The following is a 55,987-nucleotide window of genomic DNA, read 5'->3' on the forward strand; positions in this document are numbered from 1 at the left end:
ATGGTAAAATTCCCCAGTATTCCCACCTAAGCTTCCTAACCTCAAATATATCTCAAATTATTTATTTCTATAACCCGATAACTCAAATAACCATCTAATACCTGAAATACCCCTTGACCTGCTCCAAGTCAAGTATTAGGTCCCGTTGTGACTTTCCCGCTAACTAGCTCCCTAGGATCGCCTCAAGTCGCATGCTGCAAATTTATCCACATAATAATGCGGTCCTCACAATTATAGCATATAATCACATTTACATTCATATAACCATACAAGCATGCTTATCATAGAATCATGCATTAAACTAATAAATTCACACATAAACCAATTATGTCATCCCGGCACACTAATCAAGGCACTTAAGTCATATTAGTAATTTTGGGTCGTTACATCCATTTTGGATTTAGAAGTGCTGCCCTTCCCACGAACACAATGGCACTCCTCGGTGCCGCAGCTGTGAGAGGATGGAGGTTAGTAATTCTTATGCTCTCCAAGAAAATCTAACCTATATATATATATATATATTGCAAATATTTGATACAATGGTGTATCTCATTTTGTGCAGCCACGAGACACGCGCTATGTCATGCTTAATGATGGTCGAAAGCTTTTCCTAGAGTGTCTTGACTCTGCAATCAGGGAGACCAGTGGATGCCAATCCCTTTATCTTGATATACAAGAATTTTATGAAGGTTTAAATGTGAAAGTAGAGCAGCAAATGTCCTTATTACTTGTTGAAAGACAAGCACTAAATGAAGCCAGAGAGGGAGAAAGAAATGTAATGACACATTGTCAGACTATGACATATCTTACAAATTTATACTTTTCACGTTTTAGATTAAGGTTTTATACTTTTCATGTTGTAGGTGGGCATGTCAGACTCTGAATAAGTTTTTTTAGCCTATCTTTGCCCATGTTTATGATGTATGTCTTTAAGCTCAAATGAGGTATAAATAGGTTTCCAAGTATCAGAAAGTGCATGCGATTGTTCCAATGCCCTCACTAAGGAGTTATTGTGTCTAGCTAATAGTTTCTTTATGTTGCAGAAGTGTGTAATTGCTTCTTGTGTCCATAACAATATTAATGACAATGCAATATTATTATAAATTTAATCAATGCACGATTATTAAGTTTTAGTTTATCAATATTATTAAATTTTACTTAATTAAATCTATTGATAAATTAAAATTTAATATCATACAACCTATATATATAATTAAAATAATATTCAGATTCAGCTCAACCAATCACATATTCAGTTTTTGTTATATTTTCAAATTTAATACAAATCACAAATTTAGTTTTTTAAAACTTAAAAACAATTTACAGACATTGAACCAATCACATTTTTAGAAACATGTTTTTAATCACTATATTCAGATTTTTATTTCAGAATACTACTTTTAAAAAATATAGTTTTTAATCGCGAACAAATCAGACCCTTAAACTCTTTTTAAGAGAAATTTATACTCAAAGACAATCTACACTGAATGTTATTGTTTATCTCACTTTGAGGCCATAGCCATTAAGAGAAACAACTATTAGTCCTTGGGCTCATCACAATACAATTATAACACAGAAATATAACTTAACACCCTTGTAACAAACCACACCAACTACCCAAACATGAAGTAGGCATTTAGCATAAAACCATATAGTATACTCATTTAAAGTTATATATACTTTTTTTTACATTGGGGTGAAAGATTTGAACTTGGGACCTTCTTTTTGTGAATATATGTTTAGTACCATTAGGTTATACTAATGACCAAATAAAGTTATATATTCTTCATAAATATATTTTTTTAAATATTAGATCTCATAAAATATAAAATATAGGGAATATACTATTTTGGTCCCTTTATGTAAATTACCATTTGTGCCTCCCAATTTTCATAAATACCAAAATGGTACACTCTGTTTTGTTGTTCATACCAAAACATTACCCTAGACTTATTTTTTTGTCAAAGTTAATTTTTCAAAGACAATTTTACCCTTACTTATAAAATTTTTATAATTGAAGTTATTTATAAGTACTATAATAAATAAAATAAAATGTAAATTATAATAAAAATTAAATCAATTTATATACTTAAATAAATAACAATACTTTAAGTTTATTTAAGTTATAATCAAATATTAAATAATAATAAAATGCAATACTTGATTTTATTCTCATTTTTTATTTTTTAAGTTTATATATTTTTAAAAATAAAGTTTAAATATTATTATTTAATTGAAAGAATTAAAATTAATTTTAATTATAAACAAAATATATAGCTAAGGATAAAAGGTTTTTTTTATTTTTTATTTTTTAAATTAACTAAAAATAGGCTCATGATACCTTTTTGATATGAACAACAAAATAAATGGTACTATTTTAGTATTTATAAAAACTAAAAGACATATGTAGTATTTTGTATAAGAGTAACCATTGAAACACATTCAAATTGCACATACTATTTATTTGCAATGATGTGTAATTAATTTCAATTAAACAATTAAAAGTGATGTAATCTCTACTTAAAATTATCTATAGTTAAAATTTAACACACATCATTATGTGTAAAAAGTATGTGCAATTCAAATTGCACATACATTCAAATTACACATATTATTTATACACAATGATGTGTAATTAATTTCAATTACACAATTAAAAGTGATGTAATCTCTACTTAAAATTATCTATAGTTAAAATTTAACACATCATTATGGGTAAAAAGTATGTGCAATTTAAGTGTGTATCTAGCATTACTATTTGTATAAACCCAAAAACCAAAATAATATATTCTCTAAAATACATGTACCTCCATATTCCTCCAAAAACATATAGTATACTCGTGACTAATTTTAATTAAAATTATGAAATGAAAATATGTTAGTAAATATATTTTTCAAATATTAGATCTATTCTCCATATTCCTTTGTAAACAATTGTTTTAAAAAGATTGAAAACAAATAAGATTTCACATCACTTATGGATTAAATTGTCAAAACTAAAAAAATTAGGGATGAAATCGTTACACAATAATAGTCAAAGGATCAAATATGCAAATTTTCATCTTAAAACCCTCACATAATTACGAAGGGTGCAGATGTAAAAGCTAAGATCCAAAGGCTCACAATAGCCAACATAGAGTTGCTATATAGCATCATTTTCCTCCGTCTTCCTCCACTCCCTGCCGTTCTAGGTTTTATTTTTTATTTTGGTGTTCTCCAAAAGCTTCTTTCAACGCCAAAATGGTAACACTTTTTCTTCTTCTTAAGAACTTGGTATTGTTGGTTTGGTTTATGTTATCTTGATTTCATGGCTGATGTTTTAGGTTCTTCAAAACGATATTGATCTGCTAAACCCTCCGGCGGAGCTTGAGAAGAAGAAGCACAAGCTAAAGCGCCTTGTTCAGTCCCCCAATTCCTTTTTCATGGTAATTATTAATAGCAATACATGCGTAACTACATTATTATCTGGGTCATTTAAATTTTGCTAATTTGTTTTTTGTTTCTTGTTTTCCCTAAAGGATGTGAAATGTCAAGGCTGCTTCAATATGTAAGTCCTTCAACAATTTATGGTATTTCTGTATAGTTCAATATGTTTCCTTTAGTGGGTCAGTGCTGGATTTTTTTTTTGTGATTTCTGTGTTGAAATTTGCAGAACTACTGTTTTCAGCCACTCACAAACTGTGGTGGTGTGTGGGAATTGCCAGACTGTGTTGTGCCAGCCTACAGGTGGGCGTGCTAGACTCACTGAGGGATGCTCCTTTAGGAGAAAGGGAGATTAGGTATTGTTAGCTCATGTTCTTTGCTTGACTAGGTTGAGAGAAATTTTAGTTAGTCATGACTTTTTGAAGGGATTCAAATGAAGAATGGTTTTGATTTCCCCCAAGTTATGTTGATTTTGGTTCAACTTTTTAAACTATGAAGATTTGCTACTTTTTTGGAACTTTTTTCTTCACTTGGTGGATTAATGATGCTATTAAGATATAAGATATTTATAGTGCATGTTTAATGTTGAATTGAAGCTTATTTGAGCAATGTGCTTGAATTTGAAACTGTAACATTTCAATACCAATGAAGAAAATATTCTCTATCTCGTTCTAGTTTAATTTAACTCGTTCATATTCAAATCACTAATCCATGTTCGATTAGGATAGATCCTTGTTATAATTTTGAATGACTGGCAGATTAAATACAATTTAGATCAAAGTAGTTGGTATTTCCTTTGGGAGAAAGAGTGATTAAGAATTTCATTTTGACTGGTGGGGGAGATTTTAGTTGATCATTACATGTAAAAAGGGATTGAATGAAGTGTGGTTTTTTCCCTGTGATATGTTGCTCTTGGCTGAGTTCCTTGAGCTATGTATTTGCTGCCAATGTTGGAATTTTTGTTTCTTCATAGTGGATTATAGGGTTCTGTTTTAACCTTAGAATGTTTATTGTTTTGCTCCTCATTTGGGCACTGTGGCTTGAGTTATGATGAAGAAAAGTGAAAGTATGTCTTGGCCCAGTTTGAAATATGAAAGTAGATGTTTTGATCCTCTAGGCTTTTTGAAATTCAAGCATCGTCTTTGTTCTTTTGGTGAGTGCGCTATATGGCGTATCACTGAAAGCATACAAGAACTGCTTGCATATAATGTGAAAGGTACATACTTTATTTCTTCGTGATCATTGTGAGAACACCGCAAAACATATATCCAATCAAACCAAACGCATTATCAGTCCTGACCCAACACGTGGTTATTTTGGTTTAACCTTTAAAAAAAAATTACGACGTAAATACGACATGATTTCTTTTCAGTTTTATACATTTATATATCACAATTTTTTGTCAAAGGATTAAATACCAAAACATTATGATTTGGGTAATTCTATCACTATCATACATATTATTACCTGAGATTTTATTAGTTAATTTCATATTAATTTTTTAAAAAATAATTTTAACATTATTTAAAATTAGAAAAAATAAATAAAAATATGTTTTAAATTATAAAAATTAAAATTTATCAAAAATTATAAAAAATAATTTAATTAAATTCAAAAATAAGTTTAATTAGTTTTAAAAGACCATAATAACACATTTAAAATGAAAATTAAACCATATTATATATTTTACAATAATTTAATAAAGTTAAAAAAAATTATTTGGTTTTCCTTCCACAACTATTATTCTTCATCATTTTCTCAAATTCTCAATTTTCAAACGCATCTCAAATCATATCCAAATACAAATAATTGAAAGACACATCTAAATAATTCCAAAATCCATATCCTAAATCAATTTAACAACATTAATCTCATTTTAAAAATCAAACCTAGATATGCAAAGATCAAACTCAAAAGTCACAAATCAAATCTCAGATCAATCATAAATTCCTACAGGAATACATGAATACATGGCTCAAGCGACGATATGTGAAGGAGAAACCCCAACCTCCGGATGGGATGAAGAAGACGACCACCAAAAAACCCCAACCTCACCTAAAACGCATCAGAGCCCAGGTCGACTCCTCTGATGCGTATGTAGATACATACTCCTTCACATTTCACTTGTAAGCGACGATATGGGAGCTGAGAGTATGTAGATACAAGGCTAGTCAATATAGTAAGATTCAACCTCAAAAACGCATCCCCAATATGGCGTTTACTTTGCCTGGGCGGGATATTGTTTGAGATTGATCCTTGCTATAAAGATGTTGCGATATGTATCTTTATACTACCTAATGTTGGACCCGGTTTTATCCTACTGCTTCCCCTATACGAGAAAGAGCCCAAAGGGGTATTTAGAAAGCCATATAATATGTAGAGAAAGAGAAGATTTTATTATTCGGAAATTGATGCCCTTACAAGTGAAATGTGAAGGAGTATTTATAATCCCCTTCCACCAAAACGACAAACAGAAAATTAAAATACACCCTTCCCTAGACTGAGGGAATCTCTGCTGATCAGGCTTTAAAAACGACATAAAGAAAATTAAACGTACACCCTTCCCTAGACTGAGGGAATCTCTGCTATTCCAGACTTTTTTTTTTTTATCATTAATACAAAGAGTTGTCTTTTCAGGCTGCAAGGAATCTCTGATGTCTTCAGGGAGTCTGCAAATTTCAGTGTAGTCTTTCTGAAAAAACGTTATTACCTAGGCGAATCTAGTCAGCATAGCTGGGTGCATCACATGGGTGGGCGAATCTTCTCAGAGGTCACATGGGTCTATTTATGACTTGGATCATGACTCATGCATGTGTCATCACTGCCATCTCCATTAGACATACTTGGTTGTCCACGTGTTGGTCTTTTCTTGATTGATAATCCCCTCATTATTTCTTCATCAAGTTCTCTTAATGAAGTCGTTATTGGAGATGAGCACAGGGTATCTGGTTGTTGTGAGTCTTGGAAGATTGAATCATTATAATCAACTTCATATTCAGCGTAATGTTGATTGTAATAATCCATATCATTTTCCATCTTTAGTGAGTAATCTGCTGGATACTCTTCCCAAGGTGCGTCGTCTTCTGGTCGTGGCCACATTTCATCAGGAATGATGTCATTTGTGCTAAACAGAAGTTTTTCCAGCTGTCGGTGTTCAGGGTTTCCGATGACAACCATTGGATATTCGCTGGATTTGTATATTTGAACATTTGGTGTAGATCATGGTTGACATTTAGCTTTAGTAACAGAATGGTGTAGCACTTTGTTGCATTTGCCACGTTTTCATCAGTTGGATAAGATAAACCAACTGGCCTTTTGTTGCAGACTTTTTCCCATTGTTGGGTGAGCAGATCATTCCAATCAGATAAAGGTTTGAACCATTGCAATAGATCCATAGGATGTTGGTATGCCGGACGGAGGTCAGGCCTTTGCATGTAGCTACGAACTGATGTTCGGAGTCCTATGGTGTGAACCTCAATAGCAATAGTGTAGGAGCTCATTAAGTACCAGAACATGTGGGTAATCTTTTTTGGCATAAAAATGGTATTCTCCATGTGAAAGAGTTTGGCAAATGGGTACTTTGGATGGAAGCCTAACTCTTTTTCCATTGATTTTCCATGACCTCTAATAAGGGCAGACTGGATATCTAAAGCATTTTGGATGGCCTTTATTTTTGGGGTTTTGTGGTTGATAACCTTTTGGGCATCTTTTGGAAATGTAGAGATGATTGCTGCAGGGTTTGCCATGAAAACTAGAGGGATGGGTTGATTAGTTTTTGGGGAGATTATATTTATAGTACTCTGGTTTGGCCTTGAAAGGAAATCTGGGATGGTGTTTGATTTTCCTTTGATGTGCTTGACTTGAAAGGTGTAATGAGAAAACCACGTGGCTAATCGGAGTAATTGGGCATTGACAGCTTTGTTTTGCTTGAATGTGAGCATTCCTTCAAAGGATGAGAAATCTGTTTCGACCAAGAAATTATGACCGATGAGGTGGAATTCAAACTTCATTATTCCCATTTTGACCGCCAAGATTTCTTTTAGAGTAGAGTGGTAGTGGAGTTGGGAATCTTTGAATGCTCCGCTCTTGTACCCGCACACCTTTCTTTTGTTGTTGGTGTCTTCCTCTAATAGGACCACCCCCCAATTCTTGTCGCTTGCGTCAGTCTGCAGGATTCTTTTTTCGTCTGATGGAATCTGAAGTGGTGGTAAATCTTTCATTAACTCTTTGAGAGTTTTTACCGCTTCTGTCTGTTCTTTTCCCCAAGGTGGAGAATCTTTTTGAAGCATCTTGGTTAATGGGCTTGTGAAACCTGACAGGTGGGGCACGAAGTCTCTTAGGTAGTTCACGATCCCTAGAAACGGTTGGACTTGGGTCTTTGTGAGGCCTTCATTTGGAAATTTGTGGAGTTCCTAGGCTATGTGAGGTTGGGCTTCGTATGTGCCATTGTGCAATTTCATCCCTAGGAACTCGATTTTGGGTTGGCCCAACACCATCTTCTTTTCTGATAACATTATTCCATACTTTTCAGTGATACCAGCAAATTGGGTTAGAAGATTGGTATGGGATTTTATATCAGGGGAAAAAAGGAGGATATCGTCTATGTAGATGAGGGCCTGGTTTAAGATGGGCTTGTATATCTTGCTCATGGCTTTTTGGAAGGGGGATGGGGCTGTTTTGAGCCCGAATGGCATTACAGTCCATTGGAAATGATGGTTTGGGATACAGAATGCAGTTTTCGGCCTGTCCTCTTTTTTGACTCCTAGTTGCCAAAAACCCGCTTTTAGGTCAAATTTGGAAAATACCTTTGCTTGTGATAGGCTGGAGAACAAGGAATTTCTGTTTGGCAGAGGAAACTTGTCATCTGTTAGGAAGTGGTTGAGCGGTTGGTAGTTTATTACTAGTCGTTGCTTGCCTCGGGCTTGTTCTGATCTGTTGTTGACGTAGAATGCATGGCAGGCCCATGGAGATTCAGTTTCTTCGATTAATCCTTGTGCTTTTAGCTCTTCACATTCCTTGTTTGCCAGGCTTTGATGATCGGGGCCTATTCCCAGATGACTTGCTTTAGTTGGGTTTGCATCTTCATTCATCTTAAATGGGAGAGAAATGAAGAATTCCTCATTTTTCCATAGTGGGTGGTCGCATTTATTTGAGAACTCCATAAGGGAATTAGCACATGATTTTTGGATAATGCGCTCTTTGATCGATGTCAGACAATCTTCAGTCATGTGGAAGTAATTCGGAACCTGCTCCCATAGAGTGAAGTATTGCTTGTACGCCAACCCCTGTGGAAGTATTCTCAGACCTTTTTTCTTCGTGTAGAGGTCGAAACCTATAATTAAATCTTTTCCCGGAAGTTTAGAGCCGATGACCCTGTGGACGATTGAGCAGCCTGGAAAAAATTGCAGCTTGATGGGCTTGCTGATTAGTTCCGTGCAGAAAATTTGGTTATTTGCCGCGTGGAAGTACTGCTTCTTTTTCTTCCAAAATTCTGGTGGTAGAATATCAGGATTCATGATGGTGTAGGAGGCTCCAGTATCAAAGAAGGCAGCCACCTTGATTGGCTTGGAGTATTTTGTTGGGATGATTTGCATTTTTTCCATAGGGATGGATTGAACAGAATTTATGGCATTCATTTTGAAGATGTCTCCTGCACTATTGTCGTCTGAGTGGGAGAATGGTCGTAATGCACAGACAGTATACGGGGAGATTTCATCTTCTATAGAGAACACGGATTCTACATCATCGTCTGAGAGGGATACTCCTGTTACATCCTGGATGTGTGATATCATCTTCGCCGTTTTGCCTTTTGGACATTGCTTGGCAAAGTGCCATTTCTGTCCGCACAAGAAACATCTATTAGAAGACTTGCCTGGTCTGTTTTTCCGTCGGAGAAATTTCCATGGAGTCCTTGGTTTGAATGACTTGCTTTTGTATCTCTTCCCACCATAGCTTGGTCTTTCGCAGGAACAAGATGACTTAGTTGAGCATTTGATTGTTAGATCTCTTGGACTGCATACCTTATCGAGCTGTTTTGTTTGCTTCATGTATTCCTGTAGGAATTTATTCTGGGAGCACATTTTTTCTAGTGCTCTCATTATTGTCTGGAATAGCTCACCAAGAGTTGTGTTCTGTAATGTTCTGCCATTTGCTGAGAGGAGTCTGAACGTCTCTTCGCCAAGCGGTTTTGGGATGGACGCCAGGAAGGCTTGCTTTAGGTTCGGATCATCTACTCCCCCAATTAGGTAGAATCTTTTGGACATTCTTTGATAGTGTAGCTCCAAGTCATTCTTATCCATTGAGCAGCACTTCATTTTGAAGAATTCTGCTCGGAGTCTCTCGATTACCTAGGCATCTTGCCCACAAAATTCGACATAGAGGTGGTTTAGAGCTGTTTCAATTGATTCTGCTTGGAGGAATTGAAGTTGCCTGTATTCTCCTAAACATTGCCACCAGACTTGCAGTATTCCAGTGAACCTTGATACAAGTTGCAGAAGGATGTCTCTTATTTCTGCCCTGGGCTTTTGGGCTTCGAGCAAGGTCCAGGCTTTGAATTCTTGAAAGCGAGACCTCCATTGACTTGGTGGTAAATCATCTAACGTGAAGGTATGAGGTTTTCCGCTTGTCGCAAAGTTGTGCCTGGTGGTGTTTTGTTCTTCTGAGGATGACACCTCCTCTTCTATGATTGGCTCTGTTGGAGGAAACCCTGTTTCTCTTTCGACCCCCGAAGCTTGGGTGTGGTGTGTCATGAATTGATGTGGGGCTTCGTCGCTACTGTCATCATCGTCGGTCTCCCATAATTCAGATTTGTCAGAGGATGAGGATTGCGTATCGTCGCTTGAGCCATCTAGTTCTTCGTTAAGATTAATTTGCAGGAGACTGTCTAAGCAATGTTGATGGATTAGCTCAGTAAGGCGATTTGTCTTTTGGACCATGAGCTGGTGTTTTGTCTGACCGTCATCTACTTGCTTTACTTTTTGTTGTTTCTTTAGTTGGTCTTCCTCTTCAAGGATTCTTTTGAGGCGAAGTATTTGATCACCTCTTTTTGTAGGCATTGCTAGTGGTTGGGAATGTTGTGGCATTGTTGAAAACATCCATGGTGTAGGACTTATGCCTGGGGATAGAGAGACTTCTTTTTGGTGACTTTGCATAGCGACATATTGGCTTTTTAGACTTTTAAGTTCTGCTTCTTTAGCCCGAAAGATGTCATGTGGAGCATGCTGGGATTTTGCCATTGTCAGTAGTCTTCGTGTACCTCCGAGATTCTGTAGACTAGTCTGCTTATAGTTGTGTCTACCCTTGAGATTTCGTCACTGAGTTTGGTCACCTTATGGCTTACGTGAGAGAGTTTTTCATCGATCTGTGCTAGAGTTTTGTCTTGAGCTAGCATGTTCTCCGTTTGCCAATTCAAGACGGCCTCTGCAGGTGAGATCTTTTTAGGTATCCATCAGGTTCTCAAACTTTTGGATTTGTGATCTTTGGTTGGTGAGTTGTCGTACCATCGTCATCAGTAAATGTAGTAGGTAGTGGAAAATCGCGTTTGTGGGTATTTATCATGAGGTGGTGAGCGATTTCATGGTTGGGTCTTTTCTGCCTGTAACATGGTAGGATCTTCTCTTGCTTTGAGACGTTCTTGCCCCAAGGTACCATTTATGGTGAGAAGCTCTGCCCCTTGCCTGAAGCCAAGATCGTTAGAAACTTCGTCGACTATGCCTGCAACCATACCCTAGATTCGCCTCTAAGCTACCAAACCCTAGATTCACCTCTAAGCTTGCCTCCACGATAAAGGTTGTGCCCACCTATTTTAACATAGGGAAGAAGAAGTAGAATAGATGAAGAAGGGAGAAGAAAGAGAGAAGAAGAGAGGAAGGAGAAAGAGAGAAATATCGGGGAGAGAGGGAAAAAATCAATAAAGTCAGTTTTAATTTTTTTTAACTGATTTCTTTTTTTAAATTAGTTTTTTATTATTTGAAAATCAATTAATATTTTTTTAATAAAATATACCCCTTTGATTTTAAGTTTTTATTAGGAATTGTTTTAGTTTTATTTTGTTTTATAAGTTTTTGACAAAAATTATTGTGCTTTTTATTCATAGCCCTACACGTGTCTTTTTTTTCCCAGGCAACAGAGTAGTAATGACGGAATTGTCCAAATCATAATGTTTAGTATTTAATCTGCCGAAAAACAAGATGTGGTACATAAGTTGTTGACTGCGTTTTTAGCCAACGACGTGAGAACGTCAAATACGACAAGCCTTCAAGAGATTTTATACGACACAGACAGTATAATAAAGAAAATAAAGAACACACAAGATTTTTATAGTGGTTCAGCCCCGATTGTTGGTAATAGCCTAATCCACTTAGAGTTGTGATTTATAGATCCGTACTCAAGATCAGATGGACTGAGCCAACTGAGTTTCTTCAGTACAGATTCCAAAAATACAAGAATTCTCTCTTATTTCAGCACTTTCTCTCTCTAGAATACTCAGACCCAATTTTCTCTCTCTAGAAAGAAGAAGTGGAATAAGCCCATCTTTCATCCCATAAGCCCCCTATTTATAGGCTTAGGGTCATACATACGGTATCCCTTAGAACCGGGATATTTTATTATATTTATTACATTTAAATTACAAAGAAACATTCAAAATTCAAAATGTAACAAACCCCTCATTTGTGGGAAGAATGAGAGATTCCCGCATATCTTGTTGAAATTGTTTCTGGGAATCTTGACTTAGTCTCCTCTAGCTAGTTGATTCACCTCCTACTGACCACTCATGCAAGTGTTGGTTGGACGTGCATGGTGGTAGGACATGCATGGTGGTAGGACATGTTTTTGTGGGTCGAACGTGCATGGTGGTAGGACATGCACTTCTCTCCTCTAATATGGCACTCTCCTCTAGCATGCCATGTTTCTCCTTGAACCAATCTCCTTGGCATCTCACCCCGGATAGGTCCGAGGCAACCTCCTTGAAGCTTCTCACCTTGGATAGGTCCGAGGCAACCTCCTTGAAGCTTCTCACCTCGAATAGGTCCGAGGCGCTCTCCTCTAGCATCTCTCAACTATGTCCGATCGGTAATTGTGTATGCTCTCCTTGTCAAAATCTAAGTCTCAATTCTTGGCTTGCATGGAACTCCTCCAACATGGCACTCCCCTCTAACATGTCATGTTTCTCCTCGGATGCATCTCCTTAGCTCTCCTAGGATACATTCTCCCTAGCTCTCCTAGGATGCATTCTCCTTAGCCTCCTAGGATACACTCTCCTTAGCCTTCCTAGGATGCATTCGAGCCAACACTTAGGAAGCCTTGGGAGGCTTACCTCGGACACACCCTTGGGGTCTCCTAGGACCACATACTCCTTGGGGTCTCCTAGGACCACTTTCTCCTTGGGGTCTCCTAAGACCACTTTCTTGAGTTCTCCTCGGACCTCATCCTTGGGTTCTCCTAGGATCACTCTCTTTAGCCTCCTAAGATGCATTTTGTCATCTTTATTGCCATGGCATTGATCTCCAATTTTTGGGTATAACATAAGTGTATAAAACTAAAAACATGTGGTATTTATGCCGCAAATACCCCTTTAAAAAATTAACTCAAGCACAATTGACAATCTTAGGGCATCTCCAACCCATAACACCATATATGGTGTTGCACCAATACCAAAACTAAGGAATATTAGCACCATATTTTTTTTCCATTCTAACCACAACACCAAAATCTACACCAAAAAGTATATTCTTTATTATTATATTATTTTTAATAAAATAGAATATTCTTTTTATTATTATTTTATTTTATCATTTATTTATTTAATTAATCCATTAAGTAAAATGTTATTATTAATTATAAGAAACTTATATCATAAATATTAAAACTTGACACATTACATTTTCCTATTTAAATATTACACTACTAAAATAAAATACATTCAATTAACTCTAAAACATAACACACCCTTGAAATATTAATTAAATTAAACTAATTTTCCAAGTTAGTATATTCGTCCCACAAGTATTCAATTAATACATTTCGAAGTTCGAGCCATAAATTCTTGAAACCAAGCTTCATCATTACCCACTATCTCAACTTCTGGATTTGACACTTCGAGTCGTTCTTCAATTGGCGCATTAACGTAAAGTCATTATATCATGTAATATCCTCTTATTCCATAGACGCGATGGTGTGCCACAATGGAAAATCTTGATTGTAATACCCCAAACACGCGTTCTACATCTTTTCTACATGCCTTTTATTTTCAAGCAAATAATTGTTTCTTTGGATCAAGTGGCTCACGAATGGTTTGAACAATAGTAGACCATTTTGGATATATACAGTCGCCTAAATAATAACTCATATTATACTCTTTTCATTTAATGACATAATTAGCGGGTGGAGCAATACCCGCAACAAGATTAGCAAAAAGATGGGACACCTCCAACACGTTAATATCATTGCTAGATCTAGGTAGACCAAAATATGCATGTCATATTCAAATATCATAGTCAGCTACAGCTGCAAGAATAATAGTCGGAGATTTACTGGGACCAGCATATTGTCCTCCCCAAGTCGTAGGGCAATTTTTTCCATTTCTAATGCATACAATCTAAACTACCCAACATTCCTGGAAAACCTCGACGTTCACCAATGTGTAGTAGCCTTGCAACGTCATCAGCATTAGGTGATCGAAGATAGTGTGTTCCAAAGACCTCGATAACAGCACGGCAAAATCGTTTCAAACTTTCCAAAGTAGTAGATTCTCTTATTTTGATGTTCTAGTCGGTAGCATCTGCCGGTACACCATATGCCAACATTCGAAATACAGTTGTTACTTTTTGTAGACCAGAAAACCTGAGCTTACTGAGTCCATCTCTTCGTTGGATAAAGAAATTGCCATGCCTTTGTACAACATCATAAATATGAAGGGATAAAGCACGACCCATTCGGAATCTTCGGCAAAACATCGAGGCAGAAAATCGAGGGTTCTCTGCAAAATAGTCGTTGAAGAGATTGCGATCAGCATTTTCTCAGTCACGGTTGACTATTATATGACCAAGAATTGAGCCCATGTGTGACCCTTCTTTATGTTGGTGTTGAGCGATGCAAAAATTGTTGTTATCAGTAATTTGACATACCACTTGCTTTTCTAGATCATCATAATCATCATCATCATCTGAAGAAGACGACGATGCCAAATAAGATGAACTACCATAATGGGAATTCATCTTTAATCCGCATTGATTTGTATTTGTTGTTGGTCTACATGAAGCCCACGTTTTATAGTGTACATATCCATTGTCTTCATATTTCAAATTATTGAAGATAAAAAAAGATACTCGTAGAATTGTATTGTCACATTGTATATTGTCTTCAGATTTCAAACTATTGAATATAAGAAAAGATACCCGTAGTATTGTATTGTCACAACGTATTTTGTCATTAGATTTCAAATTATTTTGTCTTAAGAAAAAATACCCGTAACATTGTATCGTCACATCGTATTTTATCTTTAGATTTAAAATAGTCTTAAGAAAAGATACTCATAGCATTGTATTGTCACATTGTATTTGGTCTTCAGATTTCAAATTATTGAATATAAGAAAAGATACACGTAGCATTGCATTGTCACATCGTGTTTTGTATTTTACTCTTTTCCCAAATTATTGAAAATAAGAAATCTAACTTTTACATCCCTATATAACGATATATTTTTCACATAAGATGATCACACCTCTTCAATATAGTTCTAAACCAACTTCTTTCTCTCTCAAAATGACTTCAATTCGAACTTCTTCGTACTCAATTGAAGATGTGCACTTGTCATGTGTATCTTGACATTTCTCAAAATCCAATCATAGGAATTAACCAATCCAAAAATCAGTTATGAGCAAGAGTTGAATCAGCGTATCACTCTAAACAGTTTAATAATCAACCTCGACCGAGAAGATTTTTGTAAACTCGAATGACGACCATTCTTACAGCAGTTTTAAAATTAAGATTAAGGGGATGTGTTGACCAAATTGAAAATAAAAATACATGTGGTGCTTCGCAATAAGATATTGTGAGTATATATTGTTATAGTTTATATGACATGGTTTAACCTTCATATTTACGAAGAATCAAACACAACTACTAAATGCTTTCCATCAGATTATCAAAGGGTGTAGTTGGGGAGATGATTTGTTTTTTTTACAACACATTTAAAGTAGCCTAGAAATGGACGAGAGATGTAAATAATGCTTGAGAATGGGTCGCTGTGATATTAAGCATTTTGTAAATCAAATTTAGAAGACCCATCTATTGAAAATGGCAGTGATGTTCAAAATAGTAGTATTACCAAGGGAACAAGAAGAAAACAGGTAAATATGACCAAAAAAAAATTAACAAATATATTCGTATGTGTGTGAAGGTTCTCTTACAAAAAAAAAAACAACAATTTATCTAAATCTTCTTTTGTGTCACAACTTAGTTTCTATAAAGCACTAATAAAGTAATACCGGATCCTTGAAACTGGTCAGCGACCAATAATTTCACATTATTCAGAAATTTTACAAGTGCTATATATCTTAAATCTTACAATAGGTTACTGCAATGCCGTTGATGATATGGTTCCCCATCTCTCTTTTCTTTCTTCTCTTCTAATATTAGGTTTAGGCATCCAGTTGACTACGCAGGCTGCTTTTTCAGTACCCTCAGACTTATTTATATTCACCTTTGTGTGGACAGTAGTTCTATTCATATGGGGGTACCTAGGGAAGAGGGGAAAAGGATCAATATAATCATGGTGATGTAATTTTCTCGTTTTATGTTATCTATAATCTCATATTGAGGGTGCTAGTAGCACTCTTTGTCTCACTTTATTCTACACTCATTGTTTGAGATGTAATATCTTTATAACAAAAGAACAACTAAGGTTAGGATGTTAACTTTCTAGTCACAACTATCAACTACCAGTTTAATCTATGCAACGTGATGACTTAAAAATAATATGCAAACAATAAAAAAAAACCCATAAATATGTCACTTTCTCTTATGGAGAAAGTTTGACCCAAAGGTTTAGCATAACAAACAATAGGTTGATCGAGAAGAAGTTTATTTTCTTTAATACTGCAGATGTCTCTCACACGAAGATTTTCATTTTCTTTTTATTTATTTTTCATTAAATGAATGCATACACACACTGAAAGTACATAAAACCTTTTTTTTTTAATTGTCAATATCACTACGAAAGTATCGTACCTCTGCCTTGAGCTAGCATCTGTATTCAACTTAATTAGCTCCAATCTGCCTCCCATTTTCCTTGGATGATGATGTAATACCTTGTTCAATACTCTGGAATGGAGAACACTAATTAGTAAGAAACAATAGTAAAAAGATATTTCAGCTAGTTTAGAGGGAGACTGGTGAAGAATATGCGAATATGGTGATCACTGATCATAAATGAGCAGGTAATTCTCCAGTCACAATGGTTATTAAGTTTTCTGAAAATCTGGTTAATGGAGATATAGCACAACCCTAGATGGAAGAACTACATCACATTTTAAACAATTGATAATGATAAGCATACCTGCAAAAGATGACCATGCAACCAATCCAAAGTTTGTGGAAATGTAGTTGCTGATACATTGACCACTGACAAACCCTGCTTGGGGGGACAAGAAGACAAAAAAGACCTTTATTTCAGACAAAACACCACGGCAGAAGTAATTTTATGTTTTTTTTTTAAAAAAAAAAAGAAAAAGACAAATACCCAGAGGGTATGACATGAAAATCCATGCTTCTCAAAATGAAAGAAAATATTTGGAAATTGCTATGATACTGTAAATACACAAGCTTCCCGACTCTGAAAACAGTTTTCCTTCTGTTATCTCTGCATAGACTGTCAACATTACCTATAGTAGTCACTATCATTTTGTTGAGCATCTTTTAACGTGATTTTATTGCTTCCTCGAACTGTCCATATCTCATGTATGGTAAACAAAGTATTTATATCTAGGAACTTCCACAGCGATAAATAAAAATTCAAGATCTAGCAGACTACAATTTATACAAAAAGAAAAATTTTCTTGTCAAGTTTACAAATTTATTAGCAGTAGCAACTGAGGTGAACCACTCAATTATAAGTGAAATGCAGGATGATGTCAGTGCTGCTTTATAAGCCACTAGACCAGAGAAATGAAGGGAAAAAATGAGGCCATAATGCACATACCTGTGATTTAAATGAGCACAGATAGTCCTGAATGGTTTTCAAATTGGCTACTAATTTATCTTTATCCTGGACAATAAAAAGGTGGAATAACTGAGACATTAGAATCAAAATTTCAAACTTGTTATACACTATATCATCAAATAAAGTAAAGCAAACACATCAAATTATATTCATGAGCAAGATACACAATTACTCCAGTTCATTTCTATTGTCAAACAAATTTTCAAGTAATAACACAAGGAGTTTCCTGTTTACTTTGATATTATAAAATGATAAAAACAATTTAATATATCCTGTAACTTTAAAATTCATCACGGATTACCAATGATAGATATACCTGGACTAGACTTGTATCCCTAAATGTACGAGTTGAGACCCACTCCTCAAGTAATGCCTGTCACAAGAACAACTTAGTTACAACTATATGAGAAGATGTAAGAATAAGGAGGGCAAAAAAGACAATAATGGCGGATTGGCTAAACAAAAATCAGTAAAAACAAAGCAAGCAGCATACAGTTTCATCAATGAAACAATAATACGAAGAAAATGATAAAGAAGTGTGTCCATCAAGATACAAAAGACATGATCTTACAGGTTCTATCTTCAAAACATTAAATCAAGTTCATCTGTAGCTGACTGGATCCTTCCACAGTAACCTAAGATCCATCTGTGGTTGACTGAATTCCTCTATAGTGACCTAAGATTCATCTGTGGCTGACTGGGTTTACCTATTAGTGACCTAAGATTCATCTGTGATTGACTGGGTTTCTCTGTAGTTTTTTCACAGTATATGAGAAGTTTTAACACACTCTAGCTCTGCATTGGCTGATGCAGAGAATCAAGTGATAAACAAGATTCTAAATCCATTTACGAGTTTGAAAAACAAAATTCAAAATTTATGCAGATTGGCATTAAATACTCTCCTTCCTACCCTCAGAAAATAAATAAATAAATTTGCACTATGAAAACTCATGCATGAGCATGACACTTGAAGAAAGAATCTGAAGCAACCAGAGGTAAGAACTCACATGATTACCTAATTGGGTGTTACGAAGATATAAATTGCACAGGTAACATAAGTACATGCAAAAAGAAACAAGCTGTTAAAAAAACTATTGAAGTGATAGAGGAACCACCGTATGGTCAAATTCAGCCATCTTCAGAACTAAAGGTACAATTATAGCTTCAGCACCAGACTTCTCTTTCTTTACAGGGGAATTTTTATTCGTTACTGGATCTTTAGAAGTGCCATCTGCACAATGACAATGATAGTTACAGAAGTGGCATCCTCCGGGTTACGCTCTTTACTAATAAATATAATGGTACACACAAAATAAAGATGCACACACATAGGTATAAGTATATAAATCTATACAAACACATGCATGCATGTATTATTTATGTTTGGAAAGAAAAGAAGTGCCTGAATTGAAACTGTACTTTTGAGCAGAATTAAGAGCAGTGTTAACCTTTATTCTCTTGAGCATTTCCTGCTATATCAATAGCTTCCAGATGATCAGAGACTTTATTCACCTCATTGGCTGAAAATTCTTTTTGTGAATGAATATGCTGCTCACACTTACTAACTTCATTATGACTTCTAGAAACACTTGAAATGTTATTGTCCACTTGTGTTTTAGTATCATTTGATGCAACAGATACTGAACTTGTCTGCTTATCTTTTTCTTGCATGTTAGATGTTAATTTGCTTTCATCATCCATAAGATATATGCTTGGATCCAAATGTATACCCTGCCATCATATCATTAGAAAGAAAATGGAATCATGATAGTTTTAAGTGAGACGCACAAGAACATCAGAAATGCTAATTGTTATGGCATTCTTGCAAATGTGAAGAGAAGTAACTAAAATTATGACTACGAGAACTGACTCAACACAAATGCAATACAGAACGTGGTGGAAAGAACTCACAATTAAGTCATATAAATGTACATTTTTTGTAAGTAGCCAACCCCTCTCTATATATTATTATTATAAATAATAACAGTAATAATGGCTCTTCTAACTTCGGTTCATCAAGGACTCTTAATTTCTAGTCTTCCCCACCAAATCGTTAAAGAGATTATATAAAATCTTTGAAGAATTCTTTGTCAACCCAGCAAAAAGTTTATCTTCCCACAAAATAGAAAGTATAACCATACCTCTATTATTATCGGTTTTCCATCTTTCATTGCTTTCTTCAGATCACCAGCCAAACCTGTGAGGCATGCAACACAGAAGACATGTTACTGACCAGTAAAATTGAAAACCTCACATGCTTAAATTTTCTCTGACTAAGAAACGGTAACATTGAATCATTGACTTAACAGCCCAAAAGAAAAAGACGCTACCTTTACGAACAATTCTGCATTCACGGCAAAATTCAGTAATTAACTCCTCAGAGGAGCTGAAGTCCCGCGCCCATACTGGAGTTGATGCCAACGGGGCACTGATAATGTAACCAGAAAAATTAGAAATATGATATACCATAAGCCCATAAGACAAACAAACTCTCACTACAAGGCCAAAAACACTGATAGAATCATAAATTGTTCCTAGATAGTTTTTATATTCAGTGTAATAAGTATAGACTAAGCATACAAAATTAAAAAAAATTTAAGACATACTCTGTTGATGTGCGCAGCAATTCATATACCATATCTGTCTGAAAATGAAAAATAGGAAACAAATGTCAAAGACATCACGCTCAAGTGTAAAAGTATTAGAGCGTCTATAAGTATGCATAAGAACCTGCAAGACGTTTGGCAAATTTAGCCTCTGTGCAAGTTGGGTAGCAATAGTGGACTTCCCAACACAGGCAGTTCCACAAACAAGAATGACTAGTGGCACTCTCTGATGGTGAAACCTGTGACATAAAATACAGAAATACCAGATCATGAAGAAATTACCCACTTAATTTACTTTTAGTAACCCTACCCCCTAATATCCAGTTTGAAATAAGTGATGTCCATCTTGGGATTGCTGGTCTATAGACATACATAAGATTACTTCAGAATGACCATCTATATAAGCTTTCAAATGAACATCATCTACAAAGAAAACCAAAGATAATTTGTTATCCTAGATTAGAATGGAACACTGACCTGGTCATCATCTTGTAACGATTTATGTACTCTTCTCCATAACCCCTACGCTCCATAAGCTATGAATAACTCCCAGTTAAAATCTTGTCAAATTTAACATATTGGAAAAGCAAAAGAAAGCAGGACTATATTTCTTAAACAGTACATAAGACACACCTTAAACAGATTAGCTTCCAAATCAGACTGAGAGCTGAAAAAGAAACAGAAACATTTTTTTAAGTCCAAAACAAAATGATCATTGGACATATGAGAAAGAAGCAGCCGCGTAGGACATACACATCTAGAAGGCTGTTGTCTATAAGCAGCTTCTTAAGCTCGAGTGCGATTTTTATTGCCACATGATTTGGGATCTGAAATCACCACAAGTCATCGCATCAAACGACATATACCATTAAGTGGCCATCTATTCTAATTGAGATTAGGAGAATAAAACAATAAGGAGGTGAAACAGCACAAGCCCATATACCATTATGCACCCATAATTACAAAGCTGATGAAACTCACTAGAACCATAATACTTGCTATTAAAGATATTCTCCGATTCAATCAAAGTAATTGGTAAATGCAAACTTTAATCCCTCTTCTCTCTTTTATACAGACAAAACAAGCATGAAAACGTAGATTAAAGTTGTAAAGAAATGGAATTTGAAAATGTAAAATAAGGCGGTTACGAAATTTGAAACCTTAGTAACAGTCAACATTCTACTGAGCAAAAACCTGGAAAGCACGTAGTAGTGATCCGCATTATCACCCAACCACACCTTCACCTGTTAGATTTAACAAAAATTTGTGTAATTTTTCTGGGTAACCAAACAAAGGCATTGACATAGAAAAAGGGAAAGGGGAAGAAAGCAAGGACCTTGACGAAGTCGTATTTGGAAGAAGCATTACGAGAAGAGAATCTAACGGAGGGAAAGGAGGTATTGTCTTTCTTGTGGCCGTGGTTATCGTTATCGTTGTCGTTGTCGTCTTCATCGTCGTCATGGCAAAACACTGCCACGCCCTTGTCTTTCTTCATATCTCTCTCTCGCTCTCTGGTTCCTCTCTCTCTCTCTTCAAACTTCGATTTTGTGTATGGGCCAAGCAGAGAAGCATGAGGCGTGAACCATGAGACCGAAAGTATTTGATTCTCTCTGCTCTGCCTCTGCTTTCATTTCCATCTCATTCTACTCTCGCTTCTCTGGCCTAAATGGTGACGTGGCGCTTGCTTCTCTGGTCAATTTTTTATTTGATTTAATTTAATTTTCATGAATTAAACAATTTTATTCGAGAAATATGAGGTTATGTACCTCGTCCTCGTAAACATTATTGGTCGGACAAAATGGTTTTTCCCAAACTATATTAAATTTTGTTTCTCCAATTTTTTTTGGCCGAAATTCCACTTTAACTATTTCAAATGTGTCATTTTGTTGTATTTCCTTCATTATTTAAAAAAATAAATAAAAAATTATTGATGTGATCACTTCCTACAAAAAATAATTGCAATACAAATGTCTATTTAACTAATTAAAATTAAAAATTAAATTTATTGGCACTAAACATATTCATGGAATGCCTAATGTCACACACTTAAATTATACATACTTTTTACCCACTATAATATATATTTAATTTTAATTGTGTGGTTGAAACTAATTATATAGTGTGTAAAATAATGTGTGCAATATTTTAATCACTTATTGTGAAAACAACTTTTCTTTTTAATTAGTTTATACTAGGTTATTTAAAATTTATTGTCTAAAAAGTATACAAAAATTATCCAAATTATATTATCATAATAAATTTATTGAGTTTATATAATATATAAGACAATTCTCAGGCTTCATTTTAAGCTCTACCAGTGGGGCTATTCTGTATTCTCGACCCATGAATGGTTTTTGGCACGATTTTTTTTATGACCGTGTATATTGTAGTTGTTTAGAGCATCTTGTAAATTTTCAGAAAATTCCGAATAGTTTACAGTACCGAAAACTAGGTTCAAACATGTTGTTTTCCACGTGCATAAAAAAAAATTAGTCACGCGGGCAACAACACATTTGAATTTAGTTTTCGATACTGTAAACTATTCATAATTTTCTGAAAATTTGCAGGATGCTCTAAATAGCTACAATATACACGGTCATAAAAAAAATCGCGCTGAAAATTGTTCACGGGTCGAGAACACTGAGTGGTTCACCGAAAGGGCTTAAAGTGAAACTCCTATAGGAGAATTGTCCATTATATATATATATATAGAAGATTTCTCAATGGTTACTACCCATAGATAGGTACTAACTGGGAGCACTCTTAATGGTTACTACCCATGAATGGTTACTTTAACATTAACCATTGGATTAATATCAATGTTCCATATTTATAGTTGTTAATTAATATTTCTAAAAATAAATTTTGATTTTTTCAAATTTTTGGAAGGGTTACCTGATGAAAAATGTGTATTTATTATGAAAATATAATATTATAAACTTTTTTATTTTTCAAATATATGTCAATTTCTAAATATAACTAGTGTTTCTCATTGGTTGAAAACACCATTATTTATGACAAAAAAAATAACTAAATTCGAAAATAATATAGAAAAATAAATATTTACTTGATGGTGACTTGCTATACCAAGTCACTATGTTGCCACATCATCATAATTGTTAGTACCCATCTGTGGGTAATAACCATTGAAAAGTCTTCCATATATATATATATATATATATCTTCTATATAATAAATGTGTACATAACAGAAATTTGTAGTTTTAACGATTTTTTATTTTTTTAATGTTAACTTTAATGGAATATTCTTATATTTAACAGAATATTCTTATATTTAACGGTAGTTTGTAAACACTCAAACTTAAATAAAATAAAATAAATAATTAAAAAAATTAAACTAAGATATTTTTGAGATATTTTACAATGATAACTATTTAAAAATAATAAATAATTAAACAAATTAAAATATGATATTTTTAAGATATTTTACAATGATAAATTTTTAAAAATAATAAAATCATATCTTTTATAACTTAAATAAAATTTTATTAAACTTAAACTCACTTATTATAATAATATCATATTAAATATATAATATAATATGTTCTGAATTAGCAACAAATTATTTTTAAAAAAAACTAGTAAGAAACTTAAATTTAAAATTCACTTATAATATTTAATATTACATTAAACATATAATATATAATCTTATGTTATTACTCTCAAATTTAAAAATTATAACAAATATAAATTTAAACAAAAATAAATAAATTATTTAATTAAAATAAAATATTTATTTTAAAATTTATATGACATTAATATAAATTTAATAAAATAATTAATAAATTCTATAAATAAAATAATAAAATTGTACAATATAAATATAAATATATATATATATATATTAAGAAATGAGATTCAAACTGGGAACTTTTTTTTGCGAGGAGAGGTGCAATACCCTAGCTCAGGTCTATGACCCCATTTATTGAGTACAACCTTTAATTGTCTTCTAAATTTTCGATACTTTTGAGTCAGAAGACTAAAAGAAATTAATTTTCTTAGAAAAAACTTTTTGAGAAATATAAAAATCTTGAATAATCAATTATTGTTATCCAAATCTTTATATAGCTCAAGAATTAATAAAATTGAATTCACCATATATCTCGTTTGAACTAGAATTTAAATTGACGATGCTATGTTTTATATAGTTAAATTTTTATATGTATTATGTATTATAAGTAATAATCTCAATTTAGGTAAGATATAAAGAGGAATAATTTCTACGCAAATTATAATTTTCTTAAGTCCCGCTTTTACATAATAATAATAATATACATTATGTTTTTTAAGTTAAAATAAAATATTTATCTAAAATTATTTTAGACGATAATTTATTATGTAGAGTTGTATTAAATCTTTGAGTTTGTAAGAAGCTAATATAAAGTCAACATAAATATAAGCAATAACTTGCTAACACAAATATTTTTCTGTTGAAATCAAAATAATTTTAGCTGCGTATATATTATAATTTCTTTACGGTAATAAAATTAGGTTTTAATGTACTTACAAAACTGACTGATATTGCTCTGCGACTGCAAGTGAAAAAAAATAGCACTCTTTCAACAAATATAATAACCTGAAAATATTAATTAATGTTATCCAAATTTTATATAGCTCGATAATTGATGGAGAATTGAATTCACCATATACACCTTGAACTAAAATCTATTTAAATTGACAACGCTAAACATTGAAGTGCACCATATGGTTTGGGTTTGGGGGAGTAGAGTTAGAAGAGATTTAGATTAAGGAATTTAGGTTAAGATTACTCTCAAATAAAGCTAAAAAATTATGACCTACTTGGAAACACAAATCTTCAAGCCATTAAAAATAAATTTACCAAACATAAGTTAAATTTGATATTCTCATTCCCACCAAACCAAACCCGATACCAAACTCCCCCTATCTACAAAACTAACATAATATTTTGCTCTGCAACTGCAAGTCTACTAAGTTTACGGTCACATTTGTACATTGTAGACACTAATGTTACTCATAAGAAAAATTAACAAGAGTTAAGTAGAACGAATGTCATACAATTAGATTACATGAAGAAGATAATGAAGAATGATCGTCCTCTGTCAAAATCATCCTAAATGGACAACAACAACATAATCATAAACTCTTGCTTTAAGTCTTCATGACAAGACCCCTTAAGCACCGTCCACTTGAATTATTCTTGTATGCGCAGCAGATCAAGATCAAAGGTGTAACAGGCTTTGATCGAAATGTAGCAACTTATGGTCCAATATCCTCTTGAGAAATTTACCACCTCTCTTCCCTATGTTAGTTCCAACAACACTTGATGCAAGAAGAGATTTGGTGTCAGGTCTCCATTTCAACTCTTTAAGGATGGAGAATAAGCTAGACAATGCAGGAGAGATTTCCCCATCCTTGAGGCTTTTGCACCCTACTACTTTGAGACTCTCAATCTCCTTCCATGAAAGGATCACTGACTCCAAACAATTTGTTGTTAGCAATGAGCACCCTTCTAAGGACAGAAAAGTCACCCTCCTGTAATAACAAAAGCACCTCATATTAAATATAGAAATATCTCAGTATGACTATATCAGTTTCATACACCAAATGATCATCCAAGTAACTTGTTTAGACTCTAACAAGTTTAGAAACCTTTACCTGCAAAGACTTGCCAAACTGAACACATCATTCTCCAATCCCCAACAGTCCTGGAAAACAATCTCCCTAACAGCCCCGCATAAGGTAAACAAAGCTTTCACTGTCTTCTTGTCCCTTAGCTGACACTTGTGCAAGTGTAAACGCTCCAGAGCTGGACATATGCCCAAATACTCATCTGGTTCAGGACTAGAATCAATCTTTTTACAAGACACAAACTTCAGAGTCTTCAAATTCTCACAATACGAAAGAGCAGCCAACCACCCAGCTTCCATCCTATGATCACAAATACTCAATTCCTCCAGCATTTGACAACATTGCCCAATTGCTTTGATCCCATCAAAGCTTCCCTCGCAGCCATTGAGCTCAAGCTTAACTAGTCTCTTACACCCTTGAGCCAAAATTGTCAACCCAAGATCAGAGACCGTTGAACTATAAAACCCGTTAACATTGCCTACCAACTTCAGTACCTGCAAATTCTCACATGCTGCTATACCACGCAAGACGTTGTCGTTGCACTTGTGCAATTCCAGATCTTGCAAAGTAGCGCATTCTTCGGCTAAACTCAACAGACCCAGTTCAGTAGCACCAACCAGTGCTACTTTGCGAAGATTTGGGCAACCATTGGCTAGTTCTTGAAGCCCTCTATCAATAACCTCCGGTGGAAGCAAGTGGGCCTGGAAAGCTTGAGCCTCCGGCGAAAAACGACAACCGATATGAACCGAAAACATTTTGTGGTTCAACAAAATTTCCGAATTCCGGGTCGAAATCAGAGACCCAGAAAGCAAATCAACATGGGTCAGATTCGGGAACCTAAGTGTTAGCCTACCCGACTGAAGAAAGCCCCAGTCGAGAAGCTTGAGAGACCGTACCAGTCGATCTTGGAGGCTGAGCCATCTTTTGCAGACGAGTGAGTTGGCGTTACGCTGTGACAGGGGAAGCTTGGCGAGGATTGTGAGGAGGATTTCGTCGGAGAAGAGGAGGGTCCGGTCGAGTTCAGAGAAAATGGGGGTTTGGGTTTTGGTTTTGGGGTTTTTGGGGGAAGAGAGGGAGTGGAGTTTCATGGCGGAGACTACATGTTTGAGTGGATTGGAGTTCTTGAGCCAGAGGTCTGACCATCTTGGTGGCCTCTTTCTGAAAGGCGAGGAGGGAGTGTTTGGTTTCTCTTTCTCCGCCGTATACGACATCGTTTCAGGCAGTGACGCCGTTTCTTCATCTTCTTCTTCGGCAGCAGCTACGACTCTGCAACCCATTTTCCAAGAGTTTCTTCTTCTCTGCATCATCACATGGTGATGGTGATAATGATGGTTTTTTCTTCTTCTTCTTCTCTCTGGCTAAGAAGATACAGTGAGTTTGTGGCTTAACGGCACTTGAATATGAGTTCTGAGATTTCGAACATATTCCAATCATTAAAGAAGCCGTTGAGTCGCTTTTTGTTTTCTTCAAAGCATTTTTGAATTCGGACTTCTTTTTCAGCCGTTAGAGAAGCCATAACCCATAATTTATTTTTCTTTCTTTAATTTATAATTAATTTCAATTGTGTCTCTAAATTATACCATTGTCTCACTTTCACCCTTATAATTTTTTTTTGGTCGGAAATAGAATTGGGGGAAGCATTTCTTCCCACTAGCAAAACTCATTGTTTAGCAAAAAAATATATTTGGCTAATCCATGCGCATCCATGTTAAAATTGCAACCAACATGGATAGAAATACCTTCGGAGAATTAGACAATAAATGTCTGATTGGTATAGTATCTGAATCTTATTTTATCATTGTAAAAACTTAAAAATAGTGGGATCTACAAGAATAACTGATTTGTAATACGGATTTGAAAATAAAATTAAATCAGTATTCTAATTTTGTGTTCTAAAATCAAAAACAAGAAAATCACGTTTTCTATAATTCTAAATAATTATATCCTAAAATCTTACAAATCTATCACTTTATTATATTTTCAGATTTCCTACCAATGACATATTCAGTTTTTTAAAACTCAAAAATAATTTTAGATACTGAATCAAACACATTTTTAAAACATGTTTTTTTTACTATAAATTCATATTTTTATTTCAGAAATACATTTTTTTTAAATGTAGTTTTCCAATCGCGAACTAATCACGCCCCAAAGTTTTTATGTCAGAACAAATTATTCCTAGTTCATTTTGGTAAGTCGAATTATTGATCAACACCATTACAAGAGATAGAGAGTCAAAATAAACTACATCAAAATAAAGTCCTAAGCCTTGAGCCCAGATAAGTGCCACTAGTACCGTCATAGCTTCTGCTTGAAAAGCTGATAAAACTCATGCATGACAACACAAAAGAGTATAAGATATAATATCTAAATGAGGAAAAAAAAGAAATGGAAAAGGATTTAAGGAAGGTCACTGTAAAATTCTTTATTGGCATTTTTGACAATAATGACAAAATTAATTAAAAGGGTATTTTCGAAATTAGTAGTTTCCTCTTTTGTAATATTTTGTGGTGAATTTCGAAAATGGGTAGTTTCTTGTTTTGTTGAAATATGTCTTTCTATATTCATATTTTTATTTATGTGTTAATAAAATAAATATATATATTTTCCTATAAAAGAATATCTTTTTCTTGAATTGGAAATGATTAGTATTTATTTTTATTTATTTAATTGGTTACCCAGAAATCGTGTACAGCTTGCAATCATAAATGATATATTGTTTCCTTATTTATTTAAGGAAACTGGGTTGAAAAACTGTCCAGGTTCAATGAATCTGTTTGAACGGATTGCCAGTCTGTTTGAACAGATTCTGACTTTCCTGTTTTGGAAGATTTTCCATTTATTGGCTGTTTGATTTCTGATTTGTTTTCCACGACCTAAAGGGATTCTAAAATGTATATAATCATCCTTAGGTCATTGGTTTTTTATTATCTCTCTTGGTGTATTATTTTCCAAATATTTTTCAAGTTTTAGAGAGATTTTTTATTATGTGAAGAACTTGAGTCCAACAAGTTCTTAGTGGTTTATTACAGTGTACTTCTGTATTGTTTTCTTTGTGTTAATTGTGCAGGTTGAACACACTTGGACATTGGTCATCAAGCTTCGGGAGAAGTCTTGTTCGTGAGTCACTTTTCGGGAGGAAAAGTGCAAGTGTTATGATTTGAAGGGAGTTCAAGATCTTAGCACTTCAGAAATTTGATTAGGAGTTTAGATTACAACAGTTGCGACAAATTCAAGAGGGAGTCTTTATTTGTATAAGTCAATTTGGTTTTGTAATCGTTTAGATATTCTTCTAATAAATTTCATTCTCTAGGCGTGGCCTCGTGGACTAGTAGCAATCTGCAAAGATTGCTGATACCACGTAAAAATTCGTGTGTTCTTTACTTTATGTTCGTTTTTATCTTCTGGTCACAAACTGTTTAAACATATCTGGTTTCTGTTCAAACAGTCTTTGTATCTGTTTAAACATTTCTGTAACAGTTCAACAATTAATTATTTAATTTGAATAATTAAGTTGGTAATCATAAAAAACGGAATTTCAGTCACCATCAAGACACAACAACCCTCTAAATTTAATTTACTTAAAGAAAAATATTATTTTGGCTATTTAAGTTTTAAGTCCATTATTAACTTTAATGTTAAAAATAATTGAAGAAAAAACGGCAAAAGTATCAAATGTTTAACAAAATTTGTGGTTTAGTATCTATTTTTTTTTTCACAGTAAAAGTACTTAATGTCAAGTTCTGTTTGTTTTTGTTGGTACCCACTCTAACATAATAGAATAAGTGTACATGTGGCATAATGTGATTAGTCCACCTCGTAATTTTTATAAAAAATTATTTAAATTGATTTAAAATAAAAAATAATAATTATATACATTTTAATTAATAAAATATATAAATTAATATAAAAATTAGTTTTAAATAACTAAAATTAGTTTTATTTTATTTTTAAAAACCTAAAAACTAAAATAAATGCCCATATTTTTAAGAACATCAATAATGTTATGCTCAGATTTATCATTTTTCATAAATTTAGTGATTTAAACTTAGACATCTTTCAAATCATGATTTTATTCTGAGAAGCAATATCAAATCATCATTACAACATCAAAAGCACATATCTAACTTATAAAATCAATCTGAACATCTCTCTATATATATGGCAACCCAAAACATATGTGTATATTTAGTATTTAACCAAAATATATTATCTTCTTCAAATAAAATAATCTGATTATTTGAGAGTACGCAGATTTCTACAACAATAAAATTTTAATAATTTTCTCCAATCCCATATATTTCTTGTCACACCACCCTATTGTCACAACCTAGAACATTTCTGCATAAACTATCCCATTGTTGAAGCTTTCCTCCGACAAACAACCCCATTGTCGAAGACCCATCGCACCTAGACACAGACCCTTCGTCGATTCCCTTCGACCTTGTCAAACCACCACTGGATCTGAAACCACAACGACAACATTAAGTCTGACAACCACTTACAGTGAAGCCGAGCGAAACTACAGCCAGATCTCCGACCCCAACCTCGATCTCCATCAGCCACCTATAGGCAAAGTCCAGGACCTCATTCGTCCGCCTACTTTCAACGAACTCTCAGCAACCCAAGTGTTGATGCCGTTTTTCGTCAACTTAGAAAAGAAGAGAATTAAACTAAAATACCAGAGGAAACAAATATTATACATACGATTTTTTACGTGGTTCAACAGTTAAAATCTGCCTAGTCCACGAGTCTGTGCTATTAACTTCTTGGAACTCTCTGATAGCCTTCTGGAAGCAATTGTACAGAGTTTTTCCCAGTATCAGTCTCTTAATCCATACAAATGAATCATCCCACTCTATTTATAGTGTTTTTCCAAATATCTTCCCACAGAATTCGGGTTGATATAATACAAATCAATTAAAATAAATGTCATTAAATGCATTAGATACTACGTACGCGGTTATATCCCATGATATTTGAGATTTAATAACAGATTACATCAGATCCCTTAAACATAGGGATAGTTATGGATTTTATAAGTTTAACCTATAGTTTAGAAATATTAATTTTATCATAAGGTTTAATTATTGAAGATGGTCCTAGAAATATTATTTATTATAACCTAAGGTTTAGATAGAATAATTAAGAACGTGACATTTGTCACATGTATGTTTATTAAGGATTTAAGGATTTTAGATGAATAAAATAATAAAGGATAAACCTAGGAAGTCTAGAACCTTCCCTCAGATGTTAGGATCTCGTATTACTCAGTCAAAGTGGTTTAAACAACTTCAAGTGTGTTGAAAATGTGCAAAAATGAGGTTTAGTATATCAGCGTAAGCCGATATATCGTAGCTATAAGGGTCGATATATCACCTATGCTCATACAGAAAACACGTTGACTTCGCATGAACGAAACCACGAAGCCTCGGGAAAATGGGGCATGCGATATATCGCCTATAAGGGGTGATATATCAGCTCCATCAGCCATTTTTGAAAATCTGTGGAATCCAAAGCTAAAAACAGCCCTCAACAACTTGGACTTGCTCTTGAATGATTTTGACTGAGTTCTGGGCATTTGTTGAGCGAAAAATCTCATTTTATTCATTTTAATGGGAATTAGTTTCACTCATTGAACTCTATAAATAGGACCCTTCACTCAGCCATTTGCATCATCTTTCAAACACTTCTCAGAGCCTCCAAGCTGCTAATTTTGTTCTAGAGAGAAACACTAGGATTTTGGGGTTAAAAGCTTTCAAACCTAAGCTTTTCTAAACACTTGGGAAGTAAGCTAGAGTGTTATTTTGGTATTGAGGTATAGATCGAAGCTCTAAGCTATCTAAGGTACTCTTAAACCTCAGGTTTAGTCCATTGCTATTTCTTTTATTCTTTCCTTTTACTTCAAATCATAACTCGTTATAATGGCTTTTGGTTAGGTGCTTGATTTCTTGAAACTTAAGGTTTTTTTTTTGGTAAGTTCTTATCTTGATGGTTTAGATCTCCTTTTCATCTTATTCTCTTTAGGAAACTTATGGTTTTACTGTTTGGTTTTAGGAGTTGACAATCCCGCACTTGTCTCCAATACCCCAATTTTTTGTAAGGAAAATAAGTTAGATTTTATGTGCTATGTGTTTGTATGTATGTTTTTTTTATGTCTTTGGTCACTTGGGAAATATGGTTGCTTAGATAGCAATCCCGATATTTTGATGTATTTTAGTCTCTTGGGAAATATAGTTGTTTAGATAGCAAATCCTGAGATTTTTATCATTATCATAGACTATAGTTGTGTTTAAACCTACCTCTAAATAGTAGCAAGAGGACTATAGTGTTTTCTATCACATACTACGGTAATGAGTTAATGGTCATTAATATTATAGTCCATTTTTATGTTTTATGTTTTATGTTTTATGTCTTATGTCTTATGTCTTATGTCTTATGTCTTATGTCTTATGTTATATGTTATACTTTAGTAGTTTTTCCTTACTGGGTATTAGACTCATTCCTTTTTATTTATATTGTGCAGATAAATGAACATGGAAGGCGGGACGGATCCTAGGTGGTTTTGGCATGTGTATTGGGTGAGGACTAAAGGAATGGGTCGATGGGATCGATCAAGGATGACGTTGACATTTGAGTCTTTTTATTATGTATTTATGATTTCCGCATTTAGCATTTGAACATTTAAAAATAAAGGTTTAATTTTCCTTATGACTTTATGTAATAACAATGGGATCCCATATTTTTGGATTTTCTATAATAAAGTTTTATTATTTTATGTATGTATCTAAATGATAGTAGTTATTGTCTTAGTAGTTTTAAAGGTTCGAGGTCTTTAAGTTAGTCGGGTCTTTACAATGAATGAGTGTGTTTTAAGATTTTTGAATATGAACTAAATTTTAGAGTAGCTAAGACCTTTGTTTGAACCCTATTATGTAAGACTTGGAACTTTATTTTTAATCTATGGGATTTGATGCTTTTCACTCAATTGTTTATATTGATCAACTTTAGTAAGAAATTGAGTTAATTAAGTGATTAATGGACTTAGTACTACTACAAAAACAGGCTTTTATGACACTTTTTTAGGGCACTCACCTAGATGCGAGCCCTAAAAACAGCTCCTGGACTTTTTAGGACACTCATTGAGGTCCTTAAAGAATTTCTTTTATGACACGCGGTGCGAGCCCTAAAAACTGATGTGTGTCATAAAAGTTTGAATTTTTTTTAACAAAAGTTCCTGGACTTTTTAGGACACTCATTGAGAGTCCTTAAAGAAGTTCTTGATGAAATACTTCCCTCCCACTAAAAATGCCAAACTTTGAAATGAGATTACCTCTTTTCATCAACAAGATGAGGAATCTCTTTATGAAGCATGGGAGCGATTCAAAGAAATATTAAGGAGATGCCATCACCATGGTATACCACATTGCATCCAAATGAAGACTTTCTACAATGGTCTCAGTGCTCATACGAGGATGGTAGTAGATGCATCAGCTAATGGAGCACTTTTGGCCAAGTCTTATAATGAGGCCTGTGAGATCTTAGAAAGAATAGCCGACAACAACTACCAACGGCCCACAAATGGAACTTCTTCGGGCAATAAAAAGGTAGCGGGTGTTCATGAGTTGGATGCTATCACCTCATTGGCAGCCCAAGTGTCTTCCATTTCAAACATGCTGAAAACTATGAATATGGGTGTGAATTCAGCTGTAGCATAGCCCATGGCTCAAGTGGAGAATGTATCTTGTGTTTATTGTGGTGATACTCACACTTTTGAGAATTTTCCATCAAATCCGGCATCGATGTGCTACATGGGGAATAATAATAATAATAATAATAATAATAATAATAATAATAGAGGAATGAATTCAAACTTCTATAATCCGGCTTGGAGGCAACACCGCAACTTTTCATGGAGCAATCAAGGGGCTGCCTCTAATAATGTCAATGCACCTAAAAGGCCAGCTTATCCACCTGGTTATGTTCAGTCAAGGCCACAACAAGGGGAATCTTCTAACTCCCTTGAATCTTTGTTGAAAACACACTTGGTGAATAATGAGGCCTTCATGTCAAAAACCAATGCTTACATGGATAAAACAGAGGCCATAATTCAGAGTCAGGTAGCCTCTTTGAGAAACTTGGAGAACCAAATTGGGCAGCTCGCTAATGAGTTAAGAAATAGACCCCAATGGAGTTTGTCAAGTGACAACGAAAATCCAAGAAATTCGGGCAAAGAACATTGTAAGGAAATCACCTTGCATAGTGGCAAGGAATTGGAAGCCCTGAAGAAGAATTCGGTGCATGAAAAAAAGCCCCCTTCGATCCAAAATGAGGCAAGGGTTAAAGGAAATCAAGAAAATTCTGGTGTACAAAAAGTTGATTTTGTGCTTGATGCTGCAACATTGCCGCAGAAAATTTTCCTTGAAAGTTCAAAATTTCAGCAGCCTCCATTTCCTCAGCGTTTTCAGAATAAACAGCAAGATAATCAATTTAAGAAGTTTCTGGACGTTTTGAGACAGCTACACATTAATATTTCATTGGTGGAAGCAATTGAGCAAATGCTTAGTTATGACAAGTTTATGAAAGATATTTTGACAAAGAAAAGAAGATTGGGTGAGTTTGAAATTGTGGCCTTGACTAAATAATGCAGCGCATTTTTACAAGATAAGCTGCTACCTAAAATGAAATATTCTGGTTGGTTTACCATTCCATGCGTCATTGGGAATTCTTATAGTGGGAATGCTCTATGTGACTTGAGGGCAAGCATTAATTTGATGCATATGTCAGTTTTTAAGCAATTAGGCATTGGAGAAGTAAGACCCACTACAGTAGCTTTGCAACTGGTGGATAGATCACTTGCCCATCCTGATGGCAAGATGAGGATGTCTTGGTTCGAGTAGATAAGTTTATATTCCATGCTGATTTTATTGTCCTTGATTATGAAGCAGATAGGGAAGTGCCAATTATTCAAGGGAGGCATTTCCTAGTTACGGGGAGAAATCTAATTGATGTGCAAAAAGGAGAACTTACCATGAGAGTCCAGGATGAGAAGGTCACCTTTAATGTTTTTAAGGCCATGAGGTACCCAGCTGAAATAGAAGAATGTTCACTCATCTCTGTGGTGGATTTTTTAGCCACCAAGGTCATGGAAACTATCCAGGATGAAGACCCTTTAAAAAGAGTTATGTTGTATGAGCCAAAAAATGATGAAGAGGAGGAATGCTTAGCTTGGTTGGAAACAAGTTCTCAAGGTTTGAAAACTAGAACTTGGTTTGAACCCTTGGATTTGTCATCTCGAGTTTTTAAAGTTCCAAAGCCATCTATTGAAGAACCACCAAAGTTAGAGTTGAAAGCCTTACCATCACACTTGAGATATGCATTCTTGGGACCTTCATCTATACTTCCTATAATAATTTCAGGGGAGTTAAGTGCTGAACAAGAAGAAAAGTTGTTGGATGTCCTGAGGCAACACAAGAAAGCTATTGGTTGGACCATAGCTGATATTCCTGGGATTAGTCATTCTCTATGTATACATAAAATTCTGCTAGAAGATGATAAAAAAGGTCCATTGAGGGGCAAAGAAGGCTAAATCCAATTATGAAAGAAGTAGTGAAGAAATAAATTATTAAATGGTTAAATGCTGGAATTATTTATCCAATCTCAGACAACTCTTGGGTCAGTCTAGTTCAATGTGTTCCAAAGAAGGGAGGAATGATTGTTGTTCGAAATAAAGACAATGAATTAATTCCTACAAGAACAGTGACTGGGTGGATGATATGCATGGATTATCGCAAGCTCAATAATGCCACCCGAAAGGACCATTTTCCTCTTCCTTTCATGGATCAAATGCTTAATAGATTGGTTGGGAGAGACTGTTATTGTTTCTTGGATGGGTATTCTGGTTATAATCAAATTGCTGTAGCACTTGAAGATCATTATAAAACAACTTACCTGCCCTTATGGGACCTGTAACGCCCTCCTAATCAAGGACCGTTACACTGTGTACTTTAAATTGTGTCAGACTTGCTAATCAAGTCATTTGGATATAAACGTGTAACTAAGGTTAACGTCAAGGGTTAGGGTTAAAAATTTTGGTCAAAGGAACTGTTGACTTTTATTTAAAAAGTTTATACATACATGGGATCCCAAAATATTACAACCAAACTTTTAAAAAGGTGTATATACATCAAAATTATAGTCGACCGACCTAAGCGGCAAAATCAGGGCTACAACCCTAGTTCCTCTGAGATATCCTCGGTCGTGGTGGACAAGCAGCCGCATATGTACACGCCGCCACCGAAGCTCTCCAACTCATGGCTGGTCAAGCTTTCCTTTTCCCTTACTTGCATCACAAAGCACCCGTGAGCCAAGGCTCAACAAGAAAACTTAAACATGTGCATGAACAGGAAGTACAAATTTTTAGATATTTATCTAGCATGTCCAGTAGTAATAACCTATTCATACAGACATACAAGTACAGATAAATGGTCATTGGACCATTATGGGGTCGCTTCCTTGAGGAGTTGACCATAGAATCAACTCTAGGGCCCTATGCCCTAGCTATGTGACCATAGTCACCTGGGGCCCTCGCCCTTAGCTCTGGGTAACTAGCCATAAAGCTAGCCAAGCACTTTTGGTTTTCCAACGACCATTGGGTCGGCCAACGTAATAGTACGTTGCTGATTTAGGCCTAAGCCTTTCGACCAGCGTGCAACACGCTATTTTCGTCCTTGACTAATAAGTTAAGCCCTAAACCAGGTATTCGAATATTGATATAGAAATAGATGTGGATAGGCATACTTCAACAATACAAGCATGCACACATATTAATCACATGACATCATTAAGTAATCGCAATCATAGTAATAACCATGCTTATTTGACTGGGCCAAGCCGTAGCCACGCAAACCATGTGAACAGTCATGTAACACTTAAGCAGGTATACAATATTCAAGTATATTTAACCAAAAAGTGAAGCGATAACTTAAACATAATCGTTCTCAGGGCCCAAGCCCTACTAAACCGGGTAGTAGAATCAATCCTGAGCCCTAAGGAAAAGATTCCCGTAACTAAAAACTCACCATGGCCAAAACATCCCATGTAACGACCCAAAATCGCTAATAAGGCTTAAGGGCCTTGATTAGTGTGCCAGGAGGGCATTAATGGAAAAATTGTGATTTAAATGAGTAATTATATGTTTAGTAATGTTTATATGATAATTGATGATATTATGTGGTAATGTGATATGGAATAAATATGTGATATATGTGAGAACCACATTATTATGTGGACAGGTTCGCAGAGCACGACTCGAGACGATTCTAGGGTCAGATAGCGAGAGAAGTCATAGCGGGACTTAAGATATGACTTTGGATAAGTCGGGGGTATTTTTAGATAGCGGGTAGCGATTTGGACTATCGGGTCATGAAAATAAATATGTGGAGATATATTTGAGGTTAGGATGTCTAGGCGGGAATATTGGGGGATTTTACCATTTTGGCCTCGGGGACGGTTCAGGCACCCCGAGCCTCGGGATTAACTTAGCGAGTAAGATAGACATAAGGAAGTCTTTAGAAAACATAAACCGACCTTATTTTCTCAGCCTTACCACTTTATTCTCTCTTAAGGAAAACAAGGAGAAAACACAGAAATCTAAGGAGAATTTGCTAGAATTCAGCTGGAGTTTAGAGGATTGAAGGAGGGTGATTTGGAGGCTTAGCTCAGGGATTTATCAAGAACTAAAACAGGGTTAAGGCAAGCTTTTAATTTTCTTCTCTGTGGTTAGAATTCTAGGTTTTGGTTAAGTGTTGAAGCAAATATGGTTTTGATGTTTTAAGGCAGGATTAAGGAGGAAACTTGGGGACTTAGCTTGGCTTTGGCTTGGTGAAGTGATTCAACAGAAAAGGTAAGTTTCAACTCATGGTTTAGAGGTTTTAAATTGGGTTTGAATGGCTGGTTTGAGTGTCTATAGCTCTTAAGTTTCAGAAATTAAAAAGAGAAGATTAGTGTGTGTTAGGCTGTGTTTTCTGTGGAATTATGCTGTTTAAGTCATGCTAAAGGAGTTGGGATTAATTGGTTGTGAGTTGGGGAGCTTTGGGATGGTTTAAGGTGAGGTTTGAAGCTTAGAAATGATGGGTTTTCTGGGCACGAAGGGGAGGGCCGCGGCTCTGTTCTAGAGCGTTGCGGCCCTAGGATGAAAAAGGGCCAAGAAGGCTCGGCCAAGGGAGGGCGCCGCGGCGCCCAAAGCAAGGGTCGCGACGCGTGTGCAGTTCAGCGTGGGTGTGGTTCTGTTTTGAGGCTAGGGCCGCGGCTAGGCTTCAGGGGCCGCAGCCCTTGGTTGCACACATGAGTTTTTGAGGGTTTTAGGCACGGGAAAGTGGTCTAGTGTGCTCGAGATTGGTTTCACCACCGTGCTTGGTGGAATTTGGATTCCCGGGAGTTAGTTTTGTAACTGGAAACCTATATCGGAGTGTTAATGGAACCTGTTGACCGCGTTTTTGGCCAACGACGTGAGAACGTCAAAAATGATAAACCTTCAAGAGAAATAAAACGACACAGACAGTTTTTAACAGAAAGTAAATAACACACACAATTTTTATAGTAGTTCAGCCCCAATATGTTGGTAATAGTCTAATCCACTTAGAGTTGTGATTATAGATCTGTACTCAAGATCAGATGAATTGAGCCAACTGAGTTTCTTCAGTACAGATTACAAGAGTTCTTTCAGATACAAGCATTTTCTCTCTCTAGAAAACTCAGACCCAAAATTTCCCAAAAAGTCTAAAAAGAAGAAGAAGCCCCCTTCTGATCTCATAAGCCATGTACTTATAGGCTTACGATCATACATCTGATATCCCCTAGAATCGGGATATTTTATTATTCTTATTATATTTAAATTACAAAAATATTCAAAATTTAACAGAACACCCAATTTGTGGGGAAAAATGAGATATTCCCGCGTGTGCCAAGACCAGTTCTTGTTGAAGCCGTTTCTGGGAATCTTGACTTAGTCCTCCTCTATCTGGTCGACCCATATCTCCTACTGACCATTCATGCAAGTGCTGGTCGGACACATGCATGCTGGACATATGCAAGTGCTGGTAGGACATGCATTTGCTGGTAGGACATGTGCATGGTGGTAGGACATGCACTCCTCTCCTCTAACATGGCACGTTCTCTGGTCTAGCATGCCATGTCTCTCCTCTAACATGGCAATCTCCTCTAGCATGCCATGTTTCTCGTCTAACATGGCAATCCCCTCTAGCATGCCATGTTTCCCGTCTAACATGGCACTCTCCTCTAGCATGCCATGTCTCTCGTCTAACATGGCACTCTCCTCGAGCATGCCATGTCTCTCGTCTAACATGGCACTCTCCTCTAGCATGCCAATGCTGGTAGGACATGTGCATGCTGGTAGGACAATGTCACTCCTGAGCAGCAATGTCACTCCTGGGCAGACAAACACGTGACTGGTCGGACAAGGTCATGCCTGGTCGGTCATGACACTTCTCAAGCAGTCAAAACTCTTCATCAGTCTACCGGGTCACTTTATCACAACTCTGAGGAGTCAATGTATTTATTGACTATTTAATGTGTCTTTTACGGAGCATGTACTGCCACTTGTCACCTCTATTGCCACGTCATCGATCTCCATTTTTTGGGGATAACAGAACCTTATACTTTGGTAGTGACTAGGTGATAAAGGCTTAGGCTTGGGAACGGATCGTGCTTGAGAGGCGTTGCTCGTAATTCAATAATTGCACAGATTAAAGGTAAGAAAACGACACCTGGTTGAATATATGCGACGGGACTAAGGGCTCCCTATTGTAAATGTTTGAAAAGATGGTATTATGCCATGCAAGCCATTTAGTGAACCAACGGCCTAAGGGTGCCAAGGGTTTCACTAGCGCACAGGGCGCGGCTCGGCCACTGGTAGCCGAGGACAGCTTATTATGCACTGAGCTCGGTTTAAGCGGGCCGGAGTCAGTGGGTTAAACAGAGGGTGCGGCCTAAGTCGTCGGCCCTGAATGTTATGTGATATGAGTGTTATATGTGATAGAGTGTATCTTGAATCCGATTGTATATGCTGAATATCAGTTGGGGATTATCTGATGGGAAAACATGCATAATGAATTAATTGTCTGTTATTATTGTTTGAGTTGTTTATGATGTTTTCTTGCTGGGCCTTGGCTCACGGGTGCTACGTGGTGTAGGTAGAGGAAAGGGCAAGTTAGATCAGCCCTGACTGGAGAGCTCAACGAGCAGAATGTACATAGCCAGGTGCTCGGCCGCCACGGTTGAGGTCTAGGCAAGGACGTGAAACCTGAAGACTCTCTATTTTGCCTTAGTATGGCTAGTGAATACTCATGTACTTTTGGGAGTCTGTAAACTTATTCTAACTTTGTTTTCGTATGGGATCCCATGTTTACTACAGTTTAATATATATGAAATGAGTCTTTTGAGACCAAAACCTTCTTAACCTTAGCTCTTACATGTCTAGTGACACGTTTTCAAAATAATGACTTGATTAGCGAGTCTTGCACCTTTATAAGTACACAGTGTAACGGTCTTGGCTATCCAGGGCGTTACATCCCAGGCGGGCTATAACGCCCTACTATCCGGGGACCATTACATTGTGCATTTTAACAGTGCTAAACTCGCTAACCAAGTCATTTGGCCATAATAGTGTAACTAAATGTGATTGATGATTTAGGGTTAAAATTTTTGGTTAAAGATACAACGTTTCACTAAAACGTTTACTGTACACATTGGGATCCCAAAATATATTTTAAAGGTTAATTACAATAAAAGATTTACAACCAGCCAACCTAAGCGGCAAAATAGGGTTTAACCCTATTTCCTCTTTAAACCCTCAGCCGTGGTGGTCGAGCAACCACATATGTACACATCGTCACCTAAGCTCTCCAACTCAAGGATGGTCCAACTTTCTTTTGCCTTTACCTGCACCACATAGCACCTGTGAGCCGAAGCTCAGCAAGAAAACTCAATATGCTCATGAACAGATAATAACATGTCACTGAATCATAATAGCATGCCTAGCAGTTTTAGCCCTATTCATGCATGCAGACAAGTCCAAATAAATAAATGATTATGGGCACTGCCCTTATATAGATGACTATCAAGTCAATCTGGGAATAGATGGCTAATGTGTCCATCTTTGAATAGATGACTAATGAGTCACACACTTGGGCTCTGCACCCTAATCAGATAAATGACTAATGAGTCACGCACCCTAATCAGATAAGTGACAAATGAGTCACGCACTTGGGCTCTGCACCCTAATTAGATAAGTGACAAATGAGTCATGCACTTGTGCTCCTCACCCTAATCAGACAAGTGACAAATGAGTCACGAACTTGGGCTCCGCACCCTAATCAGATAAGAGACAAATAAGTCATGCACTTGGGCTTCGCACCCTAATCAGATAAGTGACAAATAAGTCATGCGCTTGGGCTCTGCACCCTAATCCATGTGACGTTATAGTCACTTGAGCCTTTTGGTCCTGGCTCTAAGTAACTAGCCTTTAGACTAGACAAGCGCTTTTAGTTTTCATCGAACTTGGGGTCGGTCAAGCATTTAATGCTTATGTTGATTATATCTAATCATTTCGGCTATGCATTCAATACGCTAATGCCGCTCTTGACTCATAGCTCAATTCCATACGACCAGTGTCATTTCTGACTAATGAGTCAGTACCACTCACAAGTAAGCAATGCACCTAGGCATATATCATATGTCAAATATCCAAATATAAGGCATTCAACATGCTTATTCAACATTCACTAGCATAATTATGACCATGCACATTTACAGAGACTCAAGCTCTGATCAATCTCATATTCCACATTCATGCCATGCCCTAATCACATGTATGTTATGCATCACATGCATCACATATTGGGTGCAGTTTTCTTACATTTGGTCCAAGCACAGGTTACCAATAAACGACCATCAAACACGATCCTGTTTCCAAGCCCCTAGCGATAACCTAGTCACAGCCATAATATAAAACCTCCTCAAAATAAGTAAATAAATACTTCCAAACTCAAACCTAGCCTCTGGGACGTCGAATCCTACTCAACTGGTTAGTAGGATCGATCCCAGGCTCTTAAAATTGAGTTCCCACGATTAAAAACCAAATCTAGGCAAAAATGCACAAGCCGGTCGCGACTTGGCCTAGTGAGTCGTGACTTGCCCCAAGTTAGAGAGCCCCTTGCCTGGGCTCTAGGTGCGGGCCGCAACTTGACCCCTCTTGGGTCGCGGTGCCCCCCCTAGGCTTCCTCCCCCTGGCTTCTGGCTTCATCCAAGTCGCGACTTTCTAGAACAAGGTCACGACTTGACCACGAAACCAACCATATCCTTCGACTTTTCCCACTTAAAACCTACCCAAACATATCCAAATCCCAAAATCAAAGTTCCCAAACATCCCAATTATTCACAAGCAATAAAACGCAAGCTTCAATTCATCCAAAAACTCATCAAAACATAAAATCCAATCAAAGCTTAAAAACTTTCAAAACTTATAACTTAAAACTTGGACTACCTCCGATTGAGTCATTTCCCAACTAAATCCTCCGGCTAATAAGCTTCCAATCTTCCCTAGAATCGCTATGCCTTGATCCTTGTTTGAATCTGAGTCCTAAAACTCAAGTTTCCTTCGAAAATGCAAACGAGTGTCGAAAATGGAATGGGAGGGAGATAGAACATTCTGAACGTTCTTTTTATAATTATGACAGGTTACTTCGAGCTTAAGTAACCTCAAGCAAATCGTAATGCTCGGGGTCCCAAAAACGCCCCCGAGGTAAAATAGTAAAAATTCCCATAACTTCCCCTTGATCTCACTAACTCCCAATTTATCATCAAATATTTATTCGCATTGCCCAATATCCCGGTAATGTGCTAAATACCCCTTGACTCGCTCCGAGTCAAGTATGAATCCCGTTGTGACTTTCCCACTGGCTTGCCTCCTAAGATCGTCTCGTGCTGAGTAACCCAAGCATAACCAAATAATAATGAAATACCACACACATACCACATATATGCCAAATATACCCATAACGGGCCAAATTATGAAAATTACCCAATTAAACAGAAATTGGTCCACATGCATATTTAATACACCTAAACATGCATATCAAGTCATATTATGATATTATTCACATAATCACATAATGATACACATAAATATCATATAATCACATAATTCCAAAATTTGGCATCCTGACCCCCTAATCAAGGCCCTAAGCCTTATTAGGAAATTTGGGTCATTACACGGGTCGCAACTTGCCCTTGAGGGTCGCGGCGTGCCCCTCAAGTCAGAGGCCCTCCTCCCCTGGAAATGGAACACGGGCCGTGACCTACCCTTCAGGGTTGCGGCGCGCCTCCCAGACAGAAGCCCCCAAGGGCCCTGGGTTCGGTTGGGTCGCAGCGCCTCAAGAACAAGGTCGCGACTTGACCCTGCGAACCCATAATTCCTCCAATTTTCTCCAGACAAACTCAACCAAAACCACCCCAATTCCACCCTTAAACAACAATTCAATCATCATAATAGTTTTAATATCCTCCCAGCAACAAAACCTAACTAAAACCTAGATGCAAAACTCCCAATTCAACTCTTGAGCTATAAGGCTCAAGAACACCTCAAGAACAACTAATAACTCTAACAAAATTCAGTTAAAAGTAGAGATTAAAACATTACCTCAGCTGTGAATGGTGATCCCCTAGCCACAAGCTATCCGAACTCTAACCCGAGCCTTCAATTCCTTGGTGTCTAGCCTTCTTAAGAACACACTTAGGGAAGTTGAAAGAGGAGTGTGAGAGAAGGAGTTGGTTCTGAGAGTGTCAAGTGTTTTTGTATATTTATGCTTTGTTTCCTTGAGGCGTAAACGACTTAAGCTAATCCCGAGGCTCGAGGTACCAAAAACGTCCCCGAGGGAAAAATGGTCAAAATCCCCAGTTATCCCTCCTAATCTCACTAACTCCAAATAAATCCTCAATTATTCATTCCCATTATCTGATAACCCGATTTAATGCTAAATACCTAAAATACCCCTTGACTCGCCCCGAGTCGGGTACTAGGTCCCGTTGTGACTTTCCTGCTAACTTGCTCCATAGGATCGTCTCGTGTCGAGTAACCCTAATAAACCCACATAATAATGTGGTCTATCACATATATGCACATATATACAATTATGCCCATAACGAGCCAAATTACGAAAGTTGCTCTTCTAATAAGAAACGACCCACATGTATATTTAATATCCCTAAGCATGCATAACTAGTTATATTATCATATAACTCACATAATCACAATCAAATAACACATATAATTCCATATACTGCCATCCTGACCCCCTAATCAAGGCCCTAAGCCTTGTTAGGTAATTTTGGACGTTACAACTATCACCTCCGTACAAAAATTTTGTCATTGAAATTTTACCTGAACAGCTCGGGATACTGAGTTTGCATATTTGCTTCCAGCTCCCAGGTTGCTTCCTTGACCTTGATGTTCCTCCATAATACCTTAACTAAAGGTATAGTCTTGTTTCTCAGGACCTTGTCCTTCCTGTCTAAAATCTGAACTGGCTGCTCCTCATAGGTCAAGTCTGTCTCCAGTTCCAGATCCTCATAACTTAATACATGAGTCTCATCTGATACATACTTTCTCCGCATGGAAATATGGAATACATTGTGCACGCTAGACAATGCAAGGGGTAAGGCCAACCTATAGGCCACCTGACCAACCCTCTCCAAGATCTCAAATGGTCCCACAAACCTAGGGCTCAACTTGCCCTTCTTCACGAATCTCTTCACCCCTCTCAGTGGTGAAACCATAAGGAAGACATAGTCTCCCACCTGGAATTCCACGTTCCTCCGTCTTGGGTTTGAATAACTCTTCTGTCCGAGCTCTAATCTTCTCAATAGCTTCAGTGGTCCTCTGAACTGCTTCAAGACCCAAATATTTCTTCTCACCCATCTCATCCCAGTGAATGGGCGATCTGCACTTCCTATAATACAACATCTCATAAGGTGTCACTCCAATAGTATACTGGTAGTTGTTGTTATAGGTAAACTCTATCAGAGGCAAATATTTACTCCATGACCCTTCAAAGTCCAACACACATGCTCTCAGCATGTCCTCCAATATGAGCCCGATGATCCACCTTCCACTCCACACACCCAGACTTCTGTTGTTAACAGTGATGCCGATAGTTCTAGTGTACGAGTGTTATAGCTTGAGGAGGTAGCTGGCTGTAACACCCTGGATAACTAAGACTGTTACACTGTGTATTTTAAATAGTGTTAGGCTCATTAAACAAGTCATTTGGCCATAAACATGTACTAAACATGATTAACAGTTTAGGGTTAAAAAGTTCGGTCAAAAGGAATAGTCAATTCGTTAAAACATTAAGTTGTACATGGGATCCCATAATAAACTGTTACAAAGTTGGTTATAGTTCCAAAAGGGTAATTACAATTCAAAAGTCACGACCCGCCGATCTAAGCGGCAAAAATAGGGTTTAACCCTAGTTCCTCTTAACAACCTTGGCTGTGGTGGTCAAGCAGCTACATATGTACACTTCGCCACCTAAGCTCTCCAACTCATGGCTGGTCCAGCTTCCCTTTCCCCTTACCTGCACCACATAGCACCCGTGAGCCAAGACCCAGCAAGAAAACTAGAACATTCTCATAAGCAGTTAATAATACATTACCAAACCATAATAATCATGCTTAGCAGTAATAACCCTACTCATGCATGCATACCATTCATATAAATGACTACAACATCATATGGGGGCCAACTGCCCTAATTAAATGATTAATGAATCATACCGGGTCCCGTTGCCCAAAATACATGATTAATAAATCATATTGGGGCATAACACCCTAGGATATGGGACTAATAACCCATTGCCCTATCCTTTGTATAACCATCCTCAGAGCTGGCCCAGCGTACCCGGCACTTAATTTTACATGACCATTGGGTTGGACAAGCGTATGATGCGCTCTTGATTAGATCTAACCAAAACGGCCATCACTCAACACGTTATTGCCACCCTTGACTCATAAGTCAATGCTTTTCGACCAGCGCTCAGCACTATTGTCGTCCTTGACTCATAAGTCAAGCCTTTCTCAATTATATAATGCTAATAGGCATTCATCATATAATGAATATCCACGTACATAGCATTCGACATGCTTAAACAATCACTCACATGCATAATCATAATCGTGCACATTTACAGGGGCCCACGCCCAATCAAGACTATATTCAACATTCGAGCCAAGCTCTATTCATGTACATCACGTATTGGGTGCAGTTTTCTTACCTTTGGTACAAGCACGAGTTAAATATAAACGACCCTCGAGCACGATCTGTCCCGAGCCCTAGCAGTAACCTAGTCACAACCATAAATAATAATCTCATTACGATTCAATCCCTAAAAACAAACTTCGGGACCACTCCCGTGCTCTCGGGACTTCCAATCCCACCCAACGGGGTGGTGGAACCATCCCCCGAGCCCCCAAGTACTCCCAAGCTCTAAAAATGGGCTTTGCTGAAACTGGTGCAGCGCTGGGGCACCCAAGAGTAGCGCTAAGGTGCCAACCTAGTCAGAGAGACCCCTTTGGTTTCCCCTGCATAGCACTGGGGCGCCCTCTACCAGCGTTGGGGCATCAACTAAGTCAGAGAGCCCCCTTGGCTTCCCCTGCATAGCACTGGTGTAATGCCCCGGATTCCCTATTATGGTTAATGGCTGGATTAGTTGGCTGGGAGGGCCATAACTGTTTAATTATGCCATTAAATGTGTTTATGCATGTTTATGAGAATTATATTATAATATGATGTTAAATGCATGCATGTGAGTCCACATTTGTTTACAGGGGTGTTTTGGTAATTTGGCCCGTTGAGGGTACAATTGAATATTTGTTTGCGTGTTAATGATATATTGTGAGACCACATTATAATGTGGATTGGTTCGAGTATTTCGACATGAGACGATCTTTAAACATGATTTATCGGTTTGGTCATAACAGGTTTGAGCTCGGGGCTTGGGGTGAGTCTCGGGGTGATATTAATGGTTATAGCGTTACCGGGGATTTTAGGGTAACGGGATATGAATTTTTGGTGTTTGAGGATTTTGAGATTAGCGGGAATTGGGAAGCGTTAATTATGATTAACGGGTTAAGCGAAAAGTGCCCACTTTACCCCTAGAATAGCTTGAGAAGCTTTAGATGACTCAAGGGCAATTTGGTCATTTTAGGGGTGGATATATGTGACTTAAGTGGCTGTAGAAGGTGGTAGATTTAAACAGAAAAAAACAGAGACACTTCCTTATCCTTCCCGTACACAACTTCCTCCATTATCTCCTTTGAGGTTTTGAGCTCTAGGTGTGGATTCAACCAAGGGAAACTTAAAGGCTGGGTTGGTGCACTTGATTTAGCTTGTGTGGGAGGTTCAAAATAGGTTTCAAGGTGAGTTTTGGTCATTTATCACAGCTGGTGCTCTGTTTTACTTTTGGTTTTCAGTTCATGATTTTAATGTGTGAAGTGAGAATCAAAGGGAGTTTTAGTGTTGGTTTGATTGGGATTTGATGAGAGTGAGCTAAGGGTGTTATTTGGGGGTTTAATTATATGTTTGGAGGAGGTTTAGAGATGGTTTGAGGGGCTGGTTTGAGAGGAAGGAGCACAGGGGAAAAACTGGGTTCGTGTATGGTCGGTTGCTGGTCTGGGCTGGGCACCGCGGCGCGGCTGTGGTGCGCCGCGGCCCTTGGCGTTTGGCAGAGGGGAGCCCTCTCTGTTTGAGGGTGCACTGCGGTGCAGCAGGGGAGGGTCGCGACCCTTTAGGTCAATTTTGCCAAAATGTGGTTTTTAACTTGGGGATTCAAACCTTAGGCCTCGGGGTTGGACCTAGTACCCGGTTGGGTAGTATTTGATGTCTCGGGGGCTGGGATTTGGTTTGGGAACCCTCAGTTATCATTTTTATTAATGAATCCTATAATTTGGTTATGACCAGGTGACCGTCAAGGAATTTAAAGGTTGATCGTTCTCAGGGGTCGTTCATCTAATAATTCTCACTCGAACCAGAGGTAAGAAAACAGTGTATGATTACAGTTGCACCCTGTATAGGTATATGACATGCATGGTTTGATATTGAGGCATCTTGGTTAATATATGTGGACATGGATTGCATATTAAATGCTAGTGAACGCTGGTTACCTGTTTAAGACACTGACTAGTTAGGGACCGACTCTAAAGTCGATGATCACGCATTGAATAACTCTGTGGCATTAATGCGGGACCGACCCTAAGGTCGAAGAACTTATAAGCGCTTGCCTGGTCTACGACCAGATGACTATAGCCAAGGTGTATGACCCCAGTGACCATTTGTCACATGGCTAGGGGACGTTTTCCATAGCTTCGACTCTAGAGTCGAGAGGAAGGTTATGTTGGTGACCAATCACCATGCACCTGTCCTGAACAAACTTATGAAAGAATCACTTATCCGTTAAGCCCTGGTGACCCTATCGTCACATGGCTAGAAGGAGCGATGCTCATTATTGTGACTTTTGGCTATTGTCACCTATTTGTTTGAACTGATAGTCCTGAATGGTTATTATGATCGTTGTTGATATTATATCATGTCTTATTGTGTTTTCTTGCTGGGCCTTGGCTCATGGGTGCTATGTGGTGCAGGTAAAGGAAAGGAGAAGCTTAACCAACCCTGAGTGGTGAGCTTGGGTGATGTTGTGTACATACAGGGCCGCTTGACCGCCACGGTCAAGGAGTTCTCAGAGGGACTAGGGGTTTACCCTATTTTTGCCGCTTAGGCCGGCGGGAATTGTAAATTTGAAACTGTAGCAACTCTTTTGTATTGTGGACATCTTGTAAACATTTTAAAAGGCTCATGAGCAGTTTATTTATGTAATGAAATGTACCCTTTCCTTTTTGTTGGTTTTCACCTTAACCTGATAATAGTACTTAGATCACGTTTTTAACCAAAGGACTCGGGTAGCGAGTCAAATTTCCGGTTCACTGTTCACCGTAACTGTTCTGGGGTAACCAGGGCGTTACAACTGGGGCGCCCAATTCCAGCATTGGGGTGCTCCCCTACGAACCTAGAATTCCCTAGGTCTTCCCCTGCGTTTTCCCCTAAATTCAAGCCACCAAAATCTCATCTAAACACAATTCAACCTCAGAACCTCATCAATACATTAACCTCAACAAAACCCAAGTTTACAGTTGATCAAAAACCCACCAAAACACAAAAATCCATACTTGAGCTTTGAAGCTCAAGAACACCTCAAGAACACCCTTAAACCCAAAACAACTTTGAATCAAAATATGGTTTATGGCTTACCTCAGTGATGGATTATGTCCCTTAGCTTTCTCCTACTTGAATTCCCAGCTTGAATCTTCAATTCCCTAGTCTTTTCCTCAAAACAAAGATCACACCTCCAAGACTTTGAGAGAGAGAGAGTTGAGAGCTAATTGTATGTTTACTCTGTTTTTTGGTTTCCGAGTGACTAAGTCACTAGCTTTGGCACAAAATGACCTAAATGCCCCTAGGGCCAAATCACTCTCTCAAAGCCCTTCAAGGGCAATTTTGTCATTTGTCACATACCCCATTAATCATAATTAATGCCTTATAATCTCCGTTAATTCTAATATCCTCAAATAATTACCAAACAATTTCCCATTACCCGATCAATCCCGGTAATGTACTAAATTACCAAATATCCCTAGCCTCGCCTCGAGCCGGGTATTCGACCCCATTATGACTAAACCGCTACTTTGCTCGCTAGGATTGTCTCGTGTCAAATAATCCAAATATATCCACATAATAATGTGGTCTCGCACATATATCACATATATGCACATATATACAATTGTGCCCTCAACGGGCCAAAATTACTAAAATTTCCCTTCTGATAAGAAACAGACCCACATGCATATTTAATACACCTAAACATACATATCAAGTCATATTATAATAAAACTCACATAACCATGCAATGATACACATGTATATTACATAAGCACACATTTTCCATTCTTTGCCATCCTAGCCCCATAATCAAGGCCCTAAGCCTTATTAGGTAATTTAGGACGTTACACTGGCCTTGAATTTATCAGGAAGAAACACAAGTCTAAGCGTTATGATGACTTCATCGACCCTACGAAGAGGCCAAGATTAGATAAAAAGGCACTAGTTACGGACCCTTTGAGGAAGTGTGACCAACAACAAGAGAAGAGTTTCCATAAATGGCTGATGAGGAAGATTGACAACAAGAGGGATCGATTTGTCCATACTGGGACGAACAACGTAGCATGGTTCTTGCAGTTGCACACCATTCGGACTTGGCTTTGGGATTCAGTATGTAAATTACAATTATGTTTTATATTCAATCTTTAAACATATTGATGGATATTGAAGTCGCTTTGCACATGCTACGCCGTCGACACCACTTTTATCATGATGCATTTCAGAAGGATGCTGCTATCATGAACACTACCTTCCCTCAGGTGTGCCTAGGTTGTTGGAATCATTTCAAGGAGACTGGGGAGAAGTATACATAGGATAAGGACGTGCTTTTATTGTTAAAGGGCGGCCCAGATCAATACATTGTATCCTAAGTAGCTGTTGATGAAGTATATTTTGCCTTGCACATCCCACAAGCACATCATTGGGTGGCCATTGAAGTGTCCATTCCATTGTCCATTGTGGCGCATTAACATTTATGATTCCAAACATATTATGCTTAGTCAGTCTTTGTTGGCGAAATTCATTAAGCCTTGGTGCTTATTGATCCCTTTGTTGTTCTACATGTCTTGCTTGTTTGACAACCATGAGGAGCTCCAATTGCAACCTGGCTAGAAACCAAAGCCATTCCAGTACTGTCATCTAGGCCCTGAGGAGGTGCCTCGGACTAGGACAAAGTATTCCCCTATTTAATTAGTGGTTTTTGAAATATGTTTATTGAATTTAATTATACAAAAATTATTTATAATTGACACAAATTCAATTATATGCAGTGGGGATTGTGGTATGTTTGCCATCAAACATATCAAGCATTTGATTTCCAGGCTACCACTCGATACCATTACTGGTGTGAACATGCAACTTTTTAGAACAAAATGGTGTGTGGACCTATTTTTTTAGACATTGGCATTGTGATGATACTTTTTTGTATATGGTTCAATAGGTGATTGATATCGTCCAATAAACTCCTAAGCGGTCGTAGTAGTAATCAGACTATGTCGTATCCACAAAGAGGTAAAATACAAAATTAAAAGAAAGATTAGTAAATTAAAAATAATAAACTTTGGAAAAATGTAAATTTGGAAAAGAATATAAACATTAAATGAATAAAATCGAGGAATTAGAATCAGAAAGAAAGTATGGAAGACATAAGTTTCATTCATGCAAACATATATATATATATATTTTAATAAAATTGATTCATTCTACTAAACTATAATTCTACACCATTAATTATAGTTGGAAAATATATATAATAAAGCTCACCTTAAAATATGTTCTTTAATTAAATTATACTAACTTCTAAGTTTAAAAACCTATCATATTATATACCTTAGAGCGACAAAATACCAATGGCAGAATGTAGTAAAAATCATATAATATAACAAATATCCTAAATTAAATTAAGAGCCTAAATTACATAAGAAGAGCATGACTAGACTTATGTAAAAGACACTAATAAATTTAGAATAAAAATTAGAAGAAAATAAATTTAATTGTAACAAAGATATAGAAATGAAGAACAAAATAAAGAATCAATATATTAAAAATATAATGTAAAACATGAACTTCACTCTAGCCTTTCCACAACAGAATTTAGCCTAAAATAGGCATTGTTTTCACTCACAAAAATGTAAAAGAAAAATAGGAAAAATAAGTGTTTTTCTCTCCAACAATACTCTCTACTCTCCTCCCACAATATGATGATTTTTTACTCCATTTGGTACTCTATTTATAGTGTAAATAGGACTAAAAAACATGTAGAACCGTGTACAAAATAGTGGGAAAAATGGCTGTAAAATAGGTGCAAAGTGGGAAGTGGCTGCTGGTGGAGTGGGGGACACGGTCAGAACGTGGCAGGCGGCTGGTCGGGTGCGTGGGGAGCAACAGGCGACGTGGCAGGCTCCGGTTGGCTCAGGTGGCTGGCGGATGGGACATGGCGTCAGTCGTGGCAGAACGTGGCAGGTAACTTTGTTGGGCGCGTCAGGTGCGTCAGGCGCGCGTCAGGTGGGCAGTCTGGCGACGACAGGACATGTGCGTCAGATCGTGTCAGGGGTGGCTGGCGGCTGACGGCTGGGCTCCTTTTTGGGCCTATTTCTCCTTCAAAAATACCACTTTATCATCATTCTTTTCAATTATATTTCTTTATTTCTTCTTTCTTTTTCTTTATGTCAAAATACATTTTATTCCCTGAAAATTAAACACAAATTAAATTAAAATTAATATTTTCAAATATAAAATATATGACAATAAATCCATGAAAATATTAATTAAAACTTAATTAATTTTACACTTTTAAGACTAATAAAATGATATTTTTGAACACTAATCATTGATCATTATTTTTCTGTACATACTCGAAAAAAAATATCAATAATTTTCTACCTCAATCTGCCTCGATAGAACTCGATTAGGCTCGACCCAAAATTTTCACTAGTATTGAAAAGTATAACTAAAATCACATAAGCCTGTCTGCCTCGACAAAAATCGATAGGTCATACAAACTGCCTCGATGGGCCTCGACAACACCATCTAAGGACCCTCAAAATGTTAAAATAAATATACCTCGATGGCCTCGATGCTACCTCGACGAGCCTCGATGGACCTCAATACTACCTCGACGGGCCTCGATGGTGCTAAATTAAGCTATGAACATAGCTGCCTCAATGGGGCTCGATGCTACCTCGACGGGCCTCGATCAAGCTATGTATAACAACCCATCGAGGTGTGTCGAGGCCCATCGAGGTGGTCATCTATAGGAAACTACGGGTCCCTATTGAGGTAAATCAAGGACAATCAAGGCTAATCAAGGTGGCCAAGTATGGTAAATTTTGTCTACATATCGAGGTCCATCGAGGACCATCGAGGTTAATCGAGGTGGTCATCTATAGTACACTATGGGTATCGAGGAAAATCGAGGTTAATCGAGGTGTTCCATTCCTAATCTACATCGAGGCATGTCGAGGTACATCGATGACCGTTGTAACGCCCTGGATAGCCAAGACCGTTACACTGTGTATTTTAAATAGTGCTAGACTCTCTAAACTAGTCTCTTGGCCATAAACGTGTAACTAAACGTGATTAACAATTTAGGGTTAAAAAATTTGGTCAAAAAGGAATAACCATTTCATAAAATATTTACGTTCGTACATGGGATCCCAAAATAACGTTTGAAAGGTTAATTATAGTTCAAAAGTTACAACCAGCCGACCTAAGCAACAAAATAGGGTTTGACCCTTAGTTCCTCTGAGAAACCCCGGCCGTGGTGGTCGAGCAGTTGCATATGTACACGTCGCCACCGAAGCTCTCCAATTCATGCCGGTCCAGCTTCTCTTTCCCTTTACCTGCACCACATAACACCTGTGAGCCAAGACTCAGTAAGGAAACTTAACACATGCTCATAAGTAGTCAATAATATATCATAGAATCATAATATGCATGTCTATCAGTAATAACTCTACTCATGCATGCAATCTATGCAGATAAGTGCTATACTGTCACACAGGGGGCCCGCTGCCCTAAATAAATGACTAATAAGTCATACCGAGGCCATGTGCCCTAGGGTATGGGACTAATAAGTCACCCTGAGGCTCATTGCCCTATCCCTTGTATAACCAGCCTTGGAGCTGGCCCAGCGTACATGGCGTTTTAATTTTCCCATGACCATTGGGTCGGACAAGCGTATAATACGCTCCTGATTAGGCCTAACCATATTGACCAGCGCTCAAAGCGCTATTGCTGCCCTTGACTTGTAATTCAATGCTTTCGACCAGCGCTCAACGTGCTGTTGTTGTTCTTGACTTATAAGTCAAGTCTTTTCATTCAGATAATGCAGACAAGCATATATCATTTAACAATTATCTAGATATAAAGCATTCAAGCATGCTTAATCAAGAAATCACAGGCATAATCATAATCATGCTCATTTACAGGGCTTGAGCCCTAATAAAATCTATATTTAACAACCAAGCCAAGCCTTAATCACGTACATCACATAATGGGTGCAGTTTTCTTGCCTCTAATACAAGCACGAGTTAATTAAAACGTCCCTCGAGCACGATCCCATCCCGAGCCCTAGCGGTACCCTAGTCACAACCATAATAAATGATATTTATCAATATCGAGTAAATAAAGACTTCTGGACCGAGTTCTAATCTCCGGGACCTCAAATTCTACTAAATTGGGTAGTCAAATCCTTCCCGAGCCCTTAGGTTTGAGTTCCCGTCGCCCAAAACCTAACTTGGCCAATTCTCCCAATTAGCGTTGCAGCGAACCTTGGCGGGTCGCAGTGCGCCTTAAGTTAGAAAGCCTCCCCTGCCACAATCTTAGGGACGCGCGCTGCAGCGCAGCCTTGAAGGGTCGCATCGCGCCTACACAAAACAGAGAAACCTTGGGCTCTATGTTCAAACGGGTCGCGGCGGGACCGCCACGAACCCAATTTTTCAGGTTTTTCCTCAAGCCAATTCTTTCCAAAATCCATCCCAAACCAATCCCAAAATCATAATTCAGTCCCCAGGCATCAACAATACATCACCAACATCAAAACCCAACCTTAAGTTCAATCAAAATCCCCACCAAACTCAAAATCAACACCTTGAGTCACAAAGCTCAAGAACACCTAAGAACTAAAACATAAATAAATCAAAACAAGGATTGAAGCTTACCTCAACTATAAAGTTCAACCTCCTGGTTGCACTAAATCCAACCCTAAACTCAAGCCTTCAATCTAAGCTTTAGATTCCACTAGTTTTCCTTAAAAACCAAAACCAAGATAGAGAGAGAGGAAGAGAAAACGTATGGAAAGAGAGATGAGTTTCTACTTGATGCTTGTAACCTTTAAAGGTTACCTTCCCAGCTAACTAAATCACATCCTTGACATAAAAAGGCCAAAATTCCCCTAAGGCCAAATCTCTCTCTCAAAACCCCTCGAGGGCAAACCAATCTTTTGCCACTTTTTCTCGTTAATTATAATTAACGCCTCACAATTCTCGTTATCTCCAATATCCTCGAATAATCACTAACCAATTTCCCATTACCCGACAAATCCCGGTAATATACTAAATTATTAAAATACCCCTAGGCTCACGCCGAGCCAAGTATTTAACCATGTTATGACTAAACCACTAACTTGCTCCTTAGGATCACCTCATGCCGAATAACTCAAATATATCCACATAATAATGTGGTCTCAATCAGTAACATATATATATATATAAAATCATATATGCCTTCAACAGGCCAAAATCACAAGAATGCATTTCTAATAAGAAACAAGCCCACATGTATGCAAATACAGTTATATTATAATATAACCCACATAATTCATATAATCATGCATATCATCACATAATAATGCAATTAAATTAGTTATTACCCTTTTGGCTCTCTAATCAAGGCACTAAGCCTTATTAGGGAATGCATTGTGGCTGCCTTGTTTTTTTTTTTTTTTGAGTGAGAGAGCTTGAGAGAAGAAAAAATGTGAGAGATAGAGAGAAAGAGAAGACAATATCGTAAAAAGAGATGAAAATTTATGTTAGGGGCATTTTGAGAATCTAGAAGAATACTAGCATAAAAGGGTGATGTTTAATTAGCATGAAATAATTTTTTTATAGGACCCCTTTTATGCATCAATACTCAAATTTCTCTACATAAGCAAGACATTTAAGTTTACTATTTGGAGCTTTTAATATAAGTTTATTGTATTTTAATATCATTTCTTTGGATTGTAAAAAAATAAAATAATATTTTTTATACATAAATTTTTTAGAAACTCTTCTTAATAAATAATTGTAGCTATTTTGCAAGTGAATTTGGAAAATATTTT

The 55,987-nt window shown here is 36.8% G+C and overlaps 4 protein-coding genes and 1 non-coding gene across 5 annotated transcripts; 1 reads left to right on the forward strand and 4 right to left on the reverse strand.

Annotated features, from left to right (window-relative positions):
- Window positions 1–3,093: 3,093 nt before the first annotated feature.
- Window positions 3,094–3,936, forward strand: LOC133798034 (small ribosomal subunit protein eS27y). The gene is made up of 4 exons (XM_062236206.1): window positions 3,094–3,243; window positions 3,324–3,425; window positions 3,519–3,547; window positions 3,653–3,936. The coding sequence occupies exons 1-4, from the start codon at window positions 3,241–3,243 to the stop codon at window positions 3,777–3,779; spliced, it is 261 nt and encodes an 86-aa protein (XP_062092190.1). The 5' UTR covers window positions 3,094–3,240; the 3' UTR covers window positions 3,780–3,936.
- A 3,899-nt stretch (window positions 3,937–7,835) lies between these two features.
- Window positions 7,836–9,722, reverse strand: LOC133795762 (uncharacterized). Its single transcript, XM_062233217.1, has one exon. The coding sequence runs from the start codon at window positions 9,720–9,722 to the stop codon at window positions 7,836–7,838; it is 1,887 nt and encodes a 628-aa protein (XP_062089201.1).
- Window positions 9,723–15,780: 6,058 nt separating this feature from the next.
- On the reverse strand, window positions 15,781–21,945 carry LOC133798035 (uncharacterized). The gene is made up of 16 exons (XM_062236207.1): window positions 21,587–21,945; window positions 21,411–21,494; window positions 21,004–21,077; window positions 20,884–20,917; window positions 20,728–20,786; window positions 20,375–20,489; window positions 20,251–20,288; window positions 19,975–20,072; window positions 19,786–19,841; window positions 19,093–19,375; window positions 18,760–18,875; window positions 17,961–18,017; window positions 17,624–17,689; window positions 16,982–17,056; window positions 16,654–16,746; window positions 15,781–16,163 (listed from the first exon to the last, which is right to left on the reverse strand). The coding sequence occupies exons 1-15, from the start codon at window positions 21,743–21,745 to the stop codon at window positions 16,684–16,686; spliced, it is 1,377 nt and encodes a 458-aa protein (XP_062092191.1). The 5' UTR covers window positions 21,746–21,945; the 3' UTR covers window positions 15,781–16,163; window positions 16,654–16,683.
- Window positions 21,946–25,266: 3,321 nt separating this feature from the next.
- Window positions 25,267–27,325, reverse strand: LOC133798040 (F-box protein At5g07670-like). The gene is made up of 2 exons (XM_062236212.1): window positions 25,908–27,325; window positions 25,267–25,784 (listed from the first exon to the last, which is right to left on the reverse strand). The coding sequence occupies exons 1-2, from the start codon at window positions 27,185–27,187 to the stop codon at window positions 25,472–25,474; spliced, it is 1,593 nt and encodes a 530-aa protein (XP_062092196.1). The 5' UTR covers window positions 27,188–27,325; the 3' UTR covers window positions 25,267–25,471.
- A 5,868-nt stretch (window positions 27,326–33,193) lies between these two features.
- On the reverse strand, window positions 33,194–33,300 carry LOC133798803 (small nucleolar RNA R71). Its single transcript, XR_009876021.1, has one exon. It is a non-coding gene; the product is annotated as a small nucleolar RNA R71 (small nucleolar RNA).
- Between the last annotated feature and the right edge of the window lie 22,687 nt (window positions 33,301–55,987).

Source organism: Humulus lupulus, chromosome 8 (genome assembly GCF_963169125.1).
Source record: "Humulus lupulus chromosome 8, drHumLupu1.1, whole genome shotgun sequence".
Lineage (NCBI taxonomy): Eukaryota > Viridiplantae > Streptophyta > Magnoliopsida > Rosales > Cannabaceae > Humulus > Humulus lupulus.

Bases quoted from the DNA above. Each gene is read 5' to 3' on its own strand.
- LOC133798034 (XM_062236206.1), top strand. The intron at 3,426-3,518 runs GTAATTATTAAT...TTTTCCCTAAAG, and splicing joins CCCCCAATTCCTTTTTCATG to GATGTGAAATGTCAAGGCTG. The intron at 3,548-3,652 runs GTAAGTCCTTCA...TGAAATTTGCAG, and splicing joins TGTCAAGGCTGCTTCAATAT to AACTACTGTTTTCAGCCACT.
- LOC133795762 (XM_062233217.1), bottom strand. From the start codon at position 9,722: ATGGATAAGAATGACTTGGAGCTACACTATCAAAGAATGTCCAAAAGA.
- LOC133798035 (XM_062236207.1), bottom strand. From the start codon at position 21,745: ATGAAGAAAGACAAGGGCGTGGCAGTGTTTTGCCATGACGACGATGAA. The intron at 20,787-20,883 runs GTGTGTCTTATG...AGTTATTCATAG, and splicing joins TGGAAGCTAATCTGTTTAAG to CTTATGGAGCGTAGGGGTTA. The intron at 20,289-20,374 runs GTTCTTATGCAT...TTTCATTTTCAG, and splicing joins ATTTGCCAAACGTCTTGCAG to ACAGATATGGTATATGAATT.
- LOC133798040 (XM_062236212.1), bottom strand. From the start codon at position 27,187: ATGATGCAGAGAAGAAGAAACTCTTGGAAAATGGGTTGCAGAGTCGTA. The intron at 25,785-25,907 runs GTAAAGGTTTCT...TTGTTATTACAG, and splicing joins AGTTTGGCAAGTCTTTGCAG to GAGGGTGACTTTTCTGTCCT.